The following is a 71,687-nucleotide window of genomic DNA, read 5'->3' on the forward strand; positions in this document are numbered from 1 at the left end:
GCTACATTGCTAATTAAGGCCAGAATAGAGTTAGTCTTGATGCACATGTCAGTTTTCCAAACAACTCAACAACCAGAACAAGGTTATGTCTTTGTTGCGCAGGTCATATACAAATCCTACATGCTGGCATTTTGAGACTGAATACATTAGATTGATTTCCCTCTTCAAGAAAGGAGATGTTATATTGCATTCTATTTAAAGCACACTTCAGTGGAGCTGGAGCTGGAGCTGTACATGGTTGTTGATGAGGCATTTAATCTTACATGGGACACCTTGTGGCCCTCTTTTGAAATTGACACTATGTTTGCAGGTGATACTGATTATCTTTTGGCCACAGGTGTCATAATTAAAAATGTTACATAGATGTCATAAAAAACATTCGAGTGTATTTTATATTTCCAATTAAGGTTCAGTGTGGGGGATTGTGATGATGAGGATTGTTGTGGTTCCATCATTTTGACTTTGCCTTATATTAAGTAATATAAGATGATATGTTCTTGAGACAACAAAGTATATTATGTTCTAATTATGGAGTTTGGTTTTGATGGGGACAAAATTCAGCAGCTATGTAGTACTTGGTATAGGTTTTTTCTTCTTCTCAATCGTTTTGCATTTGTTGAGATTCACATGTACTTAAGCTAAGGGTGTTTTGATGATGTTCTGCTGTATAGACAACCGAGGTAAATAATTCTGCCTGCGTATGTATCATTTACCCCTATGAAAGGGCGAAGAAATGAAGGCTTGTTTCGGCCTCTACGTGTCCTTATCTCGGCCGTTCCCGTGTAGCGATCCCTGCCGTTGGTTCTTTTGTTTTCTGGGCCGACCTTTGTGCGTGGGGTATTCTCGAGAAGTCGAGGGAGTTCTCGAATGCCCGTGGGTCGGTGGGTGGCTCTTCGCGGTGTGTCACCACTCACCAAGAGTCTAGCGACGCCCTCCTCCCTCCTCCCAGCACCGTCGCCTCCGCCCCCCGCCGCCCTCCTCCCTCCTCCCAGCTCCGTCGTCTCCGCCAACGCCTCTGCACCGCCCCGCCCCCCGTCCTCCTCCCAGCGCCGCCGAGCCTTTGACATCCGCTCCACCCCGGCCCCGCCAGCGCCACCGTCTCCCCTTTGACCTCCGCTCCGCCCAGCTCCGCTGTCTCCCCTGGATCTCCCGAGCCGCCTCCGATTTAAGCCCTATGGCATGCATGTCCATGGTGACGTGCGAGAAGGGAGAAGGGGGACTGGAGGCGGACGGGGCACGGCGAATTTAGCATCGGAGCATGTAGCTGCTCCGATTTCCTAAAGAAAATTCGCAGGTTCTGTCCATTCAGTGGTTGATTCACCGCTGATCTGCTGGTTGCTCTTCTGTTTATCGAGGTGAGTTGCCTGTGGTCGCGTGGAAAGCCCTGGTGATACAGTGATTTGTTTTGATGCTGCTCCATTACCCTTCGCGGATCCGTTTGCCGTTCTTCTGTTCGTTCTGGTGGGCTGCATGTGCTTACGCTTGCTCTTGGCATGGAGGGAGGCACCCCTGTGAGTTTTGTTCCGTATAAAGTTTTATTTATGAGTTGTTATTCAGGTCTTGGTCCAAGGAGATGCTGTTGGTAGGGAGGGAGGCGCCTCAAGTGTCGAGGGATCGAGGCGTCAAGCAAGTACTACCTATTTTTCTTCATGATTCATGACCTTGGTTAATCTCTCTGTCAATAAGAACGATTAAAAAAATTATGTGCAAACTGATACGTTGTTACAGCGTGCTGCAAATACTGGAACACTTCCTCTTCCATCCATGGCATTAGTTACTCCAAGGAGTATCATATATTAGGTGCTTTTAGGTGTTGAACTGAACAGAGAAATGTCATATAAGGTGGGTACGTCAACATAATCTTAGTCCGAGAAACCAAGGAGGTTCACGTAGAAAACCTCATAGGTCTTAACTGCACAGCCTGTTAGATCATTATACTGAAAAACAATTTTATTTATATGCACAATGCAGGAAGCTGTCGAGCATGCACAAGCCACGGGCCATGTCAGTTTCCAAGAATGCAAATGACTGTACAAGATACACTACCTCTGCTGTTATAACTCTCACCCGTTCCATTTGGTTTCTTACAGTGTTGAGAAAATATTAATTTGTCATGCTGTAAATTCAATAATATCCGTTTGATATTGGTGTTTCATTTCATTTGTGACCGAATGTAGTCATACGTCCAGTGGAAAGCAGGAAGTTTCCTCTTGAAAGATAAAGTTTAAATGTTTGTAAAAAGTCCACTCTTATTCTGATACCATAAGAAACAAAGTGAAAGCACCCACACTGTTCAGGTATACCAATAATTGATCGATCCATATGCTAATTAAACATGGCTGTTGTTGTAGGCTATGTTTAGGAATGAGTCTAACCAATCAACACATGAAATGAGGATGGTTTATAAATATCTTCAACAAAGTACAACAAAGTGGGAAGTCAGCTGACCAAAGCTCGGTTATGAGGTAAAAATCGTGCTTTCTGTAGTTTTCAATTATAATTTGTCGTTTTCACTTGCTAAGCTCTTCACTTCATAACTATTTTCAGGCGAAATAAAGCTCTTCATGCCTGGACATGCCCAATCGTTTTTCTTAAATGAACTGGTTACTACTATGGAACCAGGTGGGTGGCTATTACATAAATTAATGTCGCTTTATTCTTAATTACGTACTGTGTTAATATAAGGAAGTGTGGTTTATTCTCAGATAAAAGTTTTTATTTTCCTCGGTGTAAGGAACTGATAGATTGTTTACCTTTTTGCCTTCAGTATGTCATCCAGATCTAAGAGGCTCTCAGACTAAGAATCTGCAAAGCAACAACATAACTAATTTTTACACACATTTAGTTTACAGATAGCTTCACCAATATTAATAATATTGTGCATATGTTTTAGTGCAGTTGGTTGTGTATTTTCAAGCTATCAAGGTGGCTACTAACATATTTTACATGCATCGTTTATTTTATACTCCCTCCGATCCTAAATTGTTGTCGAAATATTACATTTATCTAGACGCTTTTTAATTATAGATACATCCATATTTGGGCAAATTTGAGTCAAGAATTTAGGATCAGAGGGAGTAGATAATAATTCAATGCCACCAGTTGTCGCACCATGGTATTGCTTATACTCAACATCTTTAATTTCTCAATTTCGTTTATTGTACCCAAAGGGAGGAAACCAATCGCCTCTAATTTGTTCTTTTGCTAGATTAAACTTGTGCTCACTACCCAAGTGCTAATTAGTTATTTACATTTACTGAGTGCTACAGAATCTTGAGACGGAATTGCATGAGACTGTCTATATATATATAGGTATGCTTTTGTTCAAATGGCAATGGCTAAATCATCTCTAATGTTCAGTTACAGACCTTAAGTCCCTTGTGTGTGCTGCAGCCATTGCAATGTCAACCTCCCCACCATGTGATCGCCTCCTCTCTGATTTGGTATATGTGGTTTTCCTTTGGTTTAATTCTGACTCATTGTTGTTTGTAAGACTTTGCAATTGACTTCAAAGGCTGGGAGGAATCTATTCAAGCATTGCCCACTGGTGCTCAATACTTAGTAGGCAGCAACACAACACAAAATGTAACCCATGTAAAGAATCTTTACCCCTATGAAAGGGTGAAGAAACCACCCATAGGATCGATCGGCCACGTCGACGCAAATCTCCCTCGATGCCTTTTTTTTTTCAGCCTGGCCGCTGTCGCCCGATTTGATTTGGCACCTGTCCCTTGGGCTGTCCCATGGAGTTTTCTCGAGTGTGTGCGGCCTCAGTTTTGAGGGGTTCCGGTGAGTTCTCCCTGCCGGCCGCCGCTCCCAAAATCCCGTCGGTTTGACTCATTAGACGGGAGACAGCAGACCTCTGCGAGGGCGAGTGAGAGATGGCAGCGGCGACAGCGCAAGCTCTAAGCAGCAGGCACCAGATGACAGCGGTGGGGCTGGGCATCTGGCGAATGGAACCCCAGCCATCCGTGGCCTCAAGCATTTCGTCCTCCGCGCCGGGTACCGCCATTTCAACTGCGCCGGTATGCCTGCCTCCCCCTCTCCCCCATTCATCCTCTTCGGATCTATGCTCATGTGGATCAAATCGAGTTGAATCCCTGGGTGGGGGTCGATGGTTCTCTTGTGTGGCAGGAGGCGGAGCGTGTCGCAGTCGTCAAACTCGCCGAGGCACACCGCGCACTCGAGCTCGCCCTTCAGGCTGGCCCTGTGCGCCCTCACGTCGGCGTATGCCATGGTTGGGAGCGCCCGGAGCACGGCCGTGTCGAGACCGCGCGTCCTTCTCACCTCCCGCTGCCGGCGCCGATGGCGAAGAGGTTGCCGGCAGGTCCCTGCCGAGCAGCGGAGGTAGAAGGAGAAGAAGAATCCGAGGAAGAAGAAGGCGGTCACGAACACCACGATTATGACCGCCATCGATGGGTTGAAGTTTTGTGGGTTAGCTCGGCCCGCGGCTCGGCGAGTCCCGCTGTGCGGACGTGATGCCGGCGGCCTGAGAGACGAGAGCGGCGACGAGGAGGACAACGAGGAAGGAGGAGCTACTGCGGCCATTGCCAAGGCCCCGCGTCCAGCCCATGGATCGCGGATCTCTCCGATCTCACCTCCTTTCGGGTGGATCTAATGGATGGAGGCTGGGCACTGGTTCGTTCTTGTGCCACCCCCCGGTTGTTTGCTGTTGGCGGTGGTAGGGGTCAGTGGAGGTGGAGGCGCACGGGGTTTGTCGACGTTTGCTAGCCGTTTGATTCATGCTGCTGGGTTTTTCGTGGGCTGCTGGGTTTCTCGTGGGTTGGCGGTGGTTCTTCCTGTCTGCGTGCTGGGGGTTTCTTCCCTTGTGCAGGTTCGTTGAGATCTCGATTCTTTTTTGCTAGCTGAGACCGATGTGTTCTATTTACATGTATATGTTTCTTCCGACATGTTTTGAGGTTTTTCAATTTTATTTATTTTCAATGGATCCAGTTGGGAATAAAGATGTTACATGTAACCTAAATTGAGTGACCAATTTGATCAATTAATGCCTAATTGAGCAATAATCTGACCTCCACTCAGAATCATCCCCATAGGATGAGTAATTGAGACACATCTCTTCTTTCTCTACCGAACCATTTTGTGTGAGCTGCAGATCAAGGAGGAAGGAGACGCTGAACTATTATTAGTTGCAGAAATCATTATGTTCAAGCGGTTTGCCCAATTTCCCTTAGTTTTAAGTACTTTGAGTACAACTTTCTGCCTTTTGTGCACAGTAACTAGAATATTGGGTTGGCTATTGATATTATTGCAAACTTCCATAATTATCTGAAGTTTGGTTTGTATTGATACCCACTTCTTATGCAGTATAAAGAAAATGTCAATCCCAAAATTATTTTAGCGTACAAGTTGTTAGCCTTCAGGGGAAAAGGTATCTTTTGAGGATGTTAATACAGTGGAAGTAGTTTTCCTATAATCCACCTCTGATGGACTTGAGGTATAGAGCTGCAAAAGCTCACTTTTATTTAACAGTGCATTGACTTTTTTATAGTTATTGTAAACCTCTAATATATTTTTCTTAGTTTAATTTCCCTTGCCCAAATCATGGAGAAGTATTTCTCTTTTCAAGGTCTAACTAAAGGCGAATGAAGATGCTCATATTTTCAGCTTCATATGTGAATAGGGGGTTTTTCTGGACCTCCTATTAAGGTACTTGCACACCTTTGTATCTGTAGTTAGCTGCCAACTGAAGGGTGCCTATGTATGCAATCATGTACAGTAGGCTTCCATTGCTGATGTGTATATATTTTCTGAAGCATGGATCTTTTCTCATAGTGATACCATACCTTGGTCCTAGGTGCTTGATGTTTCTTTAGCTAAATCTTCAATGTTGTTCTCAGTAATGGAAAATCAAGAGGAAATTTTAGGTAATGATGGCTACTCCCTTTCCCATCCACCGTGTTGAGTTGGTGATATTATTCCCGTTTCTTCTTTTCCCTTTGTATTTTCTTCACTGTGGTTTTTATGTCTCTTTGTTGACAAATGTCTCTAATATTATGATGATTTTATTCTGTTTTTACATGTCCATCTGGGCAACTTGCCATTGGTGACTCCAAATAATATTACTCCTGCAGAGTTTGCTGTGTAGTTGGTGCAAAGACAATTCAGGCACCTTTCTTCTAAAATCATGCTTTTTATGTTTTCACCGTGGTCTTCATAGCAATTGATCTATAGGTTGCTTCATTCTTCCTTGTATCTCTAATTTATACAACATGGTGTCAGGTCAATCATTAATTCATTGAAGGTATATTTGTCACCATCATCGTCGCTCTATAGTATCACTATTAGATGTTTCCATATATTATATAATTTTATTTATGCTTTTGTATGTCTTATTTCCCCGACTGATTTGTGTGATGACATTGTTTGTTCCTTTCTGAATAACGCTGATTACTGAAATATTGTCCATGGTTGACCTCACTGTTGCAGTGATCCTTTATTTGGTTCATTATCAATGATAGTTATCTCATTCTGATCAGTTTTCAGTGTTGGTTTATGCTATATGTATTTTCTTTTTGGAGTTTTTTAGTCAGGGATGGACAACCTTTCTCTGGCAAGTATGTCCACGTGAACACAAATTGTGCTAACTGTTAGAGTGGTGTTCCTTTGTAGATGATATATGAGCTTGTGAAAGCAGGGTTACGTATTTCTTTCATATGCTTTTGATCAAATTTTGTAGTACTTGACTCACATTTTTGCATCTTTCAAAAAGGTATGTAGCACTACCCAACTGCTAATTAGCTATTTATATTTATCGGGTGCACAATCTACTCTCTTTTTTGCGAATGGGTGCACAATCTACTGCTCGAATGGTTTTCTAATTATAATTGTTTATGTAGAATCTCAAGCGGAATTGCATGGGCTGTTTGTATCAATAAACTATTGTTCGAATGGCAACGGCTACTCATTTCTTTAGTCGGTTGCAGAACAAAGTCCTTTGTGTGGGCTACAGGCAATGCAAATGTCCAGAACCACTCATAGGTGATGTTTGTGATTTTTCTCCTTTCAGATCTTTGCATTCGGCTTAATTCTGACTCATTTTTGCTGTTGTAGAACTTTGCACTTAATGTAGCAAGAGTTGAGAGAAATATAGTCAGCCATGGCATGCTAGCACTCAATACTCAGTAGGCAACAAGAATGTAACCGATTTGAGGAACAAATGCATATGACTTATGTTTTTTTATTTTCTAAAATATTTTGAGCCAATGATGTGCAGTTTGTATACAAGAATTAAGTCATGTACAAACAAGGTTATTCGCTTGCTAATGGTTTTAGTTCTGTTTAAGCTATCTTCGTCTTTGGGTCCTGGAAGGTCAGAATTCATCTTATTAAACTTGTTTTATAAAAACCATCATATTAAGTTATATTCCGCAAAAAATGTTGGTAAAACTCTACGGCACAGCAAAGCGCACTATCCCATCTAGTAGTATGTCAAGGTATCAAAGGAAAATAGTGACAAGGAGGTATGCGGCTTCCTTAAAAAACTAGCACGGTTTTACATCATTTTACTTAACTTTAGTCTTTTGTGCATCTCAAATTACATGGTCTTTTAAACTACCATTTGGGTTTATGTAGTACCAATTCCATTGCTTCAGTTGCTTTACATCTGTTCGTCTTTTGATTTTTTTTTTCCTATTTCTCGATAGGATAATCTCCGAAGAGTAGTCATGGCTTCTATATACATGTATGCACACTTTGAAATTCTGCATGCAAGTTATAAAGGTATTTTACACGTAATTTAAGACCGGCTCCAAACAATTTATAGCACAACTATTTGTTTGACTTAAATAACAATCCATTAACCAACTAACTAGATTTTGGATAATTAACAAGTAAATACTATAAAATTCAATGCACATGATATTAGGTGAAAGTGAGGAAGCAGAGACTGGCAGCGGGCCGAACAAGATCTGATCTCAGATGCACCGGATCTGGAGGGGCAGGGCGGCGGAGACGGGGACTGCCGGCAGCAGTGCATACAGCCGCAAACCCTAGATTCGGCTCTGAGGGGAGGCATGGCTCGATGCTGGCACGATGTGCCGGGAGAGGTGGCACGAGGAAGAAACGGGCCCAGGATGATGAGGCAAAAACGGTTCGACAAAAGGTGTTGACAAAGAGGAGGGCTGACGAGCCAGAGCAGGGGTGGGAATACAACGAATATTGGTGGTGTTGTGGTGCCAAAGCAATGCGGTCATGCTCACCCATCGTCGTAGTGCGGCTTCGTGATGCCTGTGATCAACTTTCAAAGTGGTCATTGCGACCATCGTGCGGTGCCCGTTAAAAGGACCGTGGCAACGCACGGGCATTATACTAGTCTTATATTATGTTACTTATGTGACCATGGCATTACAGCCATGTTGCCATGCAGTACTCCTCTGTCCAATTCACCAAACAATTTTTGCTGCCATTCCTAAACCCTACTGAAAACCTAAGAATCAAGCTGGGGGAGAATTTTGTAAAACATCAAGTTCGCTTGATCAAAGGGAGATGGAAGAGCCACCATTACAACAGGCTGGGGAGATTTCGTATATGCAGCTGCAATAAAGGAAGGAGGCATCTTTGCTTTCATCTTTACGATCCATCGCAACAAACTGCGTCTCACACCTAACCGGCTTTGATCATATGGATTGACGGTTAGTTCAGCTCAGCCATGTGTCCCATGTTCATGCATTTGAATGTTCTTTCGTGCGCAGTTACAGGTGCACGAAGAAACTGACCTATCTAGATGAACTTGCTTTGCCCGGCTGTCTTCTTTTGGAGCTTTCTGTAGCCCAATGCGGCTCGTCAAGACATTGGACGACACAAAAAACTTCTTTTGCCTGTACATATAATGGCTAACTCCCTCTGATCTAACCCTCTGTTGTCTGTATTCTACGACAAGACACAGTTGCTCCCGTGTGTGTGCACCCTGCATGGGCATTGCTGTGTCTCCTATGACATAATATGATATGGTATGGAACTTACCAACAGAATCCTTCAACGTCCTTCCTATAAATTTTATGTCGTTCCTGTAATACTATGCCTCTCAGTGTTATACACTCCTCTCATCACACTGTATCGCTCTGAAAATTTGTTAGCTTCACCGCTGTACACGCTTGACGCTACGCTTAAACTAACAACACCGTCAGCAAAGCATAAACAAACCCACTACTGTTCACACCAACCTCACGGTTCACCGAGATCCCAGGGGGGCGCGCGGAGGCGCGCCACAGAACCTAGTCTAGTGTCATGAAGTAAGAAACAATCTATTGCCTCAAGATCAATAGCTGAAGCTGAGTATAGAGCTGGCACGAGGGCAATGTGAAATGTTGTGGGTGAGAAATCTCCTGATGAGAATTGAAACTGCCCAGGAAAGGAAACATTTATAACGGCATATCCATATTTTATGGGTAGATGAGAGAAAGATTATGGATACCAAATTGGCTCCTACTTTTCCGGCATACGCAAAACTGGGTATCCATATGCATCAATTCACATGGGGCCCACCTGTCAGTGTGTGTGCCAACTGCTACCTAGTAGAGATGATGGGGGAGACGAGGAACTACAGATCCTGTGGTCGAAATCGATGGGGGAAGGCCAGCGGCTCGGACTTGCGTCGGCGGAGGCATGGCTGCATGGGGTGGACGGAGGAGAGCTCAAGCTTCCAAGACATGGCCGGGCGGGGAAGAGGATCAGCATCGCGGGTAGGGACGCGGCGCCAATTCGTCGGGCGACGCCTGGGCAGCAGCTCCTGCTGCTCCTTATTCGAGCACGGCGCCGGCTGACGAGGAGGCCGTGCCCGCGAGGCAGACGGCACCGGGTGGTGCACTGCGAGGGCGGGGCGGGCGACGTCAAATCCAGAACTTCCCAAATCGATCTTCCCCAAATTAGTCCCAAATCGTGGGGAGGGCGGAGCAGCAGCGAGGCGGAGGCGGCGTGCCGCGGCGAGCAGGCAGTGCCGGTGCAGGTCAGGAAGGCAAAGGGTCGGAGGCGGCGGGGATTTGGTCGGCGGCAGTGCAGGAAGCGAGGGCGTCACGGTGGGCTCCCGAATTCGAATCGGCGGGGAAGGGCGGTGCTCGTCTGCGAAGCTGCGACAGAGGCAGCGCTCGGGCAAGGAGGTGTGGGGCGGCCATGGGGGTCGTCGACCCGGCGCGAGAGCAAGCAACGGCGAGCCGCCGCAGCAGCTGGTGGCTCCTACGAATTAATCTTGTCTAGTCCGAATAGTGGTACGTTTGGGTTTTGGAGTGTTGCCGTCTGTGAGTTCGGATTTGGTTTATGGATTACTAATCCTTAGTAGTTCTAGTACTAGCTAGTTGGACGTGTATATATGCACATTCAATAGTACAAGGTTGTAATGTGAAGTTACAAGCTGTGAGTTTCAGAAATATAAAAAAGCAAGCCACGTGCATCTGACCAAATAAATTTTCGGTCGTGTGCGTCTTCAGGTGATTGATCTTTTGGCCAATCCTAACATTTGGTATCAGACCGAGGTTAAAGATTTGAAGACGCGCTTGCCCCGAGGAGTTGATGTGCTAGCGCCTCGGGGCGGGCAATCAACGGCAGAGCGGTGTCCACGGATAATTGCGTGTGGACTGTGGCTGTGCGCGGAGCGGTGTTTAGCGGATTGGATCAGGCAATTGGTGGCTGTGCAGTGGAGTGAGGTTCAACATATCAGATAGGATTATCGTCGCAGTGGACTGATCTCCTACTAACGGGAGATCATCCTGATCGTCCGAAAGTACTCGACATCGGGTCAAGCTGCGTATGTACGTTCAGGTCAACGTCTGTGAGTCGTGGTTGTGTCCAAGTGCTCGTCTGTGTGAGACTGTTCAAGAGGAAGTGCGTCACGGTCGAAGGGCTGTCCGGTGAGGTGTATCACTAAGGGCGAAGACGTGCGTGCACACAAGGTGGCGGGTGTCATCTGTGTGTCTCGGCGAGAAGACGGAAACTCAAGCGTATAGTGGGGCGGTAACCAGTGAAGGTGAGTCTCTTCAATGAGGACATGTCTCTACGTGGAGCTATGAGTTTAGCTAGCACGTATTGCGCTAGGTGTGGACGGTGTAGTCAATGCGGAAGCTAGCGTGACTGGGATTCTGGATCATACGTTGAGTATAGTCGACGAGTCGTGAAGCTGCGGAGAGTCAAGATCCGGGGAACACAAGGAGACGGCGAGTCAAGATTAGGGGGAGATTGTTAGGAATTAATTTTGTCTAGTCTGAATAGTACTAGGTTTGGGTTTTGGCAAGTGTTGCCGTGTGTGAGTTCAGGTAGGATTAGTTTATGGATTACTAATCGTTGTAGGTCTAGTCCTGGCTAGTTGGACGTGTATATGTGCACATCCAATGATACAAGGTTGTAACGTGAAGTTGTAAGCCGTGAGTTTTAGAAATAAACAAAAGCAAGGCACGACAGGTGCCTCTGGCCAAATAAATTTCCGGTCGTGTGCATCTTCATGTGATTGATCCTTTGGGCAATCCTAACAGTGACCATGAATCGGGTTGGGGAGACGACGGCAGGCGTGCGTCTGGGAGAGGCGGTGCGACTGAGGCAAACGGCAGCAGGTTGGTCCGCGGGGGTGGGGTGGGGCGGGGCGGCCGGCGACGCGGTCCGGCCGCTGGAATCGGCGCCGCGTAGGCGGGTCGGGGGCGGAAATTTCCGAGCAGGCGGAAGTTGGGTTCCCGCGCGGATATGGGTAGCTACCCATATTCTAGCTGGGAATACGCATATTTGGGTATTGAGGTGCAAAATATGGGTGGATACCCAATTATTTTGGGTATCTGACTTTTTTGGGTATGCTGTTGGAGCAGTTTTTTGGGACAAATACCCATATTGACGGTTTTTTGGGTATTCTTCCCAAATATGGGTATGCTGTTGGAGATGCTCACAACCCTCTCCAACATGATCGAACAAGTTTTCCATAAACATAGCACACAACCCTGTCCGACATGATCGAACCAAGCATGTGGAGATAGATAGATTCTTTATAAAGTCGAACCTCGTCTCAGGTATTGTGACTTCAGAATATGTGCTCCGGAAAAACTACGGATTCCTTAACTAAAGAGCTGAGAATTAAAGAGTTGGGATGATCAATATATATCATCCATCTCAATATATATCAATATACTCCCTCCGTTCCATAATATAATGCGCCGACGCATTTTGAGATCCAACTTTGAAAGAAGTTTCCGACGGTATAATTTTTATAATACATAATTCACATTTTGTTGGTCTAATTGGTGGTCAAAACAAAATCTTGAAATGCGTGCGTGTCTTGTATCATGAAACAGAGGGAGTATATCCGGTCAGCCTCTGGTGGCCCATTTGGCCCGTTATCTGTAACCAGCCTGATGTAGCTTCCTTCTAGGTCGATACCTCTGCAAAACAAGAGAGGGCTCCTCCCAGTCCCAGCCACCACAGCAAACCTCCGGCTCCAAGGTCTGTCCCTCCTCTGTGACCACAAGTGTTACTCTTCTCTTCCCACACTTTTCGTCATAATTTACCAATTGCCATGCAAAAATAGCGGTAAAATATGGATAAGCCAACTGATAAAATAAATAGAAGCTGATTAGGTATTTAATAAAACTAATTTAAAGTTGAAGATATCGGAAGATTTTTATATCAATCGGTTCAAACTTTAAGAAAAGTTTAACCCAAGACAAAGCTAAAACGTCTTTTATCTAGGAACAGAGAAGTACACAACCGGTACTACCCATTCACCGACCTTCGCTTTCAGCTTCGAGCGATACGTGAGCCCTAGCTCAAAGCATTTTCAATTGAAGGTTTCCAAAGCTTGGTTTAGTAGGTAGTTCCGATTCCATAACAAAATCCACATAATTCTAAGTTTTTTCCTAAAAATATCCCTGTGAAATTTTTATTTTTCCTTTAAATCTTGTATTTGTAAGATGGACGACTTTTTCATACCACCGGATGTTACTCCCGCGCGTGGTACATAGGTCGTATGTAGCATGTAAAACATATTCTATTTTTTAGGTAGAACATGCGGTTTTTTAACATACTTTTTGTATGTACAAATATGAAAGCATTTCTAAAATATAGTTAAAACTAAGCACCAACTTTCAAAATTTTCATGTAGTTCGTTTTGAAGTATCTTAGAAATAGCATATGAATTTATTAAAAATAATAAAGAAGAATATTCAACATTGTAGTAACTATAACCAGGACTCCGGGACTATTTTTATAATAGTTACATTTTTTTTCCTGTTTTTCCTCTATGTAGTCAAACATTTCGGGTGTCAATTCCTGTCGATATCAATCCTATGTCTAGACGATAATCATATGCTCTTGTATTGGTACCTACCTCTTATCAAGGTTTTGGTTACAAGTGGTATTTTTTAGCGCCGAGTTAAAAACATTTTTGAGTTTCAAGTTAAGCCATGGATGTGCTAATAAAGCTAAACACCCTTGAAAAAGTTAGTGCTACTGTTTCTCCCTTTGAAACTCAACTACTCCTCGGGCCGGAATTACTTGTCACAGATTTAGTACAACTTTGTCAAGTAATTCTGGCCGGAGGGGAGGGAGTATATGATTTACGTGATCCTACCATAGCTAACTATGATAATCCCCAGCAATCTCCAACATAATACAAGAAGACAACCATTTCAAACTTCCAAAGTAGCTCATTTCTTTGCTGCTCAGTTAAAAAATGTTATTCTGTATCATCATTGCACATTTGCCTTCATTCAATCATGCAGCTAGCTTTGCCCACCAAAAGAAGGCCATGTTAAGATTTTATTTTATTCAAATAACTCACAGTTTGCTCAGAAATTAGAGTTACCAATTACTAGTATTTTTTTGAGGGAACCAATTACTAGTACTTCGAAGAGCCTACGATTGAATTAGGACGCAAAGTTGCTACGAGTACATTTGAGCAGTGCCCTAATTGTGCTGCAAAACCAGAGTTCATACACCATGGAAGTCATTGAGCTACATAAGCCCTCTTCTAACCCTACGATACCTGTTCATCTCATATTGCCCTCTCGCAGGACATCGATCATATCATATAGTTTCTTGCTCGCCCCAGATTGTACCTGCAGTACCATGGCAGTTAATGTCTATCAGCCACAAGCTCACGAGTCCACGACCAAATCTCTAAACAGAATAAAAAAACCACATAATCACGTATTATATCCTGACCTTTTTATGGAGAAACATGGCGGCATCAACAGTTCCCTCTGCATATATTGAACGGCCACATACGTTGTGCTGAAACTCAAACGCCACTCTGCAATCATAAAGGTAATTAACTGAGTAGACACTAGTCAAGGTCGTCAAACTCAAAACAATATCTACCAGGTTCTGGAAGGATGAGAACTTACGTATCATCAGGTGATGTGAGATGGTAATTGTGAAAAGCATGCCCTGAGAGATGTTCTTCTGGGACACCTACAATGGCAAGCTGCTCTTGGGGGTCCCTAACCAAGTTTACCTGCATGAATGACCGCAAACCAGTGTGAGAAAACCATGTAAACATCACTTTTCTTCACATAAGCCGAGGGTGTTGTGCTGCAATAAAAAGAAAGGTCCCGGTTACGCATATGATCCACCGCATTCAGGAGCACGGTAGAAAAACTAGAGTGCAGAAGCATGTCAAATAAGGCCCAGTACAGGAGAAATGGATCATAGGAACCTCAAGCTATTAGGTTAGCAATGAATTGAAACGAAATCAAAATGAAATACTTCCAAGTTTGCCAATTGGAACTTTATGTTACTTGAAGTCTATGAAAAATACCAAATCCTAAGTTAAACGTTGCTAAATATGATCAATGAATGATATTCACATTACAGAGTAAAGTTAGAACTGGGACTTTTGGTACTGGTAAGTGGTAAGTTAAATCAAATGTCCAAACAGCTGACTCTTGAAATGGGACTTGAAGATGCGTACATACATTTTAACTATGAAATAAGTCCATTTTACCCCCCGAACTTATCGCGAAGTCTAAAAAACACCCTGAACTCTAAAACCGGGCATTTTAGCCGCCTGAACTTCCAAAACCGGTCACCCAAGCCCCCTCTGCCATGTAACTGGCTGTTTTGCTGTGTTGAAGGTGCTTTTGACCCGTCGACTGACACGCTGGCACAAGTCGTCCATGTATCACCCGCCCCGAGCTTGACTCCTCTCTTGCTCTTAGCACGCGGGCTGCGCCGGCACCGGCGGCCAGCGAAGATGCCGTCGTCCAAGCTGACCATGCGCTCCCTTCCTCTGGCGGTTGCTTCCCGGACTTCCCCTCCCTTTTCGCAGACCTGACCTCGCTCCTCCTCCACTACACGCCTGCCTCCTCCTCCCAAGCCGTCGTCTTCTCCTCCTCGCTCTCCATCCCTGCAGCTCCGCGCAGGCGGAGGAGCAGGTGCCAACCCTGCTCGCGTCCGCGGCCATCAGGGCCTGTGCGGGCGCCACGGCGAGGGCCTTCACCTACATGGGCTGCTCCTGATCGATGTCGTCAAGACCCGCCTCAGGGCCGGTGCGCTGCTGCCTACAGCGGTTCGTGCAGATCTTACTCGAGAGGGGGAGCAGAGGGGGCTGCACGAAAGGCAGTAGCCGTGGCGCTGCCAAAGGAGGAGCAGAGTGGCACGCGAGAGGGAGGCGTAGAGGGGGGCGCGCGTGAGAGAAGGGGAGGGTGGCTCAAGAGAGAGAAGAGAAAGGAGAGGACGAAAATGCTGGGTCAAATGGGTCAAAACCACCTTCAACAAAGCAAAACAGCCTCAAACAGGCAGAGTGGGGTCGGGTGCATGGTTTTGAAAGTTCAGGGGGGTTAAATACCCGATTTCAGAGTTCACGGTGTTTTTTGGACTTTGCGGTAAGTTCAGGAGGGTAAAATGGACTTATTTCACTATTTATCACAAACGACGCTCCTCCAGAACTAATTATACATATGTGTAGTCATAAGAATATAAGGTTTCTTGAAAAAGAACCAACATGATGGTTACTACGCCAAGTTCAATTTTATGTTCTGACCGTACCTCGTTCATGTCGAATGAAACACCCAATTTCTGGAAGCAAGAGATTACAGCTTTCGCAGTGCCAGAAATGTCTAATTTTGTCGCTTGATGAGACTCCATGACCTGTGGAAGTGTGACATTTGATACTTAAGAAAGAGTAATTATTGACAGCAATTATATGAAAAGCAAAAACAATATGATTTGGCATTCAGAATCCCACATGCCCATGTCATTCCTTTTACTATCGTTAGAGTTTTAACACGAGGGTGTGAGGAAATATGCAACTTGATCTATTGCCAAGACTCTTGGCCCAAATATATACAAGTAAAAGGAGACAAACTAGGAATCCTAAATACAAAAGGAAATACAACTAGTCCTAGTACAAGACGACTATATCTCTCTAACAAAGGTTACCCAGCAATATCATAGAACCCACAGGTTATTAAAATATGAATATATGAAATAATATATGTAAAAATTTGTGACGAATGGTTCTGATATTTTGTGTATGTACGGTTGCAGCTCACTGGTTTATAATTCAGGCTGGACATATGTGCTAGCAAGAACAGAAGCCTAAGTGTAGATACTGCATAGACGCATCCAGTCAGAAGAAGGTAGGCTCGAGTGTTTTTGGGCCATGTAAAACTTAGGGCTTTTGACCGTTTTCTTTCCTTTTATTCCCTTCAACAGAATCACAGTTACATACCATATCGATCCGCATTATGTGAGTGCCATCCCACGAGCGCCGATTGCTACAACATGTAACGGCAAAGGACTCAGGCTACTACCTTATCCTGACGCAGCAGGAATCCGACATGATCCATTGCCTCAACACTAACTACAGTGCGCCCCACACAAGTGATGAGATCGTGCCCGTTATTCAACAGAAAGCTACCACGGCAGAATATCTGATGAGGGAATGCCATAGGCCCAAGAGAGAGCTGGCCATGTAGGGAATCTCCAAGGGGACTTGCCAAATCAATGACATCCGTCCGTTTTTGTCCGCAGACAAAAATAACCAACCCAATGTGGCTTGCCAAATCAATGCTATATGTCCACTTGTCCGCGAACATGCTATACTCAAGCCAAATTTGGCATTGGTTTGGCAACTCCGGACATTGTCCGCGGACATGCCATGTAGGCATATTGATATTGGCACAAAAATAAAGAAAAAACCTTTTGGCATGTGTATGGACATATATCAAGTGGACGGTGGCATGCCATTTGACATGTATCTGTTGGGTGAAGTGGTATTTGTCCACATGCCATGTTGTCCGGACACATGACAAATGGACGGACGGCATGTCCATTTGGCTAGTGACCCTTGGAGATGCTAGGTAGCCTCACAGCCATAGGAAGGAAAGGTCGGGCCACTCAGGTGCAAGCCGGATCCAGCAAGGACAGAGGTACAAGACGGCGCAATATACTTGGCATTCAAGTAAAGATGCGTAGTCGTTTCCTGCTAGGACTCGTACCTGAGCAAGCCGAGCAGGACCACATCGCCCTTGAACAGGCTGCTTTCCAGAGGCTCCAGAAAAAGGTCGAGGCCGTCTCGGCTGACCGCCAGAAGAGACGCAGGACGCGGATGACGAACTTAGGCCGAAGAACCCTCTTTGGCAACGACACAAGAGCTGGTGCGAATGTAGCAGCCGACCTGCGGGACGGAGAAGACAGCTGTTTCGGCCCAACGCGACTCCCGAGGCTCACAACGCGAACCCGGCCGACATTGAATCGCCAGCGGACCACTTCCGCACACCGTTCGATAACATGGTAGCGGCAGCGACTCCGGTCGACAAAGTCATGATCCAAGGTATGACCCGGCCGAAGACCTTCATCGCGCTATTGCACTACTCAAAACTGCGGTCATTAAGTAAACAAAGTGCTCTCAGACGGCCGATAGGATGCATTCTCCGACCCGTCGACCGCCACCTCCCTGCCACGCGGCAATATTGATCACCCCAAACGGGCGATTCACTCAAACGTCCATGGATAGCAAAGCAATCACGGTGGGGAGCAAGACCGGCCGGCCCAACGCGACGAGTTGACCGATTTACATCACCACCTTGAAATGGCACACCAGCCGACAACCTGCACACCTCCTCAACGACCCCAATGACGAAGGCTGGTCATCATGGAGTCAAGTGGGGACGAGGTGTTTCGCCCCAAAAATCATGGCAGCAAAATTCCCGACGAAGTTCAAACCCCCACACAAGATTAAGGCCTAGGACGACAAGGTCAACCCGACACACTGGCTCGAGGTGTCACTAAAATAGACATTAAACTAGAAACGAGAGACACAAATTTTAACGTGGAAACCCTTGTGGGAAAAACCACAGATGCACGAAGGCGCAACTTCACTTATGTTGGAGTATTACAAGCACGAGACGACGGGCCATCTTTAGGTATGACTACATGGGGTATATATAACGGGCAATAAACATGAGTCCTATTAGGACAAGGCAAACGAGTTCAACTCGTATAACAACACAAAGCCCAAACCTATCCTGCTACGTCTAGAAGAGTTGGTAACGAATTCAGATCACTTTTCAACAAGCTCCACCTTGAGCCGAATCCCCTCCAGTAGTTGAAGAAAGTAAACACCTCCAAACAAATGAGCATAAACACCTTGTGCGTCAACATCCATGGGATTAGTGAGTAATGCCAACTAAGCCTGAGCAAAGCTCAAACTTATTGGCAGGAATTGGCTTTGTCATCATATCAGCTTGATTATCATGTGTACTAATCTCACTTTGCAACTTGACTAACTCCCAAGTGCGATTTTTCTCAAGAGATTCCATCTCATCATGCATAGCACTCATGCATTTATTTGAATCAACAGAAGTCACAGCCCCCGAATAAGTTTAAGGTTCAGCATTGCCTTCAATTTCTTCTGCCACGCTCGAAGCATATGCAACAACGTTGCATTCTTCAATCAACCTCCTGGGTCGAACAATCTTGGACCAAACTATCTAACGGACGTGCCCACCGAACCTTACCATACGGCGCCTGTACCAACAGCGCGCGGGAACAGGCAGGATAGGCAGCGCGAGTGGGCGCGGAACGACCAAGGCGAACAAGCACGCTGCGAGAGAAAGCGCGGCCCTGCTGGGGCAATTCCTCGTTGCAGTTCTTTAGGTGCAGTAGCTGATTGAGCATTTTGTAGTTGTTCATTTTGTATATTCAAAATATTTTATAGTTCAAACCGTGTGTCCGATTCAAAATCCGTCTTCACCGTTAGATTCGTATCAATGAATACTTTAAAACTAGATCTTACTCGAATATTTTCAACAAAAAAAGTTCGAACTGTTTTGTTATCCGGTCATAATTCATAAGTTACCATCCTACCTCGAAATGAATAGCCAAACCAAAAAGGGACACGGGACGCGCGAGGCGTGCAGACGAGCGGGCGACCCAAACCAAAAGGGGACACACGACGCATGTCGCGTGCGGCGAGCGGGCGAGTCAAACCGAAAGCGTGAGCTGGCAACGCGAAGAGGTCAGCCCGACCGATGGGCTTATGACCATGTAGTTTACCATGTAAAAACATTTGTTTACCAGATTATGACCACATGTATACCATATTAAACCATTTGTTTGCCACGTTATGGCCACATGATTACCTTAAGTATTAAACCATTTGTTTACCACGTTATGGCCACATGATTAACTTAAGTATCACATTTTGGTTACCAAATTATAGTCACTTGTTTACCACGTTAATATCACTTGTTTACCAAATTAAGATCACTTCTTTACCACGTTATTGTCACTTGTTTACCTGTTTAATTGTGTGTGCGTACTAGGTTAACTATGTGTGCTTACCAGATTGATGGTCCTAGTTTACCAGGTTAATTGTGTGTGCTTACCAGGTTAACGGTCCCAGTTTACCATGTTATCTATATGTGCTTACCAGGTTAACGGTCCCAGTAGTAGTTTAACTATGTGTGCTTACCATGTTAACGGTCCCGGTTTACCAGGTTAACCGTGTGCGTTTATCAGGTTAATGATGCGTATTTACCAGGTTGACGGTGCCTTACCAAGTTAAATGTGGCTATTTGGCAACTAGGTTCAACAAATGCACTTTAAAAAACCGACAAGGATAGATCCGAGCTATAATGGTTGGTAACGATCAATACACTTGATGGAACACTCGATACAGACAAATACTCATCTCGATGCCTAAAATGTGTGCTCAAGCGCCGGTATGAATGTAGCAGAATATTTGCCTATTAAACGATGTCGAGACACCCCTCGTCCTCTTTGTCGCTGATGATCTAATCCTCTTCTGCATCGCCATTGAGACCGACATCTATCCCATCCAGGTCAGGGCCAGCTCCCTTCTGTTGAAGCATCGTGATATGTTCGGCCGTCCTTGTGGACTGGAGGTCGCGCCCCCTCCGCGCCCCTACTCTCTGCCGCCGCCCCGCCACACCCATGCACTCAACCTCCACGGTCCGGACGCCGCCCCGCGAAATGGAGACCTTGCCCCTGCTCTCTGCCGGCTGTTGCACCTTGCTCTGACGGCGGTGGCACCGCCGTCCTGCCGCGCCCCTGCTCTCCGCCACCTCAGTCTGTACGCCGACCCTCTGCTCATCAGCTGCCGTCTACTGGAGGCCGCGCCGCTGAGCCCCTGCTCTGCGCCTCCACGGTCTGGACGCCGCCCCCTGCTTTCCGCCCCGCCGGTCTCTGCTCCGCCGTCCCAGGCATGGAGCGAGTCGCCGAAGCGGGCGCCACTGACGGCGCGGGAGCAGCTGTGCGCAGGTGATTGGCAAGTACGCCGCTGGATCCGAGGGGGAGGGGGGGTGTGGTGTGGTCGCCGGAGAGGCCTACAGGCTCGTTAGGAAAAGAGTAGGCGACGAGGCTACTGGACATCGCGGGCAGCGCTACGTCAGGAGAGGAAGGGAATCGGGAGAGGAAAAGCGAGCGAGAGAGAGAAGAACGGGTGAGATTGGATCGATCGGGGATCAGTTAACGGTTCAGATGGGCGCCGCACGGGAAGACTAATCTTGGCACGTCTTCCCGTTAGATTGTTTTAGTCCTATCAGCTGCAATGGACCGTTGTGGTGGCTGCACAACATTGGGAGCTTCCTGAACATTTACCTCTTCAATTTCTTTTGTACACCCTGAATCACTAACATGCTCCACCTCCACACTTGCATCATGTGGCTTCAGAACAGGAACATCAGTAGATGGCTTATCAGGTAACATAGCAGATTCATCAAAAGTAACACTTCTGCTAACCACTACCTTTCTAGTTTCAGGATTCCATAATTTATACCCTTTCACGCCGGGCTTAAAACCAAGGAAATGCATAAGAAGGGCAACCAAATACTTTCAAATCTGAATAATCCGCTGGAGATCCAGATCATAACTCAATGGGACTTTTCTTTCCAATAGCAAGGTTAGGTGACCGGTTGATTAAGTGACAAGCAGTGGAATCGGCTTCTGCCCAAAAACTTCTAGGTAATCCAGAACTTGATAACATGCAACGTACCTTCTCCATGATGGTTCTATTCATGCGTTCGGCCACGCCGTTTTGTTGAGGGGTACCTGGGACAATGTAGTGTCTGAAAATTCCCTCTGACTTGCACGAGGCATCAAATTCTCCAGAACAAAATTCCAAACCATTATCGGTACGCAGTTTCTTGATATGCTTGCCAGTCTATCTTTCAATCATAATCTTCCACTCCTTAAATGCATTGAAAACATCCGATTTGTGCTTCAAGAAATATGCCCAAACTCTTCTCGAGTAGTCATCAATGATGGTCAACATATAACCTGCACCTCCAAGTGAAGGAACGCGGGACTCACCCCACAAATCTGAGTGAACGTACTCCAATATGTCTTTGGAAGAGTGAGGTCATGTACCAAACTTCACCCTAGTTTGCTTGCCGAAGACACAATGTTCACAAAATTTCAACTTGTCGATGCATTGACCATCAACTAAGCCTCTTTTGCATAGCTCCATCATTCCAGTTTCACTCATATGGCCAAGACGCATATGCCAAATACTCGTAGCATCCGAATCGGATAATTTAAGTGAAACAATTGTAGCATTACCAGTAATTGTCGTACCTCGAAGGTAGTAGAGATTTGCAGCCTTCATATCACCTTTCATCACAACAAGAGAACCTTTTGTGACCTTGACGATCTCATCTCCACCTGAATACTTGTACCCTTTATTGTCCAGAGTACTCAAAGAGATAAGATTTTTCTTCAAACTCGGAATGTGGCGAACATCCAATAAAGTTCTGATAGTGCCATCAAACATCTTGATTTGAATGGTGCCAATGCCTGCAATCTCGCATGGAGAATCATCGCCCATCAACATAGAACCATTTGGCATAGCTTCGTATGTTGCAAACCACTCCAGGTGCGGAGTCATGCGAAAAGTACATGCCATATCAAGAACCCAAACATCTCTCATTTTGGAATCACCGGTAAAGACAACGAGAACATCACCATCAGAATCTTGTTTGCTAACAACGGTGGCTTGGGCACCATCCTCTTGCTTGAATTTTCCATCCTTTTCTCCTTGTTCTGCAACTTGTAACATTTGGAGATTTCATGCCCATCTTTCTTGCAATATTTGCAAAACTTGTACTTGCCTCTATTTCCATTATTTGAGCTCCTCTCATTTGTCCTACCACGTACAGATAATCCCTCGCCCTGGGACGAACTTGAACCATCCTGAGACACCATATGCTTCATCTTCTCCTTGGAGTGCAAAGCTTCATGAACCTCATTAAGGGTGAGAGTATCACGGCTGTATAATATGGTATCTCTAAAATTGGTATAAGAACTTGGTAGTGAACATAGGAGCATTAAACCCATATCTTCTTCATCATACTTAACTTCCATTGCCGCTAGGTCAGATATAATCTCCTTAAACTCAGTGATGTGATTTAAGGCATTACCTCCTCCTTGCAGTCGGTGGAGAAATAACTTTTGCTTCAGATGCATTTTACTCGTGAGATCTTTTGACATGCAAATCTCTTCCAACTTTGACCATAGAGCGGCGTCTGTCTTCTCAGTCAAGACTTCTTGCAAAATATTGTTGTGTAGATGAAGTTGAATTTTGGCCATAGCCTTGCGATCCTTTCTCTTCTCCTCATCACTCCAGTCAGCAGATTTCTTTTTCGCGGCTTGCGCCAATAACGCCCGCATCTTGACTTGCCATAGGGAGAACCTTGTGTCACGATCCAGCAACGGAAGATCATACTTCATGGATGCCATGAGTAGACTAAACTGTGTGCACAAAGTAGTACAAGCCAGAAACAATCCTTGATTGAATTAATTTGCGGAGGAAAAACTGAATAGATAGCACCTGGTGGAATTGGGAGTGTCCGTAGAAATTTAGACGGAAAAATTTGATATAGCTTCACGTGTGCAGCTAGCAGACCGAGTTGTTTTGTCTCCACGTGAGACGAGCTAGCAGCAAAGATCAATTTTTTCTCTGACAGAGCGACTTGCTCGATCGATTTACTTTGTGGTCTGCTTGCGGTTGCAGCGTCTTGTACCGCTGCTGCGGTCTGTGAGAACTCGCTTCGTTCCGGTTGCTTTGGACTAGATGTTGCGCACGTTAGACTCTTGTCCTGTCTGATTACTCCGCCTGCTACTTGCTTCAGACGGATAGATGATGTGTACGTGCTCTGCTTCCTCTAAATCCGAGTAGAAGACCAATCGCCCACGCGTCTCTCGATTCAGCGATGGGCAGCGAAACAGGATAAGTCCCATCGGTCTCGGCGAGATCTCAAACTCGGCGCGCGAAACGCGAACGAATATCCAGCAAAAATTGTCTCGTAGATTTAATCTCAAGAACGTGGCTCTGATAGCACTTGTTACGAAAGTAGAGATTAAACTAGAAACGAGAGACACGAATTTTAATGAGACGACATGCCGTCTTTAGGTGCGACTACATGGGGTATATATAACGGGCAATAAACATGAGTCCTATTAGGACAAGGAAAACGAGTTCAACTCGTATATCAACACAAAGCCCAAACCTATCCTGCTACATCTAGAAGAGTTGGTAACGGATTCGGATCACTTTTCAACACGAGGATTACCTCATGGCCGGAGTATCCAAGGCATCAACAGCGTGGTGGCCACGCACTAACTCCCTATGATGACTAGGATGGCTCACACTTGGATCTAGAACCACAGAACCTGCCAGCTAGGAGCATTAACTCCTGGTACGACATGACGAGAGCCTTCATCAGGAATTTCGAGTGGACATACAGCGGCCCCTCCACCAAGGCCAACGTCGAGCACTGGGTCCAACAGCACAAAGAATTGACTCGACGTTACCTCTAGCGCAGAAGTGTGATTAGAGTCCTAATGGGCGTCAAGTGTTACTTGGGGATGAGTAAGAGTTTCTTGGGGCCACAATTGGGAACTCAGAAGGAATTCGGAAGTCATGTCCGAGTGATCACGAACCTATAAGGTAGCAAAGTTAAGTGGTGAGAGTGGAAGTGTGAATAGAGTCCTAATGGGCCTCAAGTGTTTGGCCCATGTAGAGACGTCTATACAAGTGGAGGAGGTCGACCTGGTAAAGTGTTACCGGTGCGAGTGTTAACCGAGCCGTCACCACCTTCATGCCCAAACCTTGTGAACAGATCTAGAAATCGGTTGGACAACGCTCCTTCCTATACGTGTGGGTACCTTGGAGGCGCACCTACGGCACTAAGACGAACAGTACGAGGGATCCGCGATGAGGAGCTGGTAGTTCGTCTATTCGGCATCGATATGCTACATCAACTCTACTTCTGCTAATGATCTACTGGTAATTACGTGATTCATAACAACAACACATTCCTGGTTGGTGTGCGTTAGAGGTAGGCAGCCACCAATGCCTTGCCGACGTGCCGATTGCCGTTCCCGAAGCCTTGCCCTTGGTTTTGTTGTCGACGACTCACTCCCCACTCCTCCGTTAGGAGTAGGTGGCCACCAATGCCAGGCCATCTCCTAGCGTGTCGCTACTCGATGCTGCAAAGCCTACCGATCAGCTCCTTAGCAAAGAGTGTGCTGAGTTCGAACATGGTTTCGATGGGCATTGCCACCTTCATGTACCTGCAAGGAACAACAAGGCGCGGCGCGGCAATTTCTTGACAACGCGTACTTCTTCCAGGGGACCACCAAGCGTGCATAACCCGTCTGCATAATCTTCATAGAATCCTAGGCGTCCTTCACCGTCTCCTTGACAACGAGGGTTCCGGTCATCTCTGGTGAAGCAGCACGATGGTAGCGGACAAGGCCGCCGTGTCATCCGCTCGTTTGCTTTGCCTTCGATTGCATCCCAAAGGCCTTAAGCCCTATGGTTTATCTTCATGACAAGTGCCCACTCGATGCAGTTGGTTGCCGTCAACGTGGGGTAGATCACCGTGCCCCGCCGCCTGACACCACGCACTCCTACACTACTATTTGTCGATCGGCGCCCCGTCATGTTGGGTTGTGACAACGCTCACATCATGATGCTAACATGGAAGCATGAGCGGAGGGGGAACGATATTGGCTGCCTACAATGGCATCAAGAGCTCGTCGTGGCTTTGATACCAGATGTCAGCCGAAGCTTCTTTCGCAACTCACTATTGATGAACATAAACACACAAAAGTAGGTAGACTCACGTGATTTTCCGCCATGTAAAACTTACGGCTTTTCTCCCTTTTATTCCCTTCAATAGAATCACCGTTACATGCCATATCAATCCTTATTATGCGTGTGCCATCCCAAGATCGCCGATCGCTACTCCACGTAACAGCGAAAGGCTCGGGCTACTACCTCATCCTGACCCGGCAAGGATCCCACAGGAACCAATGCCTCAACAGTAACTACGGCGCGCCCCACAAGTCATGAGATCATGCTTGTTATACAACAGAAAGCTACCATGGCTACCACAACAGAATATCTCACCGTGGCAGGAACGCGGCAAGGCTGGGTTTACTACTAACACCCCAGGTGTTACAATCTCGGAAGCACCAATACGGCCGGACCTTCCGTGTCGCCATGCGGGACACGGCCACACGGTGACACGCCCCGACAGGCGCCGAGTGCGCCCAAGTGTCCCTAGAATTTTGAATTTTAAAATAAAATTAAAAAATTCGGGACAATGTACGTGGGGGATCCGGATGCTCAACAATAAAAAACTAACCTGCAAGATCAGGGACCATACGCCACCACCATGACCTAACTCAAGCACTCCTACAACGTTGTGCCTGCTCCGCCGCTGCCGCTGGATGCGCTGCCCTCCGACCTCCAGCGTCCAACCCCGGAATCTGGCAGCAGGTAACCCACAAGCTTTTCCCTCTGGCAGAGCGCTCTGGCCGAGCGCACGATGGCCAGAAAAGATCCGCCACGGAAACATCCTGCTGCCGGCATCTCTCTTTGGTCAGTTGCGGGTGCGACTGTGCGGTAGCTGGTCTGGTGCATCCGTGCGTGGGGAGTGGGGTAAGAACGGATGGGGAACTGCCAAACTGGAGAATGCAGACGGACGGATGGTGGTTTGGGCTGACTCAAAAAAAAAAATGTGGTGGTTTGGGCAGTGGTTGAGTGGGCTTCGGCTTGGGTAAAGCATTTGCTGTCTGGGCCTATCGCATAATGGAGATGGTTGTGTGGGCACCTGTTTTGTGTGCGCCTGCTGATGCCCAATGAGGCTTTATTTTGTTTTACATATATTCGCCGTGTCCCCATATGTGTGTCGCCGTGTCCGTGCAATGTAGGTTACAATGACAACATGTTTACTCTGAATTGATTCAGAAAGATTAATTTATAAGTATACTGGATCTCAAATTGTTAGCCATCGATCGAAGATAGCCTGCTCATTGTTCCAAGTTTCCAACAATATGTAACCACAGTTTTTTCGGATTTCTTTTAAAACTTCCGTGCAAAATCCACTCTCCTACTTTTCTCCTCACCACGGTGGCACATCAGCTGATCAGCTCCAGTTCTATTATTTTTAGAATTGCTTTTGATGTCTTCTCCACTTCATTGGCTTTCTACATAATTTACTATTACTACATCAAGTTTAATTTTCCATACCATCTCCTGGGTCAATAATCTAACTATTCCAAGTTAAGAGGATAACTCTGTTAGGTCCCTTAGTTATCCAGTTATGTCATATCGACACAGGAGACCTATAGCTGCTGCAAGCGAACTGAAGGTGGAAATTAGGAGGGTGTGGGTTTAGTCAGCTCGCAACTAGCAGCATTGCAGCAATACTTAAGCAAGCAGCCAACCCTCAGGCATGCAGCAGTTAGGAGTTAGGGGTTAAGCCCTAACGCGCTAGGACGGTAGTAGGTGATAAAATCTTCTCCAAGCAAGTTATCTTATTCCTCAATCCAAAAAAAAAAATCTTATTCCGAAGTAATAGCAGCCTATAAAGGCCTGGTCCTGTGTTGAATAAAGTAAGCAATGAATCATGAGTTTATTTCGTATTTCTTAATAGTTTAGCCTAGTTATCCTTGAATGATCGAAGCTCGTTCCAAACTCAGCTTATTACTAGAGATGGATTGAGACTATCATGAACATAACACAAAGCAATCAATTGCAGAACCAAATATCTATTAAAACAAAAGAATAAACGAGGCAGTTACAATTTTGAATTTTCAAAAGGTAAAGATCAAAGTATACCTCTAGTTTGTAACCTGCAAATGCACCAGGGAATTTCTCTGCCATGATTTCCATGGCAGCAAGAAAAGCAACAACCTAATAAGAAGTTAACAGTGTTAATAAGGATAGATCATATGCAACGACCAGGTGATGAAAAATATTGCACCTGCTTCCCCATTTGTGGGGATATCACAGCATAAACATTTGCATCATGCACACTTTTGTTCAACAGTTGCCTATTTCCACCCGTTGTGCCCATTACAAATGGCAAGCCAAGTTTACAGTAAAGTTCAGCATTGGCTGCATGACAAGTAACCATCAATACCAGCAAGGGTTGCAAGCACATTATGTGCAAACAAAGAACATCAAAGCATATGCAGAAAAATTGCTTGCCTAATCATAAGTAAACAATCGTAATAGATGCCTTTTTAGACATGGGCACAGTCTGCATTATGCAGCCTAGACTCTCACTTTTTGAATAATATGTTAGTAAAAATAATCAAATATTTATTCATGGCATATCTAAGGGTACCATTTCTACCGAAACCATAGCAGACTGCAAGCTTTCTAAAGCATAATCAATATCTGGACCAAGATAGTATTAGTAAACAGGCTGGCAGAGAGAATCATTAGTCACGTCCTGTTTTGTCCCAATCTACTTCTGGTACAATGACAGTGTCAACTGAGAAATACCATCCTCTAAAGTCTAAAGCAGGTATTCCTGTTTTCTTCTATAGAGTGGCAAATAAAATAATGCATGTCAAAAAAGGAATATAATTTAACAACTCCCTCCGTTCCTAAATACGGAGTATAAGATATTCTAGCTTTGTCCTAAGTCAAACATCCTAAAGTTGGACCAAGTATAAAAACATCTACCAACATCTACAACTCTAAATTAGAGTTATTAAATCCTTAATGATATATATCTTCATAGTATACTTATTTGATCTTGTAGATATTAATACATTTTTCTATAAACTTGGTCGAACATTAAGAAATTCGACTTAGTGCAAAGTTAGAACATCTTATATTTAGGAATAGAGGTACTACCACTTAATGAGATATATGCCTATATTGACTATGCTCGGGAAAGTACTGACAGTATCTGGGAATCAGTTGAAACCTATTCTCTTGTGTGTAGAAGAAATTTAGCCTCTAAATGGGATAGGAAATGTTCAATATTATTAACCAACACTTTTTGGCTAATAGTTAGGGATTTAAGTGTTTACAATAGTACAAATGGAATTTATTTTTTAAATGGAGTACTGTTTTTGTATCTAAGGGGATAAAACACTCAACTCTCCAGTAGAAATTACTACTGTATTTGCTTACCATTAACGGCATCAGGCACAGTGTAGTCAACAACTATCAAATCTGGGTAGTCCTTCACAATGGAACAGAGAATACGTTCACTTTGAGATGGGTCATGAATATGAATCTCTCTGTTGCAGATGTTGACCTTTCCACCAGGAACCTCCATTGCACTGAATGATACAGGAACTAATTGAAGACCAGCAGAGACAGCTGCTTCAGCAACAGCCTTCCCCATTTTCCCTGTGCAACTATTCACCTACACAATGTACAAAAACAGAACTATTCACCTACACAGATAAATGTAGGGGTACTGAGTGAAATATAATGAGATGACATGGAAGTGCTTCTCCTGATATCTGGACAGTATTAGCAATTCAACTGAGTTTTGCTGAAATACTGGAAGTAATTGCTGGTCTCAGGTTTATCTTGAAATTCAAGTACTAAGATAATGCTTTTGTTGGATCGATAAATCCAGTAATGCCAGATCAAAACTACTAGAGAAGATTCTAGGCAAGGAAAAGAATTTCAGGTAAGCTGGATAGAATTCAGGATATGCTGTGCATTCCATTAAGAATATATATGTATAACATTGAAACAGAAAGAGGGTAAAGCAAACAGCAACCACAAGATATGCAGTGTATTCCATTAACCAAAGTAAATGAAGCGATCTGACCGTGCGCACAGCAACTCAGCAAGTGTGTGCGGCATGCGCACACAGGGGGGACAATATTTTGGAGCTCCAATTTTTTGCCATGTTCACTAGTTTTGTTTTCCATTTGTTTGCTCTCAGCCTCCTAGGCTTGTAAATACTTCTCTACCTTTTCAATATAAATGAGACGCAAGGCTTTTGCATTTTGTCGGATTTTTTTTGCCAAACCTAATTAAGTGTACTAGCCAATTTTCAAGTACCAAGTCATATGTCAGTAAACTAATTCAGTCTGTTATACTCATAAGCTTTTCCATCTTATACACTGCATGCACTTCTCTGTCCCTTATCTTCATTTCTCCTCCCGGACATACAAGGCACACATCATGTTGAGACTTGAAAACTATACTACTCATATCTCCTAGTATCATGTAAGGTGCTCTAAGAGAAAATATAGCTAAGTCACCAAACATTCACATAAAAGTTATCCCTTTTATGCAAGGCAATGTATCAGGTGAAAACCACTATTCTGTAAAAACTTGAAAATTTTAAATCCTAGTCATTAGATCTCAAATAAAAAGACCAAATGAACTTAATAATTAAACGTAATTTTATGGAAACACCCGGCGGTGGACTCATGAATAGAGGTCTAGGGTTTTTTTCATAGAATGTGTTACAGTGATTGGAGGTTCCACCTTTTCTCTGATCCGTTTATTTGAGATCTAATGGCTACTATTGAAAGTTTTAAATTTCAATAAATATAGATATTACATATTTTTCTACAAACTTGGTGGGACAAAGCTAGAATATCTTATATTTAGAAACATAGGTAGTATGTTATTTCTATACTATACACAACAGACAACTTAGGTGAGGTCGTTAGCTACTTAGCTCGAGTGGTACCACTCGAGGCCTACAGCCATGTCCCATGCATGAATCATGCTTCGACGGTCAACCTCGTGTTTCCAGAGTAATATTCAAGAAAAGAGGGGCTGACCAGTTTGATCAAGCTTGGTTTCTGAATTGTTTCAAAGAAGACCTAGCAGACAAACCATAGTTTCACTAACTGAAACCAACACATATACAGGGGCAATCCAAGTGTAGAAGTGGAGCCCGTGGAGCTTTTATTCTGGTCTTCCCCTGCTGAAACACTGGTCTGTTCTGGTTTAAATAACCTTACTACCAACTGAATATCAGATGTCAACTTAGTGTTGTCCCTCATGGAGTACCAATATAACTCCGATCTCAACTAAATAATCTCTGTTGAATTTGCTAAAGCCAACTGTTTTAAAATTAATGCTCCGTACAAGCAATGTAAAGACCCATTTCAAAAATTAAATATGGAGGTGTCACATCGGTAAACAAACACAATTCTAACATTAATAGCGATCATCCATGCAGTAAAGTGTAATTTCCAAAGACCAGTGCTTAATGAATTCAAACCTTTAAGTGGACATCTCATATCCTTCTCAACAGAGAGCTACAAATTCTTCATAATATTACTCTGTACAGGATTAAATCAATTACAAAGTTGAATTTTTTTATGTCATTTTGCTGCCGACATTGCGGAAATGTATGGTGCTGCTTGTCCAACTCGTCAGGCTCAAATTAACCCTACAGTACAAACTTTCCATTGACAGATAAATATAAATACAATAAACTAAAAACTACTCCCTCCGTTCAACAAAAGATGTCTCAAGTTTATCAAAATTTGGATGTATGTAGACATGACTTAGTGTATAGATGCATTCAAATTTGGTCAAACTTGAGACATACTTTGTTGGATGGAGGGAGTAATAAATATACGGAGTACAACTTAAATCCTGAATCCACAACCATCAAAGAGCCTAAAGAAGCAACCGTACCAGTATCGGGAAGGTGAGCGTGCGAGGCGCCGCAGTTATGCTCTCTACACTCTGGCTGGCGACGGCGTTCCTAATCGAAAGCATCGCCCCCGACAGCCGCCGCGTTGGCATCGCTGTGCCGATTGGAGCACGGAATTGCGGGGGCGGGCAGACTGAATGCCGCTGATGCGCGGCCGCTGCTGGGTGAACTTTGAAGGTGGCGGAGAGCATTTGTGCGGGGTGGGGAAGACGGAGACGGCGTAGGAGGAGCGAAAGACCGTAAACCTTGGTGCGCGGCACTGATGGAATGCGCCTGTGAGTCTGAAACTAGGGTTTACGGTATCGTGGTATATTGGTTTTTAGGACTAATAAGGTGACCTCCGGGACCACCGTTTTTAGGTCCGCAAAGATGCATTTCTACCGGATTTGCGTCCCATGGACCGAGAAACAGCCCGATTCTCCAACCTGAGCGTGGCAATCTCGTCCTGTGCTACCGCAAGCTGGCGCTCGGCACGCCTCAAGCGGATGTAGGTCACCTCGACGACATCTGAAGCATCCATCCTTTTCGTAACACAACTGCTTATCCACTGTGTTTAGTGGATCTCGACTCAAACCTACGGCTGACTACATATAGTCCGCCGTAGCCTCGAGGGCTACTTCTCATCTGAAGCATCCATCCTTTTCGCAAGACAACTGCTTATCCATTGTGTTTAGTGGATCTCGACTCAAATCTACAGCTGACTACATATAGTCCGCCGTAGCCTCGAGGGCTACTTCCATCGGGAGGACTCGGTAATCCGACTCAAACTCATATTCGAGTACCCGTGTTCGGCTCGGATCCAAGAATCGGCGACACAAAATACCTTTTTCAACCAATAGTGATCTTCATTAACAAAACATCCACAGGAGATACACGGTTACAAGGTTACAATTTAGAGTCCAGTTATTACTGGAAACAGTCGCAACCAGACTGGAAGGCTACTCCCACCGGGAGCGCTGGCGCGCATCCTGTAGAATCTATTCTATAGTCCTACAACTCAAGCTACTGTCGGCGTGACTCCACGCGCTTCAAGATGAGCTCCTCCTCGGCTACATCCCGCCACTGGATCATATGCACAGCTATTGCCCGCACTGCTTCAAAGTGCGGCCGCATGTCATATGCCTGACCAGGTACAACTGGCAAAGTGGCGACTCACCGGAGGTCTAGGTCTGGATAATTGATTCGAACGAAAGAAAGCACGATTTTGGCACCCTTCACCGGCTGAAGACATATCAGCTCCTTCATCTTGTCTCCACTATGGAACTTGTCCATTAATTTTCCCAGATTTGGAGGTGCATCTTCTAACGGCAAGAAGGCTCGATGAGTCAAAACTAGCATATCCCTGCACGAAGCAAAGTACCTTCTGACCTGTTCGACTCAGGTCGCGCAGCAGCATTAGATCATGACCCCTTGATCGGTTCGACCAAAACGACGAGCGGTTGATGGTCTGACGAGCATTTAAGGCATTGTTCACTCTATCTTGTTCAGCGTGAGGATCCCAACAGACATATACAGACAGATTAAAGCATGATTCCCAACCTAAAGGGAAAGCAGAAGTCACGAACAACGGCAGGAAACACTTACATTGGAGTCGAGTGCTCAAATCGCGAAGCTCTTCAAAAGATAAACTCGTCTCGGTTGACTGCCGCCTTCAACTTGGCCTTGTTGATTTGGGCGTGTCGCACCAGTGGCCCACGGGGTCCCACTGGTGCCGGATGCGTGGGTCGCAGCTGCAGAGCTCCCGCAAAGACGACTCCCCGGGAAGCCTCCCACCCCTGAGACAATAGTAAAGGGGGTTACGAGAAGACACTCACTGACAAGACCATCATATCGGAGGTTGAAAGCATTGACGACCTCAAGGCCAAGATCCAGAGTAGGAGAGATATCCACCTCAGCGGCTACCCGGGAGGCTTGGTCCCGGCAAGGTAACAGCCCGCTGCCCCTGCAACGACCTGGGCGCCAGTGCTGGGATGCTCCCGGCAACTCGTGCTCGGGCCTACAAGTGGGGACAACAGAACAGTGAAGACAATGGAGACGGTGCATTTAATGCACCGACAGGAGTCACATTGGCAGGTCTAGGCTTGCTTAGCAAGGCTAGAGCGGATACCCTACGGTTCATTTTATTTACCACGTACAGTGGCCTGGGCGCTGCATGAAGCCCAGGGAGGATCAACAATAGAGTAGATTTTGTGGCATTCACACGCGTGCAGTTAACGTGTCACGCTGCATGCATCGGGACCTATGGTATCTCCTTGACTACAAAAGGAGGACCAATGCAACCGGTCAAAGGGTTCGAGTCCAGTAGAGTTTAGCTCAGCATTCATCCAAGTAGCCAAGTCCTTAGAGGGACAAGTAGCAAAGCCCGGGAACCCCCGGTGATGAAGATGTGAGTTCAACAATGTCCATATTGATGGACTTGTATCTAAGAAAGATTTCGAGTGTGTGTTGGCGAACTCGTCGGTTAACAAGGACACAGGGGACACGATTTACCCAGGTTCAGGACTCTCGATGAGGTAATACCCCTACGTCCTGCTTGTCGGATATGTATTGCTGAGTTGATTACAATGGGGTGCCGCAGAGTCTAGATGCACAGAGTCCATGAGTGCATCTAGGCAACTTGTATCTAAGTTGGGGGTGTCCTCTTGGTTCCCCCTCCTAGTCCTTTATATATGCAGGAACCCAGGTCTAAGGTAGAGTCCAAGTCGGTTACAATGAGGAAATATACTCTAATTAACCTTTCTTGTCTTGAGTCGCAAGATTTGGCATGTAGACTCTTGGAGTCGTAGTAGGATTCCTTGTGGATTTGGGCCCCCAGCTGGGCTGTACCGGGTATACTCGAGTCGAGTACATGGTTAGTCATAACCACGTCAGTAGCCCCCAAGTGTCTAGTTGTGTCGAAGACTTGACTAGGGACTTTTCCTGTAAAGAATGAACTCATTTTGTTGTCGAGCCAGTTGCATAGTGAAGCGATCCCCCCCCCCTTACAGGGTTCGATCTCTGTGCTTATTTGTGCTAGTCCCTGGATCGACTCACTAGCACACATAGTTTCAAGATGTAATATCAAGATACAACGGTCAAAGTACTTTATTACAGGAATTTTCAGACCATAATCACCCAGACCACGTGAGGGACCTACGTTCCCACCTACACGGCTACATCTGCACAATCCCTCGGATCCAGGATCATATGTCTTACATCCATCCTGGCAGAGCCCATATTACCATGTGGTTGTACTGGAAGCTACTAAACAGGAAACTAGTCCAGTCTCTGGTTACCCCAGGTGGCATTGCACATTTGCGACGCAAGCGCTCCACGAATCCACGGAAGAGACGTCCATGGACGATCCATCTCCGAATCCACGGGGACTTGACTCAGAAGGACCCATAGAAATGGACCTGACGTCGCATAACATCTCGAATACTCAAAGCAGTCCACTCAGGATGGTTCATTAGGGTTGTTTTTGCCAAGTTTCCAAAATCACTCCACATCATCATTTCACAGTGATTGAGATTCCCTCCCACGTTTACTAACATAGCATGGCTAAGCAATACTAATCACGATGGCTATTGGTGGAGGATTCATGGCAAAGGTAACCCTATAGCTAGTAGGTCAATCATAGCTAGCATAAATACGAGTAATAGTCATATCAATGCATTTCTACAAACAACTCTAATGCATAAGTATTTTAAAAACAATAATAATAGGATATGATCAAAGTGAACTTGCCTTGGTAGCAGTTGGAGTTCAAACACTCGTCACAATCACAAGGTTCGCTCTCCGAGAAAACCATACGAAACAAACAATATACACACACATAAACACACAATTCACATCACGACAAAATAGAATATGCTATGATGCGATGCAAGCATGTGACATGATTTGGTTTATTTTATTTGGGTGATCAACTGCTCTTAAGCATTGGTAATTAAAGGAATAATGCATTAGGGTTTTAAACAAAAGGCCAAAAACAATTTATTAAAACCCTAAATTATAGTTTTATTGGCATCAGCCAAATAATTTAATTCAAAATATTTATTTCTCTGTCCCAATGGACAGAGGATAATAAAACAAATTTTTGGGCACTGGCTTCAATTAAAAAGGACTTCTAAATAATTAGTTATGAACTAAAAGACATTAAACCCTATTCTATAAATTGACTATGATTCAAATATTAAAATTTAAATTTAAACAGTGCCAAAAGATTCTACAGGTTGAGAGCTTTCCAAAAAGGTCAAGTTTGTCAAATTTGGCCAAAGGGTTTAAAAGTTATAAGCATTTGAAGTTACAGGGGTTTTTCTGCAAAAGTGCCATTTAAATCAATTCCGGGATTAAAATTTTATTCTCGTTTTTATTTAAGCAGTGACATGTGGCGGCTTCTCATTCGTTGGTACCGGTTCGATTAAAAATAAAATAGGGATCTAATCTTGGCCGTTGATTTAGATCGGACGGACGAGATCTTACCTCCTTCGTCTCTGGCGGGCTCTAGGGTTCCAGCGACGGCGCGGCACGGGCGGGCGGCGGCGGGCAGTTCCGGCGACATGGGCGGCTTGGGGAAGCGCGCGGGAGGTGCGGCGCGTCGAGGCGGAGTCGGGGACGGGGTCGGCGCGGCTTGGGGTGGTCGGACGCCACGCCTAGGACGAATCGAGCGCGGCGACGGGTGGCGGAGCTTCGGGCTCGGGTCGTCGGGACGCTGCAGTGAACAAAACGCGCGAAGAATCGTGTCACGGTGTGCGCGAGAGAGAGAGAAGAAGAGATGTGCAGGCGGCTTCGAGGATGGCTCACCGAGCTCGCCGGCGCGACGCGAAAACGGCGGCGGCAGTGGAGTGCTCTAGCGAAGAATCGCGGCGGCGTGGGCGCGTAATCGAGGCGGCAAGAAGGGGGAAAAGAATGGGGAGGCCGCGAGCTTTATAGGGACGCGGGCTGCTCGCTTCGGGAAGGCCGGAATCACCGGAGACGGCGATGGCGGCGACAAGTCCGGCGCGGACTCGGTGGAGCTTTCCTTCGAGACGAAGTCTGACAGGTGGGCCCCACCTGTCAGGGGCTGCGGGCGCGCTCGCGTGCGGCTGGGCCGGTCCGGCTCAGTCGGTTCACGCGGAACGGGGCTGGTTCGGCCCAAGTGGCCGGTCCGGTCCGGTTTCTTCCTTTTTTTTCTTTTAGCCTTTTCTTTTTTCTCTTTTTCTCATTTCTTTGATATCTTTTGATTTTGAACTCCAAATTGGTCCAAATAAATTCCAGAAAATTTGTAAAATCATGTTTTATCATGATTTAACTTTTGGGAGTAATTTCCCTTCAAAATAAAATATATAAAAATACATTTGCCCTATAAATGCCTTTAGGGCTATATAACTATTTTAAATAAAATAGTTTTTCAACTCCAAATATTATCCAAAAATTATGGGATAGCTTATTTATGCAATAAACCCCTTTTATAAATAAACCCTATTGGTTTGAAGATCCAAAGCTCAAATGGGTGTAAACCCTAGGGTTTAAATTGAAATAAAAACTTTTCGAAGCCTTTTGAGATTCAAATTTGAATTCAAATATGCAATTGTGGCATGATGCTTATGGATGCAATGCACATGTAAAAGTTTGAAATTTTTGGGATGTTACAGACCTAACCCCCTTAAGATGAATCTCGTCCTCGAGATTCGGTGTGGTTAGCTAAGAGGTGTGGGTGGTCTTCTCGAAGATAATCTTCGCACTCCCAAGTGGCTTCCTCTTCAGTGTGATGGTCCCACGGAACTTTGCAAAACTTGATTGTCTTGGATCAGGTTTGTCTCTCAGCTGTATCCGAGATTCTGATCGGTTTCTCCTCATAGGTGAGATCACTCTATATCTGGACTTCCTCAAGGGGTATCGTATCCCTTAGTGGTGTGTCGGCCATCTCAGGGTGACACTTTTTCAGTTGCGATACATGGAAGACATTGTGGACACTGGACAGTGCTTTCGGTATGTCCAACTTGTAGGCCACTTCCCCTTGGCGTGACAAGATCTTGAAGGGTCCAATGAAACGGGGTGCTAACTTTCTCTTGATTCCAAATCTCTTAACTCCGCGTATCGGTGAAACTCTGAGATACGCTCTACCTTCAATTTCGTAGGTAACCTCCCTACGTTTGGAATCTGCGTAGCTCTTCTGCCTTGATTGAGATACCTTCAGCCGATCTCGGATGAGTCTAACCTTTTCCTCGGCCTCCTTTATCATATCCGGGCCGAATAGGCTACGGTCTCCTACACCATCCCATAACAATGGTGTTCTGCACTTCCTTCCATACAAAGCTTCAAACGGTGACATTCCTATGCTGGCTTGGAAACTGTTGTTGTATGAGAACTCTGCATACGATAGATTGTCATCCCAACTAGAGCCATAATCTAGAGCGCAGGCTCTCAACATATCCTCGAGGATCTGATTTACCCTCTCAGTCTGTCCATCCGTTTGCGGATGAAATGCTGTACTGAATTCTAGTCTCGTTCCTAGAGACTCATGTAGTTGCCCCCAAAACCTTGAGGTAAATTTTGTACCTCTGTCTGAAATTATTTCCTTGGGTACTCCGTGTAAACACACGATTCTGGACATGTAGCGCTTCGCTCATTGAGCACTGGTGTAAGTGGTCTTTGCCGGTATAAAGTGGGCAACCTTGGTCAAACGGTCAACCACTACCCAAATGGAATCATATCCTGATCTGGTCCTTGGTAACCCGGTGATAAAGTCCATGCCAACTTTATCCCACTTCCAGTCTGGTATTGGCAGTGGTCTTAGCAATCCTACTGGTTTTTGGGTTCTGCCTTAACTCTGCTGCACACATCGCACAAGGCAATGAACTCTGCGAGTTCTCGCTTTAATCCGGACCACCAAAATGTTTCCTTTAAGTCCATGTACATTTTTGTGTTCCCTGGGTGGATTGAGTACGGTGAATCATGAGCTTCTTGTAAAATCAGCTTCCTGATTTCCGGACCATATGGTGCCCTGGTCATCCTCACGAAAGTCCTCTGCTTTCCCGATAAGTTTATTTTCTTTTATCGCATTTATTTCCGAATCGCCCTTCTGTGCTTTTCTGATCCTGTCCAGCAACGTGGGCTATACCTCCAATGTGGCCAGATGTCCTTCTGGCACAATCTCCAGTCTTAGGTCCTTGAACTGTTTGCACAACTCTGGCGGTAACTCTCCAGCTGTCAGTCCATTTATATAGCCCTTGCGGCTCAATGCATCGGCTACGACATTAGCCTTGCCGGGATAGTATTGCAGACTCAGGTCATAATCCTTTATCAGTTCTAACCATCTTCGCTGCCTCAGATTCAACTCCTTTTGAGTGAATATGTACTTCAGGCTCTTGTGATCTGTGAACAACTCACAATGTTTCCCCATCAGATAGTGTCTCCAAGTCTTCAGGGCGTGCACTACTGATGCTAACTCCAAATCATGAGTGCGGTAGTTGCCTTCGTGGCTCTTTAGTTGCCGCGAGGTGTAAGCTACAACTCTTCCTCCCTGCATCAATACTCCTCCTAAACCTTGACGTGAAGCGTCGCAATAAACTTGAAAGTCTTCTTGCAGGTTTGGTAGCACAAGAATAGGTGCGGACACCAATTTCTTCTTTAACTCCTGAAAGCTCTCTTCACATTTCTCGTTCCAGGCGAACTTCTTCTCTTTCTTTAATAGTTCCGTCAAGGGTTTGGCAATCTTGGAGAAATTCTCAATGAATCTCCGATAATATCCAGTGAGTCCTAGGAAACTGCAGATATCTCCGACGTTCTTGGGTGACTCCCATTCTGTAACAGCGGTCACCTTAGCTGGGTCGACAGCTACTCCTGCTCCTGACACGATGTTTCCTAGAAAACTGACTTCTGACAACCAAAAGTCACACTTGCTGAACTTGGCGTACAACTTGTGCGCTCTGAGCTTTTCCAAAAATCATGCGCAGATGCTGCTCATGCTCTTTCTTGCTCTTGGAATAAACCAAAATATCGTCGATGAACACAATGACGAACTTGTCCAAGTAATCCATGAACACTTTGTTCATCATGTTCATGAAGTATGCGGGTGCATTGGTCAATCCAAATGGCATCACGGTATACTCGTACAGACCATACCTAGTGGTGAATGCCGTCTTGGGTATACCCATCTCTCGGATCTTCAGCTGAAAATACCCTGATCGCACGTCGATCTTTGAGAAAACGCAGGCTCCTTCCAACTGGTTGAAAAGATCGTTAATGATAGGTAAGGGATATTTATTCTTTATCGTCACCTCATTTAGTGACCGATAATCGATACACATCCGCTGGCTCTTGTCCTTCTCCACAAACAGGACAGGTGCTTCCCATGGTGATGAACTAGGGCAGATGAAACCTTTCGCTAACTGTTCAGCGTCCACAGCCATCTTATAGGGTCTCTTGGCTATGGGTCCACTTTCAGGCATTAACTCGATGAGAAACTCTACGTCACGGTCTGGTGGCATACCTGGCAACTCTTCCGGGAAAACATCCGGATACTCATTCACTACTGGAACCTCGTCCAGGCTAACCCCCTTAAGAGAATTGACCTTAGGTCTCTTAAGTTCATAAGCAGACTTGAAACGGATTCTCGTATTCTCTGGGGTGGTGAGGGTGATGGTCCTTCTGACACAGTCTATGAGTCCCTCATACTTGGCCAGCCAATCCATTCCTAGGATGACATCCAAACCCTTGGACCCTATTATTATTAGGTCCGTGGGGAAGGTGTGTTTCCCTATTTCCAAACTTAGCCCTCGACAGTCATAGGCGGCTATCAGTTCTCCCCCTGGTGAATTCACTTTCATGGGGTTTGCTAATGTGCTAACAGGTAATCCATTTTGATGCACAAATCCTCTTGAGATGAATGAATGAGATGCACCGGTATCAAACAGTACTAAAGCTTTAAATGAATTAACGCTAAAGGTACCGATGACTATACCTTGCTCCTCGGTGATCTCTTCCACGTCGATGTGGTTCACGTTGCCCTTCTGGAATGGGTTTGGTTTAACCACATTCCCTGTCATCCTCTCCGGGCAGTCGTTGGAGTAGTGCCCCATCTTGTGGCACTTGAAGCACTCCACCTGGCTCATGTCCCTGCCAGGGTTGCGGTTTTGTCTGGCTCCATTGCCATTGGTGTGGCCCTTTCCATTGCCATTTTGGTTTCCACTTCCATTGTGGTTACCATTTCCATTGTCGATCCTCGGGCGCTGCTCCTGCTGTTGATTTTGCTGTTGGTGCTGCTGGTGCTTGCTACTGCTGTTGTTGTTCCCGGTATGGCGGTTCTGATGGCCATACCCTCCACTGCGTCTGTCGTTGTGGCCCCCGGCCCTGTGCACAGACGAACTGCCACTACCATCCTAGGTGATGTGCGGCTTCTAATGTGGCCCCGCGGGAGAGCCTCCCTAGTGGAGTCTCCTCTTGCGGTTCTCCATCTGGTGGAGCTTGTTCTCCAACACAACGGTTGTGGGGCTTGGGGCGAGGTAGGTCGGGAGCCGGGGCATGTGATGCCACCCGACTAACAGGAGTCGTATGAGATGCGATTGGCAAAGTGTTGCCTACCTAGATCACTTGGCGGCTAGCGGTGATGCTAAAGCTCACTAGTCGTTTTGCTTATTTAGGATCCTGAATCACTTAGCAACCATCGGAGAGATGTTGGTTCTAGTGGGAGCATAAGTATTAAAGCGTTTAATATTCCTGCTCTTTTATGAATACATGTCTTAAGTGTTTTGCATATTTTCTGTTGTAGATCAATGGCACCTAGCAACCTTCCTCATTTGTCCACTTTTGCGTTGAGGTCGATCCTAGAGAAAGATAAACTTAATGGAACTAATTTCACCAACTGGTATCGTAATCTGAGGATAGTCCTCACGCAAGAAAAGAAGGACCATGTTCTAGACACTCCACTTCCAGATGAGCCTGATGAAGATGCGACAGTCGCTGTCATGAATGCCCACCGTAAGGCTAGAGATGAGTCTACGGAAATTAGCTGTCTTATGCTTGCACACATGGAACCGGACTTGCAGCAGCAGTTCGAGAATGTTGAGGCCTACGATATGATCGAAAGGCTCAAAAGTATGTTCCAGGCTCAGGCAAAGACCGAGAGGTATCAAGTCTCTCAAGCTTTGCTTGGCTGTAAGCTCAAAGACGGTGATCCACTGAGTCCGCACGTGATCAAGATGACTGGTTACGTGCAGTCTTTGGATAGGCTGGGTTTTCCCATAAGCGATGAGTTCGCTACAGATATAGTTCTGAACTCTCTTCCTAGTGCATATGCTCCGTTCATCTCGAACTATCACATGCATGGTATGGATAAGAAGCTCACTGAACTACATGGGATGCTCAAGACAGCAGAGGCTGACCTCAAGAAAGGCACCAGTCAAGTGTTGATGGTGCAGAATAAGGCTAAGTTCAAGAAGGGTTCTTGGACTAAGAAGAAGAAGGCTAAGTCAGGAGGCAAAACTCAGGACTCTGTCCCGAGCGCTGCCTCAGGGACTAAGCCGTCTCCTGCAGCTGGATCCACTTGCTTCTATTGCAAGACGGATGGGCACTGGAAGAGGAACTGCAGCAAGTTTTTGGCTGACAAAGCCAAGAGTGGAAGTGGGACTTCTAACTCAGGTACGCTTGTTTGTAATGTTATAGACATTTATCTTGCTGATGCACCTAACAGTTCATGAGTATATGATACCGGATCAGTAATTCACATCTGCAACTCGTTGCAGGGGCTGGTAAGAACTAGGAGCGTGGCAAGAGGCAAGGTTGATATTCGAGTCGGCAACAAAGCGAGAGTCGCTGCGTTGGAAGTCGGCACGATGCAACTTCATTTACCTTCAGGATTCTTAATGGAGCTGAATAATTGTTATTATGTTTCAGTGCTTAGTCGAAACATTATTTCTGCCTCATGTTTAATGAGACAAGGTTATGAGTCGAATATTAAGAATAATGGTTGTTCTTTATATTTGAAAGATATGTTTCACGGCTTTGCACCCGTCCAGGACGGGTTATTTATTTTGAATCTTGATAGTGAATCAGTCTATAACATAAATGTGAAAAGGTTAAAACCAAATGATCTGAATATGACTTACTTTTGGCACTGTCGGCTTGGTCATATAAGTTGGAAGCGCATGAAGAAGCTCCATGATGATGGACTTTTAACTTCGTTCGACTTGGAGTCGTTCGAGACATGCGAGTCATGCCTACTCGGCAAAATGACCAAGACGCCTTTTGCAAGGAGTTGTGAAAGGGCGTCCGACTTGGTGGAACTAATACATAGTGATGTATGTGGCCCAATGAGCCCGACAGCCAGAGGTAGTTATGAGTACTTCATTACCTTCACTGATGATTTGAGCAGATATGGATATGTCTATTTAATGAAACACAAGTCGGAAGCCTTTGAGAAATTCAAGGAATTCCAGAGTGAGGTACAAAATCAACTCGGCAAGAAAATAAAGTTTCTACGGTCGGACCATGGAGGCGAGTACATGAGCCATGAGTTTGATGACCATCTAAAGAGTTGTGGAATAGTTCCTCAGCTCACTCCACCGGGTATGCCGCAGAGGAACGGTGTATCAGAATGGCGGAATCGGACCTTGTTGGACATGGTACGATCAATGATGAGTCGAACAGATCTACCTTTGTCATTTTGGGGATATTGTCTAGAAACTGCAGCGTTCACACTAAACAGAGTACCATCGAAATCGGTAGAGAAGACACCGCATGAGATGTGGACTGGCAAAAGGCCGAGTTTGTCTTTTCTTAAGATTTGGGGCTGTGAAGCATTCGTCAAGCGACTTCAGTCGGACAAGCTCACGGCCAAGTCGGATAAGTGTATTTTCGTGGGGTATCCAAGGGAAACCTTAGGGTACTACTTCTACAACCGAGAAGAGGGCAAAGTGTTTGTGGCTCGGAACGGTGTCTTCCTTGAGAAAGAGTTTCTCAGTCGGGGAGTCAGTGGGAGCACAGTGCAACTCGAAGAAATTTTGGAGGAACCTGTTAGAGGCGAGTCGGCTACAGTCTTGGAGGCTGAGCCGGTCGTGGTATCTATGCCGGCAAAAGCACCAGAACCACGGAGATCTGCTAGATTGCAAAGTGCTCGTGAAGTATTACTGTTAGACAGTGATGAGCCGACAACTTATTCGGAAGCGATGGTGGGATCTGATTCTGAGTCATGGCTTGGAGCCATGAGATCTGAGTTAAAGTCCATGGATGAAAATCAAGTTTGGACCTTGGTTGATCTGCCAGACGGTGCAAGACCCGTCGAGAGCAAATGGGTCTTTAAGAAGAAAACTGACATGGATGGAAATGTTTCTGTCTATAAAGCACGGCTTGTCGCGAAGGGGTTCCGACAGGTTCAAGGAGTTGACTACGACGAGACCTTCTCGCCCGTAGCGATGCTTAAGTCGGTTCGGATCATGTTAGCTATAGCAGCCCATTTCGACTATGAGATATGGCAGATGGATGTCAAGACGGCTTTCCTCAATGGAAATTTAACTGAGGACGTGTATATGATACAGCCCGAAGGTTTTGTCGATCCGGCTAACGCTGACAAGGTATGCAAACTTCAGAAATCCATTTATGTACTGAAGCAAGCATCTCGGAGTTGGAACATTCGCTTTGATGAGGTAGTCAAATCATTTGGCTTCATCAAGAGCGATCATGATTCTTGTTTGTACAAGAAGTTTAGCGGGAGCAAAGTAAATTTTCTAATCTTATATGTGGACGACATATTATTGATGGGAAATGATGTCCTGATGTTGCAAGAAACCAAAGAATCATTGGAAAGGAGTTTCGCAATGAAAGATTTGGGTGAGGCAACTTACATACTGGGAATCAGGATCTATAGAGATAGATCTAGGCGGCTCATTGGATTGAGTCAAAGTACATATTTGGACAAAGTGTTGAAGAAATTCAACATGGAATCGTCTAAGAAGGGATTCTTACCGATGTCCCATGGTGTAAAGCTTAGCAAGACTCAGTGTCCTTCGACAACTGATGAGCGAAATCGGATGAGTGCGATCCCGTATGCTTCGGCAGTCGGATCCATCATGTATGCCATGATTTGTACTAGGCCTGATGTTTCCTATGCTCTAAGTGCAACAAGCAGATACCAGGCTGACCCTGGCGAAAGCCACTGGGTAGCGGTTAAAAACATCCTTAAGTACTTGAGAAGGACTAAGGACATGTTCCTAGTCTATGGAGGTGAGGATGAACTCAGTGTAAAGGGTTACACGGATGCGAGTTATCTCACCGACTCAGATGATTCTCGTTCGCAATCTGGATATGTGTTCGTGATGAACGGAGGGGCTGTGAGCTGGAAGAGTTCCAAGCAAGATACTGTGTCTGCGTCTACAACAGAGGCTGAGTATATTGCTGCCTCAGAGGCAGCAAAGGAAGCCGTTTGGATCAGGAATCTCCTGATTGATCTTGGTGTGGTTCAAGGCGCGTCCAATTCATTGGACGTATATTGTGACAACAATGGTGCTATCGCACAAGCCAAGGAACCTAGACAACACCAGAAGAACAAACATATACTCATGCGTTACCACCTCATTTGCCAGTTCGTCGAACAAGGTGATATCAAGTTATGCAAGGTACACATGGATGCAAACATTGCAGATCCGTTGACAAAGGCGCTACCACAGCCTAAGCATGAGGCGCACATGAGAGGTATGGGCATTAGATGTCTAGACATATGATGTCAAGATGATTGACTCTAGTGCAAGTGGGAGACTGTTGGGAATATGCCCTAGAGGCAATCATGTATGATGTAATTCCCAATGTATTCATAAATATTATTAAGTTGTCCTTGTCTGAACATCTGATATGTATCACTGAATATGTGATTTGATTGTGGAACTATGTATTCATGTTGTTCATACTAAATTGTCCTTAGTCATTGAGGTTGTGCTGGACACATAACCTAGACTAATGTGAAAGTTGGCTGATGACTCGGTTCCACTTGTCATGGGCATGGTGATGTCATTCCAGCTTACACGGACTCGGCTAAAGAGTTTAGCGAGTCGGACTGACCCATATTGAGATGCAACGAGTAGGTCATCATTTGCATGTCTCAATCAATGTAATCCTTAGACCTGAGGTTATCGCACAATCCGAGTTGTGGATCACCAACTTAGGTTCTGTCAAACGTTGTTCCGTAACAGGGCAGTTATAAAGGCAAAGTTCGGGTTGACTGAGAATCAAGCTGTGTGATGTGGATAACCAAGATGGGATTTTGCCCCTCCGACTGGAGAGATATTCTCTGGGCCCTCTCGAGTGATATGATTCGGGAAGCATGGCCAGGCGCGACTTGGTTAACTGTTAACCGGGTCGATCGACTAAGAGTTAGTCGGATGAATCGTATATCACAGATCGAGAAGAGAGTTGAACTATTAAAGGGATGACGATTAATCGCCTATAGTTCGACAAGGTATATCGTGAGGCAAAAGGGACTAAGACGTATGTCACATTGGAAGGTACGTCGTCATGACTCGATGGTACTTGGGAGTCGGCACGTTCTGCTAGGAGCCGCTACCGATTGATCGATTGTGAGTCGGACTCCAATCGTGTCCAAGTCGCCATGAGCCTGCGGGGTCACACACTTAAGAGCGGGAGCAAGTATTTGGTCGGGTTGGACCCGAACTGGAATTGGGCTGACAATGCGAGTTGGACTCGCAGGGTGGATGGGCCACAAGGCTTGGAGCCCACTTCCACTCGATATATAAGCAGGGGCGTGGGATGCCTAAGGGGCACGATTTTCCACTCTCATGCGTTGAGAACCCTAGCCCGATTCAGTTCAACCGTCGCACCGGACCTAGCAGTCCGCCGCCGGAGCTCCTCCTCGCACGTGTGGATACCGGCAGAGGTGCTGTACGTTCAGCACTTCGACGATCGCGGGATTGGATCGGCTGGATCGGATCGAGGGACTGCACTGCATCAAGGCGCTGCATCAATAATCCGCAACTGCGCGTCTAGTGGTAATCCTCGTGGCCTTCTACCTCGGCTAGATGCTGGGAGTTCGCGTAGGAAAAGTTTTTGTTTATCTCTACGTGCCCCTTCAGTTTCTACCCCGTGTCCAATAGAATTCAAAATTATTTGTCTAAAAATGATAGGATTTGAATAATGATGCTTTTATGCAAAATAGCCAAACCCCACTTAGCCAAACTATGCATGTACTTGGTAGGTCCTTTATAACTCTAGTGAGCTTGCCAATACATTCAAATGTATTGACTGCAATTAACAATGCAGGTGGATCTGACGATGAGTGAGGTTCGTCGTTTTGTCATGGGTCATGTACTTACATTCCAACATGCTCTCTCCTCTGGGAGTAGATGAGGCCCTTTCACTCTACCTTTCCGCTGCAGCTTCATGATACATTGTTATCATGGTTTTGAACATTATTTGTTTATGCTGGCCTAGGAGGTCATGCAAGTTTGTAAGCACAATTTAAGTTCTGGATGATACGATGTAATAAAGTACTTTTGACCTTTGTATCTTGGTATTACATCTTGAACTGTGTGTGCTAGTCAGTCGATCCAAGGACTAGCACAAGAAAGCACAGAGATCGAACCCTGGTAAGGGGGAGGATCGCTTCACTAAGTGGGGTTTGGCTATTTTGCATAAAAGCATCATTATTCAAATCCTATCATTTTTAGAGAAATGGTTTTGAATTCTATTGGACACGGGATAGAAACACCCATGCTCCTATTAACCTAGGCACATTGAGTAGAAACATCAATGCTCCTACCCAGTTCAATCCATTCGTTTTATTAGGAAATTGGAATGAGTGAGACCTTCCTTACAGCGCCAATATCTAGTTGCTCATACTTGTCCGTAACCGGGGACACGGCTAAGTACTTAGTTTGACACTCTCGAGAGGTGGTACACTTTATCCACAAGAAATCGACGTGTTAATCCCTTGCTGTCCTCAGGGTAGAGTAGCAACGGCATCGATTACAGGAATTTTCAGAACATATTCCCCCAAACCACCTGAGGGACGCGTTCCAACCTACACTGCTACATACCGATGTCACCTCGGATCCAGGTTCATATTTCTTACATCCATCCTGGCAGAGCCCATAATACCATGTGGTTGTACTGGAAGCTACTAAACAGGAAACTAGTCCAGTCTCTGGTTATCCCGGGTGGCATCCCACATTGTGACGCAGGCGCTCCCCGAATCGCACGGGGAGACGACCATGGACGCTCCCGAATCACACGGAGAGACGACTCAGCGGGCCCCATAGAAATGGACCTAACATCACGACATCCGAAAACTCAAAGCAGCCCACCCAGGACGATTCATTGAACTACTTGTTTTGCCAGACACTAGGAAATCATATTGTAATTCAATAGTATCACATTGTAATAATACCACCCTCGTATATTATCATAGCATAGCATTATACTACTACGATGGCAATTGGTGGTAAGGTCATGACAAGGGTATCCTATATTAGTAGGACAGATCATAGCTAGCATAGATACAGTAATAATCCTGACAATGCAACTAATAAAATCTAGTGCATAATAAAATAATGGGATGATGGTCAAAGTGAACTTGACTTGATAGTAGTTGGTATTCAGACACTCTTCACAATCACACAGTTCGCTCTCCGAAAAAACTATACAATCAAGCAAACATACACATACATAAACCCACCATACAAGCAAAAGAATATGTATGTCGTGATGCAATGCAAAACTTGTGACATGAGTTTGGTTTATTTTATTTGGGTGATCTACTGATCCAAAGCATTGATAATTAAGCACAAGCAATTAGGGTTTTCAAGCAAAAACAAAAGCTAGGGTTTAAACCCTAAAATGAGGTTTTATTTGCATCTGCAAAATAATTTAATTCAAAATATTTATTTATCTGTCCCATTGGACAGAGGACAATAAAACAAAATTTTGGGCACTGGTTTCATTCAAAAAGGACTTCTAGATAATTAGTTATGATTTAAATGGCATAAAACTCTAATCTGTAATTTGAATGTGATTCAAATATTGAAAATTGAATTTGGACACTGCAAAGAGATTCTACACTTCCTAAGGATTCCAAAAAGGTGTGGATCATTAAATTTGGCCAAACAGATTTAAAGTTATGATCATTTGAAATTACAGGGGCCTATCTGCAAAAGTGTCTTTTAATTAATCCGGGGGATTAAAATTAGATTTTTATTTTATAAAAATAGATGCCACGTGGCGCGTTCCTATTCGTTGGTACCGGTTCGGTTTAAGTGAATAAGGACGATCTAATCTACACCGTTGGAGATGGATGGACGGACGAGATCGATCCGGGGAGCTCACCGGCGTGGTAAGGGTTTCCGCGGGCGGCGTCCGGCGGCGGCGCGGCACGGACGGGGCGGCGCGGGGGTGCTCCGGTGACGAGGAAACGACGGGCGAGGGCGGCGCGGCACAGCGGAGACGGGGGCGCGGTCGGCGGCGCTCGGGGACGGCGGGGTCGGCGCCTAAGACGAGACGGGCGGGCGGTGCGGTCGGCAGACGGCGGCGCGGGCACGGGCGTTCGTCAGCGGGGAGCTGCAGTGCACGAGAAAGAAAAATAAGCGCGTCATCTTGACCGCGAGGGAGAGAGAAGAAGAGAGAGGGAGACGGCTTCGAGTTTTACTCACGGAGCACGTCGGCGTGACGCGAAGACGGCGACAGTGTGGGTGTGGCTCCGGCGAGGGATTCCGGCGGCCTGGCAGCGTAATTGAGGGGGAGGGCAGAGGGGAAAAGAAGAGGGGGCCGCGGTGCTTATAAGGACGCGCTCGGGGCTGCAAAAGGAAGGGCGGAGGAGGAGATTGCGGCGGCGAGCGCGCGGGGATGGCGGTCGGGAATCGCGGCAGCGGCACGGGGCTTTCCTTCCAGGGAAGAAGCCCCTGACAGGTGAGCCCCACCTGTCAGCGGGTGCGGGGCGCCCGCGCGGGGCGGCCGGGCTGGCTGGGCCGGCGCGCGTGCGGGGAGTTGGGCCGTTTCGGCCCAATTCGGCCGGGCCGGTCCGTTTGCTCCCTTTTTTTTTCTTTTACCCTTTTCTTTTTCTGTTTTTCTTATTTCTTTGATATCTTTTGAGTTTGAACTCCAAATTGGTCTAAATAAATCCCAGAAAATTTGTAAAATCATGTTCTACCATGTTACAACTTTTGGAAGTAGTTTCCCCTCAAAATAAAATATATAAAAATACATTTGCCCTATAAATGCCTTTAGGGCTATATATCCATTTAAATAAAATACCTTTTCAACTCCAAATAATTATCCAAAAATTATGGGATAGCTTATATATACAATAAACCCCTTTTATACTTAAACCTTAATGGTTTGAAGATCCAAAGCTCAAACGGGTGTAAACCCTAGGGTTTAAAATGAAACAAAAATCTTTCCAAAGCCCTTTTGAGATTCAAATTTGAATTCAAATATGCAATTGTGGCATGATGCTTATGAATGCAATGCTCATGTAAAGGTTTGAAATTTTGGGATGTTACAGTTCCAGAGCAGAGATACGCACCCAACACTAGCGTAGCCAGGGTTGCTCCCCGGTGTAAATCGCTAAATTTTTATTTGGATTGAACAAGTTAAATTTCTAGATATTTGGATGTTTTGATTTGAGTTGCGAGTTTTTCTTGTCCCCTATTTTTTAGTCTTGTCGAAAGCGATTGGGGCCTGGTGTGGCAAGGTGCTTTGCAGCCAGGTCAAAGCACACGCGCAAAGTCAATGAAGGGCTCACCTCCGCCCGGGGGCTGGAGATGATGCGGTACATGCATACACACGCACATGAGCATGCATACATACATAACATACTTGGGTCTGCCAAGAGTTTGGAATTTGAAATTTAAAGTGCAGGGGTACAACAAAGATGATAGGAGCTCCTGCAAGAACTAGGGGCCCCCGGGGGCGGGCGCGCCTGATAGAGACGCCGCGGGCTGACCGCCTCCCGCGAGGATGGGACAAACTGGGTGGTGACCTTCCTTGGCGCAATGGCCTCCGACGGGGCCCCGCCCAGGAGCGGAAGACTTGCCGGTGTGACACTTCCCCCCAGCGCATCCCCCGCGGGGGTGGACGTGGCCTGCACCGCGGGTGCGGGCTTAGGAGCTGGTTGGGCACCGTCGATCGGAGCGTCAACTTCCGCCCGGACCATCATCGCACCGATCACCTGCATGATGGGTGCGACCGCGGCCTCATGGGAGGCTGCGTCGTGGGCCTCCACCCAGTCTTCAAGAACACGGGCAAGGTCAAGCGCTTGCCCGCCGCCATGAGATTTTCGCACGGATGAAATTCCCTCCTGTTCTCAGAATCTAGCCCACCGCCACCAATCCCCTGATTCCGATCTCTTTCTCCCCGACGCCCCCATATCCCCCCGATTTCTTCCTGCCCGGCTCTCCCCACCGCAGCACCGCTCACAGAACTGGAGAGCAGCGCCGCCACGAGCCATCCCTGCACCAGCAGTTCACCGCTGCGGACTCCCTGCTTCTTTCCGGGCTTCCGCGGCCCCGATGTCGAGCTCCGCGGTGCCCCTTCCAGCCCCAATTTAGGGCTTAGGGGTCCACTGCCCCTCCCTGCCATATCCACCACGACTCCCTAGGAGCCACCCCACCGTGCACTCCCTAGGGGTCCACGGCAGCCGTCCGTACAGGAGCGAACGAAGGCGTCGGAAAGAAGACGATGGGCGGCGACTCGTTTGTGTTCTCTGCTCCTAGCGTGACTTCCCGCTGGGACATCTCCTACTCCACATCGATTGCGTTGTCACGGACGAAGATTCATGTGGGATGGCTCGAGTTCGGGGCGAACAAGCATCGTCTTCTCCTTCGGGATGATCATCAGAGGGCGGTCGATTTTCTTCCGATTCGACCGGGATCGTTCGCGTACAGAGGCGGTACATTGACATTTTCCTGTCATGGGGTGCATGGTTTCCGTGCACCGCCATTGACACCTGTAGGGCTTACGTCATCGACCACCCAACGCGAGCCTGAGATCCTGGTGCTGGGTGCGATTCCACCTCGTACTGATGAACTCGGGGTTGTGGGGGCGGCGCCTGGGATCGATCGACGCGTGGGCTCTTCATCCACCGTTCCTCCTGGTGGTGGTGTGTCTGGGGTCCCACCGGTGGCGATAATATCTCGGTGTCTTCTTTCGGTGAGTTTGATCTTGAGACCGGCCTTTCACACTTCTGGTCGCGATCTAGGGTTTCTTCTCCTACCTCTCCTCCTACTGGCTTGCGTGAGTCTTTTGGCTGGTGGCCGGGGAAGGTCGCCGGCGATCCGCGTACTTTCGCGCAGGTTGCTTCCATCTCGACGATGGGGGAACAAGATGCTCAATACAACCGCGGCCATCGGCTTGACGGCTTTGGATCTGGCCGTCAAGGTCGTGGGGTGGGTCGGATGGATCGGGGCCGGGGTCGTCCCAACATCTGGCAGAGGAACTCGTCTGAGCAGGGCCAATCTTCATCGAATACTGGTGGTTCGGCACCAGATGGTCGCTGGGAGGTGGCGGTGGCTCATGGGGCGTGGCCGGGTGGTGGTCCGCGAGATCTATGGGCGGAAGCAGCCCAAGGAACTCAGGCTGGCCGGACTCTGCAGGCCAACCCTGATGCGGAGGCAGATCGTAACCAGGCCCCCGGTAACATCACTCCTTGTTTGTACTGTCACTCTTCTGCTCATGTTTCTGCTCGTTGTCCTACTCTGTTGTGTGATAGATATGGTAAATCTGGGCATTTGCGTGTTGATTGTCATGTTTTGCTTCCTTGGGAGTGCATTGCGCCTATGTGTGCCTTTCAATCTAAGGGTCAGGGTTTTTTCTATATTCATGATTCGACATCAGCAAAACAGATGAAAGATAGATCTAGCAGTGTTGTGATCTTGGTGATTAAGGGTGTTGCTTCTTATCGTGAGATTGAAACTGAGTTCACTAATTTTTTTGCTTTGGGATGGAGGTGCTCTGCTCACTTAATTGGTCCAGATAAATATGTTATGAGATTTCCTTCGGCTCGTGAGGTAGAAAAAGCTTGTTATCAGGATCAATTTGTGATGAAAGGCTGTGCTGCTACTTTGTGGCTATCTCCTTGGACTAATGCTGTAGGGGCTAAGGCTGAATTGCATGTTGCTTGGGTTAAAATTGCTAATATTCCTACAACTAAGCGATCTGAGCGTAATGCTGCTTTTGCTGCTTCTCTGGTGGGAGTGCCTTTGGAGATTGATACTTCCTCTTTACATCGCTCGGAGTATGTTAAGGTTCTTTTGGGTTGCAGGGATATCACTAAACTCCCTACTGTTGCTAAAAGCTGTCTGGGAAGGCATTTTATGATTTTTCTACGAAGTGGATACTGTTGTGAGTGGTGGCCCTTTGAAACCTATTCAGGATGTCACAGTTAGTGGTGGGCATGCTCCTTCTGTCCAGCCACTACCTAAACGTCCTAGAACTGATATGCAACCTAACAATGATAATCCTGCCCCATCTGCTCCTTCTCAGTTCAGTGGGGGCAAGGGGGGTGCTTTTGTATCTCATGCTTCATTACCAGATCCTACTAAGGGGGATGAAATTTCTCCTATGGTTGATACTATGGATAAAACTATTTCTCCAGTTCTTGCACAGATTCTTGAAGGAGAAGAGATCTCTCATGATGGGAATTCTGATTTGTCTGAGGATTCTGAGGATGGAACTGAGGAGGACTCTGAACTTTATATTGACAAGCTGGCTAGGGAGCATGAGATGGGTAATTGCCTGGTTCCTTGTTCTTCTCCTTCCTTTGCTCCTTCCACTCCTGCTTTGGCCACAATTTGTGTTGCTTCCAAACTGCCTACTTCTGTTGGTGCTCCTCTGTTCTCTTTTTCTCAGAGTGTTCCTCCTGCTATCATGGTTAATATTACTCCTACTATTGTAGAACTAAATGAATCTCAGGCAGTGGCTCTTTCTGAGATTAAGGACTATGTGGTGCATTCTCCTTCTGGTGATATCTTGGAGGTACATATGGGGGAACAGCAAGTTCCTGTTTCCCATGATATTTCTGCAGGACAGTTAAGATGCAGCCAGAGATTAATGCAGCATGGGGGTTTGGAGGATGTGATGACCAAAGCTACTGAACTATCTAAGAAGAGAAATCTGGAAGGTACTAATTCCTGTGCTTCTCCCTCTCTTCCTTTTGCTGATCTATCTAATGCTGAGATTGTTCTTAGAGCTTCTAATCTTGGTGTATGTATACCTGATAATGATTTTACTGTTATCAACTTGATTAGAGAACTTGAATTATCCAGAACTAATCTCTATGATAAACTCTCTAGTAAAACTAAGAAAGATGAGCTGTTGGTTGTTACCAATAATGGGGAATCAACTCCATTAAAACTTGATTGGTTATCTGATGAGGTGAAAGATGATGAAAATTTTGTCCTTGTGCAACCTAAGAGGCAGAGGAAAGTGAGAGTCAAAATTTCTCCTATCAGCGTTAGACCTGTTACTAGGAGTCAAAATAAAACTGTCTCTTCCTCAGCTAGTTGCCCTGTACCTCCTGGCAAAGCTGACAGAAAGAGACAGATCCCAAGCAGATTTAGATGATTGGCATCTTCTGGAATTGCAGAGGGGTGGGCAAAAAAGGCATGGCTGCCTGTCTCTCTGATTTGATCCATGCTAATTCCCTGGAGTTTGTGTGTTTACAAGAAACTCATTTGAAAGATTATAAACCTTGCTTCTTTAGAAAGTTGGATCCTAATAATGACTTCTTTTGGAAATGGGTTTCTTCTAATGGTAGATCTAGGGGTATTCTTTGTGGGGTTAAGAACGACTGCTTTCAAGTTACTGCTCATAAGTTGGGGAGGTTCATTTTGCAATTGGATCTCTGGGATAAGAAGAAGAAAAGATCTTGGAATTTGTTGACTGTTTATGGGGCTGCTCAGGAGGAATTTAAGGGGGTTTTCCTTACTGAATTAGCTTCTTTTTGTAACTCCATCTCTCACCCATATGTGGTGGGAGGGGATTTCAATATTCTGAAACATGGGGGGGGGGGGGATAAGTTGTTTCATCATACTCATTATTCTGACTTGTTTAATTCTATCATACATTCTTTGGGTCTAAGAGAGATTCATCTAAATGGGGGTGCTTATACTTGGTCTAATAACCAAACTACTCCCACTCTGGAGAAGTTGGATAGAGTGTTGATGGATGGCACATGGGAGGATTTGTTCCCTTTAGTTACAGTACATAAATTGGTTAGACATAAATCTGATCATAATCCCCTACTTCTTAACACCAATGTTAGTGTTTCTAGAAGGAAACAGAGAGATTTTGATTTTGAGTTATCTTGGCTCAAGGATGAGTCTTTTCTCCCTAAGGTTGCTATTATTTGGAATCAGCCTGTGAATAAGACTGACATTATTGATGTGATCAATATCAAGTTGAAAAAAATTAAGAAATATTTCAAAGGGTGGGGATCCAATGTGTTTGGTAAAAATAGGAAAAGAAGAGGTGACCTAAAAATTGAACTGGCTTCTATTGAAGAGTGGGAAGAGACAACTATCCTTACACCTGAGCTGTTTGGAAGGAAAATTCAGATTCAGGTTGAATTAGATGCTTTATATGCTGATGAGGAGTTGGAATGGATGCAAAAATCTCATCAAAACTGGATCCTTAAAGGGGATCAGAATACTGCCTACTTTTACAGAATTGCTAATGGAAGAAGAAGGAAGAATACTATATATAACCTCATTGATGATGGGGTAAATATTCAAGGTACCACTCAATTGTGAGCCCATGCTACTAGCTATTATAAGACTCTTTTTGGACCTGCACCTGGCAATCTGCTTCAGCTATCTCCTAATCTGTGGGCCCCACATGAAATTCTGGATGAACATGATAATGACGAGTTAACCAGACCTTTTCTTGTGGATGAAATTAAGCATGCCTTGTTTTCTATGAAGCCTAATAAAGATCCTGGTCCTGATCATATACCAATTGAGTTCTTCCAAGTCACCTGGGAGATTATACAAAATGATGTTATGACTCTGTTTCATCAGTTTCATCTGGGACAGTTAAATGTTCAACGTTTGAATTATGGTATTATCACCTTGCTCCCTAAAATTGTGGGTGCTGACATGATTAAACAGTTTAGACCTATTTGTCTCCTGAAATGCCTTTACAAGTGGATCACTAAAACTATGACCTTAAGGCTTGAGCCTTTTGCTGATAAATTGATAAGTGTTCAGCAGAATGCTTTTCTTAAAAACAGGAATATTATGGATGGCATTTTAACTTTGCATGAGATCATGCACCATACACATATGAAGAAAGAGGTGGGTGTGCTCTTGAAACTTGACTTTGAGAAGGCCTATGACAAGGTCAACTGGGACTGTCTCTGGACTGAACAAATTCTTAGGAATGGTACTGTGAGTGTGAAACTTAATGATGAAATCGATCCTTACGTTCAAAGTGCTAAAGGTGTAAGACAAGGTGATCCATTGTCACCTATGTTATTCAATATTGCTGCTGATGTTCTTACTAAAATGGTGTTAAAAGGTCAGACTAATGATATGTTTGGGGGTCTGGCTGCTGATTTGATTGAGAAGGGAGTGGCCATTTTGCAATATGCAGATGATACTGTTATTTTCTTGCAACATGATTTCGAGAAAGCTGTTAACATGAAACTATTGTTGTATCTCTTTGAGTTGATGTCTGTTCTTAAGATTAATTTTTTCCAAAAGTGAGATCTTTATGATCGGTGGAGATAATGAGGTGGCTGCTGAATATGCAAACTTGTTTGGTTGTCAGATTGGTTCTCTCCCTATGAAGTACCTTGGAGTTCCTGTGAGTTTTGCTCCTATTAAGAATAAAGATTGGGACTTTTTGGATACCAAATTCCTTAAAAGACTTGAAGCCTGGAAAAGCTGTTGTCTTTCTATGGGAGGGAAAGTGGTGCTGCTCAATGCTTGCCTCTCTAATCTACCTTCTTATCATATGTCTTTGTTTCTATTTAATAAAACTTTTATGGAAAAGTTGGACAAAGATAGGAGAAAATTCTTATGGCAGGGGAATGAAAATAAGAGGAAATATCATTTGGTTAAATGGTCTAGAGTGTGTAGATCAAAAAGGAAAGGTGGGCTTGGGGTGAAAGATTTGAGAAAACAGAATATTAGCCTTCTATGCAAATGGTGGTGGAGACTGGAAACTGAACATGGCCTATGGCAAGAGTTGGTAAAGAAGAAATATTTGGCCCATTCCTCTGTTCGAACTGTGAAAGTAAGGCAGAATGCTATCTGGAAAGCCTTACTGAAAGTTAGAGATGTTTACCTTAATGGGAGGATGGTTAAACTAAGAAGTGGTGACTTGGTAAGACTTTGGGAAGATGTCTGAGATGTCTCTAATACCTCTCTTGCTAGTCAATATCCTGAATTATATAGTATTTGTCAAAATGCTCATGTTACTATTAAAACTTTTCTTGAGAATGGGGCTCAGGGCCACTTTAGAAGGCAGCTTCACCCTGTTTTGGCTATGCAGTGGGAGAATGTACAGCAAAAAGTGGCTGGGTTGTCTGATCAGGGGGATCTGGTTGGTTGGCACCTAGGGAAGTCTGGTATCTTTACTGTTAAATCTATGTTGGCTTGAAAGAAATTTAGCGGGTGCTCATCATAAGTGGATTTGGAAGGCTAAGATTCCTCTTAAAATTCAAATTTTCTTGCGGTTGCTTTTTCAGAATGCTATCTTAACAAGGGATGTGTTGTTAAGAAAGAACTGGAAAGGTTCAGTGTGTGCTCCTTTTGTGGGCAGCAAGAAACTGCTAGGCATTTGTTCTTTCAATGTTCTGTTGCTAAAGTGGTTTGGGGAATATGTGGTTCTTTGTTTCGGGCTCATACTGTACCTTTCTCTTTGTGGCAATTTTTTGCTTGGATGCATGCTTATTTACCCGGTGGTGACCGTTTCTTTGTTGTGGGTTTAGCTGCTGTGCTTTGGGCAACCTGGAAGTGAAGGAATCGTGTGACTTTTGAGGCTTATAAACTCAAGTCCCCTTTTGAGATTGTTTTCTCGGCTTGTACAAATCTTTTGTCTTGGGCAGGTCTTCAGAAGGGCGTGGATGCGGAGCTGCTTCATGATGGTGCTCAGAAGTTGATTGCGAATGCTCAGTTGTTGATGCAGCGTCTGAAGGAAGGTCCATCCATGATGCTAGTTGATGCTACGGTGCCAAGATTGACTGAAGGATGATTTGCTTGTTTCAGTGTCGTTGTTTTGGGTGTCTGCACTTTGTTTTGAACTGCTGTCTTTAAGCGTAAGTTTTGTAGGGGCAGGTTTTCGTCCCATAGTTAGCATCCGATTGTGGATGCTAGTCAGTGGGTTTCCTGCCCATGTAATAGGTTAGTTTGCTTAAAGATTTCTATCTTGTCGGAATTGTCTGAAACTGTGTATTTCCGTTGCTTTACGTAATGGAAAGGGGCGAGGCCCGAGTTGGAGGAGCGAACGAAGACAGCAGCGAGTCGAGGGCATTGCCACGCGTGAACCCATTGTCCTGCTAAGGGCAGAGATGCCGTGCCCGCGGCTGCCTCCGGGTGCGCCTTGGAGGTAGCCGCCGATGATCCCCGGCTCCTCCGCGCCGCTTTCAGCGAGACGAAGCCACGCTATCTTACATCATCCATGTACATGCAAACTCCAAGGTATCCATAACTCTTTAATCGGGTGAACTATCCGGCAAAAACCCTCATTCAGTGCAAACCGTGCAAACTCCATAAAAACCACATTTAGAAGTTTCAAAAAATATATAAAAAAATACCATATGTTGGGACTGTGATTTTCTACAAACCTGCAAAATTTCAAGTTCAAAATCAAAAGCATTTGGGAGAAATTAAAAAGAGAAATTTACAATGAATAATGTCAAGCACTGAAAAACCACTATTCATGCAGAATTTGTCTTTTTCACTGCTACCAAACGAAATTGAGTTTGTACTTGAAATTTTACGCATATATAAAACATCATTTTTCTAACATATGTGATTTTTTTGAGAATTTTTTGAACTTTTTTCGATGGAGTTTTCACAGTTTGGACCGTAGAGGTGGTTTTCACCGGATACTTTGCCCTTTAATCGAGTCATGTGTTTTGTTTATTTGTAAGAATCAGAAGATAATTTCTTCACTTTACTCGTTAATTACTTTCCTGAGTTAAGTTTTTGTTTTTCTTCATGCTTAATGTTTTGGTTAAATTAATTGAAGCGATCTGATAGCAACAGCCGAGAGCATCTTGCAAGAAGGTGAAGTGTGTTTGGCGTGAGATGCTCCTGGACAGTAGTTCATATCCTCTTAAAATGTGTGAATGAACAAAAACCTAACTTTAATCTCATGTAGCAGCTGAAACTGACCCTCTGCACCTGACCTCAATTAGATCCTACACAATTTCTGCTGAAGATGGCAGAGTATGCGTTGTTGGGCGGAAGGAGAGGTTATGCAGCAGGAGTTTTTTTAAATTAGAGATAAGATGTTCTTCATGTTGTATGTAGGAAGTGCAGGGCCTTTCCTATGTGCTTCAGATTCATTATGATGGTGGTGATGGGTCCTGTGCGCCCTAAGAAGATGAGAGTTTTAGTGTGTTGTCACTTTTGGACCGTATAAGACTATGTATCGTTCCTTTTATTATGTCCCATAGTGTGTCTCAAGACATGGTTCAATTAAATGGTACCGCGCACGCATGTTCTCTTGCCTGGCAAAATGCTCTAGGTTATGCAAAATTGCAATAGCCACAACTGAGTACAAACTATAATGGAGCTGAATCACGTGGTCTTTAATGGAGCTTCTTGAAGGAGCATATGCACACTGGTTCCAGGCAGAACAGGGTTTCTTGTACAAATCATTATCATATTCAGATGTACAAACAGATTGTAGACATGATCATTGAAGCTGGATCAATTGGCAATAATTATGTGACATATAGGACAAAATTATAATCCATGCTGAGAAATGCTGGTATTATAATCCCAACAAAAGCATATCTCAATTAAACAGGTTTAGTTTCCTGATAGAAACACAGGGATACGAGTAGAAGTGTCATGCTACAGGGATCTTTTTTTTATATAGGAACTCTAATGAGTAATTTGCAGATTAGGGGCACAAATCTTATTTCCAGAGCAAGGTTCAGAGGAAGTGTACCCGCGAGCAGATGAGCCGGGCGGTGACTTCGACGGCCTCCATACCCTCCACGCGCATCTGTTCGACCATGGCGGCCCGTATCACCGGGAGAAGCCGGGCGAGGCGGGCGAAGTTGATAATCGCGGCCGAGGCGTTCGAGGCCTCCGCCGGCTCGAACCGGAGTCCTACCTCGCGAAGGGCTTCCACGGCCTGCCCTGTTAAGGCCTGGAGGCTCAGGCAGTCGAGGCGGCGGGCTTCGGCGAGCTCCACGGTTGTGGCAAGCGCCTTGTCTTTCTTCGCGGACAGGGAGGAGTGCAGCCTTGTCTCTCTCCATCAGTGCAGACTCAAGGCCGCTGGCTCTGCAAGATGCGGCCCTGAGCTCCTCACGAACGACCGTCTCCCGCACAGCTACGCGGAGGACGCCTCGATTTCCCGCGCCGTGGCCAGCTCCGCGAGCGCGCGCAGCCGCTGGTTCTCCCGACAACCGCACCGCCCACCGCAACAACTGACGGCAGTGTCGCATGCCCTTCAAGTACCATGGCCAGTATAAAGAGGGGAGCTAGAAAGAGGTTAACTCAATAAGGTAGTAAGAAGTGCTACATACGAAGGGATAGAACATGCTAGAGTAGAAATGGGAGCCATTGGGAGCTCGAAGAGCGCCCCCGGGACCATTGTACCCACCTTCATACATCGAGAATCTAGACAAGTAGAACGTAGAGTGTTACGCTCCAACGGCCTGAATCTGAGTAAACCTCTTGTGTGTCGTTAGGTCGTGTGTGAGTGTGTCTGCGAGACCCATCGCTTGTGCAGCACCCTCGCCCTCCTCGAACAAAGGGGCAAAGGGGGTGTGTCGATCCCCCGGTGTCGAAGTTCAGGCACTGACACGGTCACCGTCTCTAGGAGGGATGGGGTGCCCGCCGCCGTCGCGACTAGAGAGGTGGGGCGCCGGGCCTGGCTCGAGGTCAGGTGGGGAACGGGTTTGATTGCGAAACGTTTTTCTCCTTGTACCATTAACAAGGTGGTATTTTTGTAGGGGTGTTTTTGAAAATTGTGTTTAAGTGATGGGTTTGATTGCCAACTCTAATTTGAACCGCATATAGTAAGACCGAAGTTTGCAATTTTTCATTGGATATGTCGCGTTTTAGGTCGTAGCTTTTTTTTTTCAAGTCATGGCCGTGTAGAGCATTGTTGTTTAACTAACGGAAGGCCATGAGATGCTAAAAAGAGCAAAAATAAATAATAAATAATTAGGCCTTGGCCCAGACTGGAGTAGCTGAGAGCCTGAGAACCAGTAGCATCCGCCTCGTGAACCCGAGGAAGAGTAGATGCAGAGGAGGAAGATCCTAAAACAGAGAGGGATGTTACGGTACCCCTATACTGCTGTCCAGTCCAGTGCAGAGCAGTATACAAATCTCCACCGTTGATTCGGTAAGGGTAGTAAAGACATTTTCCATCTAACTGAATCAGGGGTGAAAGTGTTCTTTTCTCTCTCGTGGGGTGAAATTTCGTCGCCCCATCCGAACACTCCACGCGCCGCCGGTCATCGACATCGACCCGGCCACCGGACAGGCGTTCGTTGACATCACCGGCGAGTTTTTTACTTCTTCTTCGTGGTGTCGGAGCCGGAGACGGCCTGGGTGGGGGAGGGCGCGGCGGCGGCGTGGGATCAGGGCTCAGCGGCCAGACATTCGAGCGCTGCCGTCGCTGTTTACTCTGCCATATCGGTCACCACGGTCTTTGTTGTCGACTGCTGTCTCCGTGTGCCGCCGTCTTTCCATCGTCTAAGCTGCAATCCTCGACCTCACTCCCACGTCCGTGGCATCTTCGCCTCGTCGAGTTATCCCGTAATTCACCTCCTCTGATTCAAATGAGTGACCTGAGGTTAACTGATTCACTAATTACTTAATCCTAATGATTATGCACCGAGAACACCAACAATCGAATGATTGTTCTTAGTAATATGCACAAACAAGTTGCTCTTGTTATTTATAACGAGCACCGTGGCCCTCGCAAATGCGAGGGCTACGTCTCAAAAGTATGGGAAACAGATTTATGGCTTTATAAATTAGAAATAATAATATGCTTCTATAGCCACCGCAAATGCTGTGCTGAGTTAAACAAAACATGTGAGAAAAAAACATATTTAATCATTTTCCAATTCTGGCAAAATGGTTATTATGCCAAATTAGAAACACAACGTTGATAGAGAAAGTATCCTATGAAAACCAATGCGGATGCATTTTAACAAAACTCAAGGGTGTGAATGAAAACATAACCTAAAGAAGAGGGTGGAGTGCGGGTTGATTCAAAACAAACTTAAGAGTCTAAGTGAAAAGTTGTGAATGCATGTTTGATCCAAGGGCTAATATTTTGGTTTGCATGTTTTCACCTAACATTGATTTTCACGGGATATACTTTCTCATATCGATAAGCATGTGTTATTTCCACATGGTGATATTAGATCAACACATAGAAATTCACATCGCAATCTAGCCGATTTTTTAATGTAATGTTAGATCATAAGCGAGGTTGACATTTAGATCATCAATCCTCGATATTAGATCGATGTACAATTAGAAAAATATATGAATATATGTGTTATGGTTTGAAAATAATTAGGGTATATCCATATGCTGTTTAGATATAGTTATGAAGATCTAAAAATTATGTTGTATAATGATAAGAGTCCGTCAGAAAAATGGTCAGATGACATTAGTCACAAAGACGCGTCGGTTTGTTACAAAGAACGATTTGTTGTGTGCTGTGTTGGTATTTTGCTTTGTCGTGCGGTTTCTTATATATAACTTTGGCCATTATTTATGTATATGATTGTTGAAATGAAAAGGAAATACTTCTCAACAAAAAAATATTTTTGTTTGATTTCAAAATTTTGCTGATTTGGTTGGTAGTTAAAGTAAGAGACCTTTGACTGCAAATGTTTTAAAACTTTATATTTTGAACCTGTGTAGTATTTTTTTTTGAAGAAAATGCACCGCTTTTCTATATCAACTGGACAAGCCTTTGCGGATTGGTCGTCGTACATAAAAACCGTTAATATGGTGTTATAACTTGGCACGTTTGAGCTCCCGCGGTCAAAAATACTCCCTCCGTCTCATATCAAGTGACGAACATGTATCTATACGGTTTTTGGGTGTAGATACATCCATGTTTGGACAAATTTGAGTCACTTAATATGAGACGAAGGGAGCACGTATCACTGGTTCAGATGATGACATGGCATGCCGATGTGGACTAAGGGAGCCGAGCCAGGCCATTGAATCTTGCAAATAGACCCTTCTTTCCTCTACTCTCACCATCGACCCCATGATCCCGAATATTGTTGCCACACCATCTGCTCCTCTGTCGAGCATCGGTCTGGCCACGACGAAGGACCACATGAGCATCAGTCTGGCCGCCTCAGCATGCCCGCGAGCTCAAGATGGTGGCGGATGACCGCACATGGCCGTCGGCTTGGCTCTCCTGCCCCCGCGAGCTACTCCTTTGGCCGCGCCCCTCCAGCGCCGCACGTGACCTGTCTCCGGCCCCGCCAGCAGCCTCCCTACAGCCCCTCCCGCGGCCTGCCTCCAGCCCCGCCCGACCCCGTCGCCTCCATTTTCTCCGGCAAGGTGCAGCAGCTGACAGGTTCGCCCAGCCCCACGCCACCCACGGGGAATCGTGAGATCGGGGGGCGAGCGCGCCGCATCGCCGACGGAATCAGTAGGGCCGGGTCCTCCAAGAGTCATGCGGACTTAACGGGCTATCGGGTCGGGTTGGGTCAGGTTTGTCCGACGTAGTACCTGACAGGTGGGCCCGACCTGTAAGGAAAACTGTCAAAATGGCTAAACATGTCATTTCGGTCTTGTTGTTACATTGTGACTCGAAAAGTGTGGTTTTCCGGAAAAAATAGAGAAAGTGAGTGCTGCTTGAGAAGATTGCCCCGAAATGTGAAGTTTTGTGAAATTTACTCTTAAAAACAACAGACTCATACTACTAAATCAATGTACTTAGATGTATAATTTCATAATGCACTTGTTTTTTGTTTTATTAATTTTTTTTAGAGAAATTGGTCGTCAAACTATCACCTTGGGACTGATTAAGGGTCCACCAAATAAACGGCAAATGTTTTGGTTTTTATGTGATTTTCTAGCACGGACCTGTGCTTTGTTCTCCATCCGTTTCATAATTTTTGTCTAAATATTACATGTATTTAGACACATTTTATGAATAGATACGTCCATTTTTGAGCAAATTTGAGACAAGAATTATGTAACGGAAGGAGTATATCTAAACAATATGTGTTGTCCAACAGATACTGGATATACACATCAAGTCAAACTATTACATAAGCCATAAAAATCTCCTATTAATTTTTGTGTTTAGGGATATGTGCCTTCTGTTAGCAAGAAAAACCCCATGCATGAATCCAAGAATTATGTACTGTTTTTTCCTTTTCTTCATGAAGTTCAAGTTAGTTACGAATTGAAGTTAGGAGTTGTACACGGGTTAGATCATATATATAGTTGGTCCGGTCATTTTTATACTAAAGCCCACGGCACAAAAGTTAGAGATGTTTATCGATGGAGATTAGCTAATAAAGATTAATCCTTACACTAACTATGGAAGACAAACATGATACCTTCGCTCATGTTTTCACTTCTTTCCCACCAAATGTGTCCTTCAGGCGAAACCTTGTCGGACCTACTTTGGTAGAGTGGACTGATCTCCTGACTCGTCTCTCTACTATGAACCTATCTCCTGGCCACGATGAGTTTCGTTGGAATCTTCACCCCAGCGGTTTATTTTCGGTCAAATCAATGTACCAGGCCTTGGTCCATGCTGATACGCCGATATCTACCAAACAGTTATGGAGATTAAAGGTTTCTCTAAAAATTAAAATTTTCCTTTGATTCTTGCGGCGGGGGGTCACTCTTACTAGAGACAACCTGTCAAAGCAGAACTGGAAGAGTAGTCCGAAGTGTAGTTTTTGTGCTGAGGATGAGACCATTGTACACCTTTTTTTCCGATGTCATGTCTCTCGATCTGTGTGGTCAATGGTCCAAATAGTTTCTAATCTTTATCCTCCTCGTGATGTTGCTCATATGTTTGGGTCCTGTTTACGGGGTGTTAACAAAAGATTGAGCGCGCTTATTTTGTTCGGGGCAGCAGCTTAATGTTGGGCAATTGTTTCTGATAATGTTTTTAATAGAAAGTTTATATTTAACTTCTTCAATGCAGGTTTTGTATTCTTGCACGTAATGGTTCCGTACTTGGTCTATACTCCTCAAGCCGACGGACCATCAACTGGTTTTGATGGCGTGCAACAAGCTGGAACAAGTTGTTAGGATATTTTTACCCACCATAGGTGGCAGTCTAGTCTCCGCCTTGAGGCTGCTTGAGTCGTTATATTTCTTTCGTTGTAATAAGTTTGTTCGGTACTTTTTGGTTGTGTGCATTTTGGCGCAGAGGCCGGGGGTGTGATACTCTGTGATTGTATCGCTCGATATAACATTGAGATCAATAAAAACTTTCATTTTCAAAAAAAAACTATGGAAGCATCCTCATGCATGGTCTAGAGACCCAAGACGACTACTACGAATTCCACAAAAAAATAATCAAAGGGTAATAGCAGAGTGCCTGTGCCCACTACAAAGCATATACGTAACGTAGTAGTGATAGCTTTGTCTACCGGCAGTTTGTCTACTGTACTCAAAGAAAATGACTTACCTTATAGCAGGACATAGCAAATTGCAGGTTTTATGGTGCTACTCCATGCGCACATGGCCAAAACGGATCAAGGATTGCCTTTTATCATTTTCTGTAGATTGGATCTCGCACCAGGCAGCGCGAGGACGAAGGAGGTGAGGATGGCCTCGGGATGACCCCCTATCGTGAGAGCGGAGGGAGGCAAAGCCAGAGTACGATAGCTGCAATTATGGAAATCTAACGGTTGAGGTTGGTTACTAATATACCCCTATGGTGAGAGCGGAGGTAGGCAAAGAGCCCACCAAATCAACAGCTAGATTTTTTACTTTTTTGTGGTTTCTAGACTATCTACTTCCTCCGTTCCGAAAAAAATTTCGTGGCACTTTATACAATGTCAGATTAAAAAAATACCTTGTACAATAAAAAATGAACAAAACAACCTTGTCCCTAGTTGCTCGATCTCCTCCACACTAGCTCGCCTCTAACCTCCAGGTCGCCGCTCAGCTCCAGGTCCAGACCGCCACCTCCTGCAGCTCCAGGTCCAGATCCAGTCGCCTCCAAGTCCACTCCTGCAGCCCCACGGCCCCACCTCCAAATCCAGGACGAACAAACCAGAAAGCGCCTGTAGAGGAGGCTTCATGGCGGAAGGGCTAGATAGTGGACGCGGTCGAGCTCTCCCATGAGGTCGTCGACGTCGTCAGAGGAGACGAAGAAGACCGTGTCGAGGTCATCGTGTAGTTTCGGACGTCATCGCAGACGGAGAGACGTAGTGAAGTTGGTGGTCGCCCGGGCGCGGCGGCGGTATGCGGCCGCCGAAGCTGCCACCGGATCCGCCAGTTCCGTCCGTGCAGCCGCCAGATCTGACCTCGCCGATGCCGGATCCGGCGGTTCGTCGCCGTCTTGGACCAGAAAACCTAGCTTTTCGTGGAGGGGAGCGCAGCGGACAGGGGACGGAAGGAGGAGTAAAGGTGGCGAGGTGAGAGGGGAAAGGGCCATGGAGGAAAGGCGAGGAGAGAGCGGCGGCGAGGCGAGGAGAGGGGAGTTCCAAGGTGGAGCAGGGAGAGGTGCGGCCGTGCGGGTGGTGATTGGGTTGAAGACTGAAGAGGCGAGTGACTTATTTGGTGGACGGGGTTGATAACATACAAACACGAGGTTTTTTTTTTGACAAATTGCTGGCGCGACAATCTTTTCGGAACGGAGGGAGTATCTTTTTCCTGGTTGCTCCATCATGTACTTTTAGTAGATAATAGATATGCACAAACAACTTGCTGCTGTTATTTGTATATAAATTTCTTGCTTTTCATGTAACATTTATTTTATCATCGGTAGATGATTTCCCTCTAAAGCGTTTTGAAGTATCTCACTTTAAAAATCATTAAGTTCCTGTTCTCTCACAAAAGAAACATAAGGAGCTCCCCTGCTCCTTTTCATAGAAACAAAACTTGGGTAAAAGAAAATTCAGAACATGGTAGTTACAGTGCGTACCCTCACCCAAACAGGCCTCACAGTTTTCATAGGCCTCATAGTTTTAATTTGGAAATTACAAATCAAATGCTTGTAACCAATACATGACTCAGCCTGCAGGAAGTAAACCTCATTCCATAAGCTTATATGTACCTAAAGCTTGCTTGCTAAGGCTCATCTTTGTGGAGATCATGCCCAAGTAAAATTCAAACAATTGAGTTGAAAATGATGGATTATAAATGGTAATTGTACGAATGGTGTAAAATGGCAATGGATATGCCCAGGGGAGAATAATGTTACAGCTCGTTTGATACCCATCATTTGAGTTTAAAATTCAGGAATTCATTTCGAATTCCAGAAACAAACGGCACGGAATTGGCCACGGAAATTCAATCTCAAATTTCATGAAATTGTACTATAACTAATCCCAATTCCTCTCCAAAAGCCATCATTTTTCTGGAATTGTCTCTCACTCTGCAAATCCATGTGGTAAACAAACATGATTTTTGAACAATGAATTCAAATTGAACCAAATGAAATCCTATCAAACATTGGATTTCATTTCATTTCTACCAAATAAATGAAAGGATGGTTACCAATCTGGCTGTTAGATTATTCTCTAATGAAATGTGATTTCTCAAGATTGACAGTCAGCGACCTGAGCAATGTGTTGGTGGCATCGGCTAAGGCTCATCTTGGTATGAATGGTAATTTCTATGTACTCCCTCCGTCCCATAAAGGATGTCTCAACTTTGATCAAATTTGAATGCATCTTGTCATACCAGTGGCCCACGGGGCCCCACTTGGATGGGTGGGTCGCAACTGACGAGATCCCGCTAGGCCGGCTTCCCGGGACGGGTGAACTCGGGAAGTTACCCGCTCGCTCCCCCGCAACTTGCTGGGCAACGGTACCGGGGTGCCTTCCGGGTACTGGAGCTTCGGGGGTTGCAGGTGGGGCCGACGGAACAGTGGAGACAAGACCACGAAGCGGGCGCAGTGCATTTAATGCACCGACAGGAGTCACATCGGCAGGGCTAGTCTTGCCCAACAAGTCTAGAGCGGCTACCCTAAGAACTGTTTTGTTTACAATGCAAAGTGGCCTGAGCGCTGCATGAAGCCCAGCGTGGATCTATAGTGGAGTAAGTTTTGTGGCAATGACACGCGTGTAGAGAACGTGTCACGCTGCATGCATCGGCACCTGTGGTATCCCCTTGTCTATAAAAGGAGGACCAATGCCATCGATCAAGGGGTTCGAACCCCAGTCAATAGCAAGTAGTAGTGCACCCGTTCATAGCAGAATCCCTTAGAAGAACAACTAGCTCACCCGGGAACCCCCTGGCACAATCTGTAAGAACACACACATTTCGTGAATACAACTCTAAGCAGGACATAGGGTGTTACACCTCCGGGTGTCCCGAACCTGGGTAAATCTCGTTGTCGACACTTCGTGTCTCTCGTCACGCCCAGCATCGTTGGTGTCGGAGATCCGTGCTCTGACACATCTATACACTAAGTTATGTCAAGATACATCCAAATTTTGACAAACTTGAGACATCTTTTGTTGGACGGAGGAAATACTTGTTTTCAGTTCCCTACTTCGTCACTGTCAAATACAGTACTATCAAAAAGTAGAGTGCCTCACTATTTCCATTTTGACAAGCTCTCATCAACTTTTCGCCGACTTTACAGCTGCTACAAAGAAGCATAATGGGCAGTGAAGCACTTTGATGCAACTAAACGAAAACAAAATCCAAAGGTGTTGTCCTGTCGCGGGTGTAACGATTGGTTGGAGATCAAGTTAACTCGAAATCTGTTCATCTATTTATTTCTTTTTGAACTGGGAGCCACAGATCCCAGGTCCAAGTCCAAAATATATTTCCAATTTCTTAAGCTTGTTATTCATACATTGATTGTCAATTTTTTTGCAATTTGTAATAACTGTGATTTATGTAACCACCGATGGAGTCTGGATCTGGTGCTACTGACCCATAGGATGATCCCACACAGTGCCATGCTCCCTAGCAACCTGGGCCATCCAATCTGAATCCAAGGGACGAAACTAGAGCATTTGACAGCTTTGCACCTGGCCCCTTAAGTTTCCTCTGAATCAACCCTCGCTACACTCCTCTCTCCAATCATTTTCTATTTTACACCCTTAGATTTCGCAATGATCGGTGCTAATGAAATTTTTATTTTCATCCCATTGAAATAATTGCACGTTTGAATTTTTGAAGGCGACTACGAAATTTCAATTTGAATTTTTGAAGGCGACTACGAAATTTCAATGAGATTTTAATTGCATGTTTGGATTTTCAATGGCGCATCTGTGAAATGTCAATGCGATTTGAGATTTTAATTGCACGTTTCGATTTTTCAAATGGTGCATCCGTGAATTTCAATGAGATTTTAATTGCACGGTTGGGTTTTCAATGGTGCATCTATGAAATTTCAATTAGATTTCAATGAACTTTGTTTGAAAATCGATCGATACGAAACAAAATCATGAATTTCAATCATATGTCTATCAAATTTCAACGAGATATCAATGGAAATCTACGAACCTTGAATGGAACGAATGAAATTCTGTAAAACAACAACAAATTTACAACAAATTTCACAATTTTGTTTCGGAACTAAAAAATATACGAGAAAACAAAAACACGATTCAGGATGGGGCGTGTAAGACCTCGGGACCGGAATTATGCAATTTAGCCCCAAATTGCTAACCTTTGCATAATTCAAGCCTTAGGTTTTTAACTTACGATAAACACTTCAATACATACATGCATTAATGTGCTCATCGCAGGGTTTTGCAACATGATTATCATTACCAAAACTCTACAGAAGAGAGTAACTACAAAGCTCATACATGGAGCAGAATAACAATTATTCCAAAGAGAGGACACATGTCCCGACATTACATCATTACATCAGTGGAAGTCGAATTATGCCCGAGTACGGACAAGAATACAACATGGCCTGAAGAGGCTGGAAGCTGGAAGTAAACCCGCCACGAGTCTCAGAACCCTAATCTGGATCTCCTGGCTAAACATCGAATCCAACGTCATGCTCCATGAAGAAGCTAGCGGCTCACCTGCTCTGCTGGAACCTCTGAAGAAAACAACGTTGCAAAGCAACTGAGTACAAAGTACTCGCAAGACTTACGGGAAGAATTAGACTAAATATGCAACAAGTCTCAAATGATGGATAAATATGATGGGATTATGCATCAGCAATATATCTGGAGAGACACACTAATGACATCGCCTAAGTAGAGGATAAGAAGCGTCTACTGAGTGAGGTTATCTTCTAATAACTAACACCAACCAAACACAACCTCTTATCACCCCCTCAACTCCTTGTGAGGAAATGATCCAAAGGCACTCACACTTCAGCAGTTTTAAGGATATCCAAGATTAAGGCTAATTACAACTCAAGTTTTTGAAATTAAGTTGGATTAAGTTCTCTATGATCAAGTAATGACCTCCAAGTCGTCCATAACCGCGGACACGGCTTTCCGAAAGATTTATCCTTGCAGGGTGCACCAATTTACCCATACACGTTCGACCAACCCACGAATACCAAGCGTGCTCACACTCAAATGTGCGCTGGCTGGATTGAGCGACACGACGTTTCCAAGTTCCACAACTAATCAGGGGGACCACCCAACTGAGTCTATCCGAAACGAGAGCCCGGCCGAAGCGTCGTACGGACTCAAGAGTTGCGAGGACAGCTGGTAGCGGTTCAGAGCCCGCAGGATGACCACTCCAAACTAGTGCCGCAAGCCTATATGAATGCAAAGTCACCGACAAGTCTCCACAAATCTCTGTGTGCATGCAATGCAAATGCCAAATGGAACGCCCGAACTATGTGGCCCCTGGAAGAGCTGAGGATCGAGTGCTAAGTCGAGGGGGAAGCCATATCTTCTCCGACGACCTGTTAGCGCGATGTTTCTTGGATCAGCGAAAACGAGATCTCAGTCCTTAGTCGGCTCGAATGGAACAAATCACCAATGCATTAGAGCACGGCCTCCCATCGTTGCCTTGTTACAGTTTAATATCATATCACAGTTTTAAGAATTGCAATTAAAAACATAAGTAGCATGTGGATGTAGCAATTGTATAACCCCAAAATAAGGACACTAGACTTGCAACCGAAGCATGACATCTAATGACCAAGAAGTAGGGCAACATCAAACATGTGTGACATGGTATTAGGACAAGTAACAAGACATAGGGCAATAAGTAGAGCTGACTAATAAGCTATGCAATTCTAGAGGCATCGTGACAAGACTGAGATCGTAACTTAATGCAAGATTTGAGGGAGAGGCAATAGGTATAATCAACATGGTCAAGGAAGGGCTGCTTGCCTGGAGTACTCAATTGCCCGAAATTAAGCAAGAATCCTGGAAGAAGAACACAAGCGTAGTCGTCGTCGTAGGAATCAAAGACTAGCGAGGAAGAAGCAAATACACCACATAAAAGGAAAGTATAAGCATACAATATACACATGGTATTTCATATGCGCAAACAAAGGATGATGCTTGACGTAGGGATGATGCGTGACATATTTAGGATTCCGAAAGTAAATCCGATATACAATTTACCAAGTTAAATGGAGTCCGATTACACTACACATAGCATCTATACAACTCCATATGTAAGGAATAGAGTTTAATTAATTAATTACGCACAACAACGTTATAATTGTATTAGGATGCATGACAATGACATGGATAGGTGCGATGCATGCTTTAAAACAAGAACAACACACCAAACAAACGAGTCGAACAGGGTTGCACATGCCGGTGGCAAGAAGGTACCTGCAACTAACGATACTATCGGTACATACACGGCATCTCATACAACACATGAATATCATCGATCGCAACCTATGGGTCTACGCCGAAGAACGGTGGTTTCACGGGATGGTCGCTCGTTATACCTTGGACTCGTTGCGGCGTCGCGATGTAGACAAAATAGTCGATGTAGAGGAAGTAGCTGTACACGTAGGCGACGTAGTAGTTCACGGCTCCTCGTCCGTAGTCAT

General features: G+C 45.3%; 2 protein-coding genes and 2 long non-coding RNA genes across 10 annotated transcripts; 2 read left to right on the top strand and 2 right to left on the bottom strand.

Annotated features, from left to right (window-relative positions):
- The first annotated feature begins 901 nt into the window (after positions 1-901).
- LOC104583510 lies at positions 902-8,551 on the top strand. Of its 6 annotated transcripts, none has more exons than XR_001406608.2 (6): positions 902-1,355; positions 1,558-1,842; positions 1,972-2,465; positions 2,548-7,002; positions 7,668-7,743; positions 7,889-8,551. It is a non-coding gene; the product is annotated as an uncharacterized LOC104583510 (long non-coding RNA). The 6 variants fall into 6 exon arrangements; XR_002965212.1 differs by lacking the exons at positions 7,668-7,743; positions 7,889-8,551 and adding an exon at positions 7,075-7,310 and having other exon boundaries at positions 2,548-5,670; positions 5,819-7,002; XR_002965210.1 differs by lacking the exons at positions 7,668-7,743; positions 7,889-8,551 and adding an exon at positions 7,075-7,310 and having other exon boundaries at positions 904-1,355; positions 2,548-4,025; positions 4,135-7,002.
- A 5,162-nt stretch (positions 8,552-13,713) lies between these two features.
- On the bottom strand, positions 13,714-31,826 carry LOC100834116 (probable 4-hydroxy-tetrahydrodipicolinate reductase 1, chloroplastic). The gene is made up of 8 exons (XM_003573155.4): positions 31,391-31,826; positions 28,898-29,135; positions 27,732-27,865; positions 27,587-27,661; positions 15,979-16,080; positions 14,337-14,446; positions 14,155-14,242; positions 13,714-14,048 (listed from the first exon to the last, which is right to left on the bottom strand). Exons 1-8 carry the CDS (start codon positions 31,598-31,600, stop codon positions 13,980-13,982), a joined length of 1,026 nt encoding a protein of 341 aa, XP_003573203.1. The 5' UTR covers positions 31,601-31,826; the 3' UTR covers positions 13,714-13,979.
- A 9,741-nt stretch (positions 31,827-41,567) lies between these two features.
- Positions 41,568-42,146, top strand: LOC112272054. The gene is made up of 2 exons (XM_024462635.1): positions 41,568-42,011; positions 42,116-42,146. Exons 1-2 carry the CDS (start codon positions 41,573-41,575, stop codon positions 42,130-42,132), a joined length of 456 nt encoding a protein of 151 aa, XP_024318403.1. The 5' UTR covers positions 41,568-41,572; the 3' UTR covers positions 42,133-42,146.
- Positions 42,147-59,163: 17,017 nt separating this feature from the next.
- Positions 59,164-66,300, bottom strand: LOC112272055. 2 transcript variants are annotated; one of them, XR_002965750.1, is made up of 2 exons: positions 65,196-66,300; positions 59,164-59,997 (listed from the first exon to the last, which is right to left on the bottom strand). It is a non-coding gene; the product is annotated as an uncharacterized LOC112272055 (long non-coding RNA). The 2 variants fall into 2 exon arrangements; XR_002965749.1 differs by lacking the exon at positions 65,196-66,300 and adding an exon at positions 60,076-60,178.
- Positions 66,301-71,687: the final 5,387 nt, after the last annotated feature.

Source organism: Brachypodium distachyon, chromosome 3, assembly GCF_000005505.3.
Source record: "Brachypodium distachyon strain Bd21 chromosome 3, Brachypodium_distachyon_v3.0, whole genome shotgun sequence".
NCBI classification, from domain to species: domain Eukaryota; kingdom Viridiplantae; phylum Streptophyta; class Magnoliopsida; order Poales; family Poaceae; genus Brachypodium; species Brachypodium distachyon.

Excerpts from the sequence above, each read along its gene's own strand:
- LOC100834116 (XM_003573155.4), bottom strand. The coding sequence starts at position 31,600 with ATGCTCTCCGCCACCTTCAAAGTTCACCCAGCAGCGGCCGCGCATCAG. Across the intron at positions 16,081-27,586 it reads TTGCAGGTTACAAACTAGAG|GTCATGGAGTCTCATCAAGC; the intron begins GTATACTTTGAT and ends ACACTTCCACAG. Across the intron at positions 14,243-14,336 it reads CTCACATCACCTGATGATAC|AGTGGCGTTTGAGTTTCAGC; the intron begins GTAAGTTCTCAT and ends TTATGATTGCAG.
- LOC112272054 (XM_024462635.1), top strand. The coding sequence starts at position 41,573 with ATGACTGGTTACGTGCAGTCTTTGGATAGGCTGGGTTTTCCCATAAGC.